Source organism: Pogona vitticeps, chromosome 1 (assembly GCF_051106095.1).
Source record: "Pogona vitticeps strain Pit_001003342236 chromosome 1, PviZW2.1, whole genome shotgun sequence".
Taxonomy (NCBI): Eukaryota; Metazoa; Chordata; class Lepidosauria; order Squamata; family Agamidae; genus Pogona; species Pogona vitticeps.
Genome location: NC_135783.1, coordinates 269,273,549 through 269,345,637, shown reverse-complemented (window position 1 = coordinate 269,345,637; position 72,089 = coordinate 269,273,549).

The following is a 72,089-nucleotide window of genomic DNA, read 5'->3' as shown; positions in this document are numbered from 1 at the left end:
GGAAGCTCCCGATTTTGCCCCCGCTGTCCCCGTGGGGGTGGGTGGGTGGGAGCCTGGCAAGGGTCCAAGGGAGCCTCCCACCCCCCCATGGGACCAGGGGGGGTAAAATTGCCAGCTCCCGATTTTACCCCCCCTGGCCACATGGGGGTGGGTGGGGGGAGGGTGGCATGGGTCCAAGGGAGGGTCCCTTGGACCCTTGCCACCCTCCACCCACCCCCCCATGGGACCCGGGGGGGTAAAATTGCCAGGTTCTGGGAGTGTTTGGAGGCTCCCCAAGCCTCCAAACACTCCCAGAAGCTGGCGATTTTAACCTCCCTGGCCCCATGGGGGTGGGTGGGTGGGAGCCTGGCAAGGGTCCTGGGAGGCTCTCTTGGACCCTTGCCACCCTCCACCCCCCCATGGGACCGGGGGGGGTGTAAAATCACCAGCTTCTGGGAGTGTTTGGAGGCTCCCCAAGCCTCCAAACACTCCCAGAAGCTGGCGATTTTACCCCCCCTAGCCACGTGGGGGTGGGTGGGGGGAGGGTGGCATGGGTCCAAGGGAGGGTCCCTTGGACCCTTGCCACCCTCCACCCACCCACCCCCACGGAGCGGGGAGGTTTTAAAATCGCCAGCTTCTGAGTGTGTTTGGAGGCTTATCAAGCTTCCAAACACTCCCAGAACCTGGCGATTTCGCCAGGGCTGGCCCCGCGGGGGGGTGGGGGAAGGGTGGCAAGGGTCCTGGGAGGCTCCCTTGGACCCTTGCCACCCTCCACCCACCCCCCCATGGGACCAGGGGGGGGTAAAATCGCCAGGTTCTGGGAGTGTTTGGAGGCTCCCCAAGCCTCCAAACACTCCCAGAAGCTGGCGATTTTACCCCCCCTGGCCCCGTGGGGGTGGGTGGGGGGAGGGTGACATGGGTCCAAGGGAGGGTCCCTTGCACCCTTGCCACCCTTCACCTACCCCCCACGGAGCGGGGGGGGGGTTTAAAATCGCCAGCTTCTGAGAGTGTTTGGAGGCTTATCAAGCTTCCAAACACTCCCAGAACCTGGCGATTTCGCCAGGGCTGGCCCCGCGGGGGGGGTGGGGGGGAGGGTGGCAAGGGTCCTGGAAGGCTCCCTTGGACCCTTGCCACCCTCCACCCCCCCCATGGGACCAGGGGGGGGGTAAAATCGCCAGGTTCTGGGAGTGTTTTGAGGCTTGGGAAGCCTCAAAACACTCCCAGAACCTGGCGATTTCGCCAGGGCTGGCCCCGCGGGGGGGTGGGGGGAGGGTGGCAAGGGTCCTGGAAGGCTCCCTTGGACCCTTGCCACCCTCCACCCCCCCCATGGGACCAGGGGGGGGTAAAATCGCCAGGTTCTGGGAGTGTTTTGAGGCTTGGGAAGCCTCAAAACACTCCCAGAACCTGGCGATTTCGCCAGGGCTGGCCCCGCGGGGGGGGGGTGGGGGGAGGGTGGCAAGGGTCCTGGAAGCCTCCCTTGGACCCTTGCCACCCTCCACCCCCCCCCCATGGGACCGGGGGGGGGTAAAATCGCCAGGTTCTGGGAGTGTTTTGAGGCTTGGGAAGCCTCAAAACACTCCCAGAACCTGGCGATTTCGCCAGGGCTGGCCCCGCGGGGGGGTGGGGGGAGGGTGGCAAGGGTCCTGGAAGGCTCCCTTGGACCCTTGCCACCCTCCACCCCCCCCATGGGACGGGGGGGGGATAAAATCGCCAGGTTCTGGGAGTGTTTTGAGGCTTGGGAAGCCTCAAAACACTCCCAGAACCTGGCGATTTTGCCAGTGCTGGCCGGTGCGTGGGTGGGAGGAGCGTCGCAAGGATCTGAGTGAGCTCCCAGGACCCTTGCGACGTTCCCCCCACCTGGAAGCTGGCGATTTCGCCGGTGCTGGCCCCGTGGGGGCGTGGGGGAGCCTCGCAAGGGTCCTGGAAGGCTCACCCGGACCCTTGTGACGCTCCCCCCCACGGGGCCAGCAGCGACGAAATTGCTGCATTCACACCATTAGACGCACTGACTTCCCCACCCACATTTTGGAGGGGGGAAAGTGCGTCTTATGGTGCAAAAAATACGGTATCTGTCCAGTATACCATGTGGCAGTCTAGGAACACCACCATTCACATGCCTTTAAGTCTCTTCTTATTTGCCTGAGGATCCTACACAGCAGTTACTGTTCTTCTCCAGGATCCAGACAGGTATCATAAAGGAAATAAAGATGTTTCCTCAAAGGAGAAGGTTATGTGTTTTCTTTGCCCTGTCAGTGCATGGCTGAAATATGAAAGGTCTTCGCACACTCAGGCAGGGAAAGCCAAAACAGTCAAATGTTGCCTTCAAGCCTTGAACACAACATAAACAATGCTAGGCTGGCTGACAATCAGACATTCAGTTTCTGTTGCAATTTTATCTCTTCTAATCTGTCCCTGAACTGTCCCAGCTGCTCCTTTTGCATTTACTTCACACTACTCTTCACTCTCTCCCAACCCCATCTCAAACCTCAACAAAAATGACCACCTCTCTCCTTTCTCTATACCTTCCTCTTCTTCCTCCACTCTTTAAGCCCCATTGCACTCTGGTAGCCCAAGAGAGGGTAGAGGCCAGTGCTGTCTATCACAATGATGTCAATAGTTGGTTTCATCAGAGCTGACACAAATCTAACTTCACATTGGCACTAGTTCCAAATCTGCCCTGAGGCTTGTGGGATTATCTGAAGTTTGGCTGATTTCACTAGGAATGGTAGGTGAAGAGAAATTTGAAGAAAATTACCATGCTCTTCCTCCAGGAGGGGTGGATCCAATGGCTCAGAGTTCCATTGTGGATCTTGCAACTAAAGCTTCCAGTTTTTGTCATTAGAATCATTTGCTCTGTATTTACAGTTTTACTGTTATTCTGAGAACATTACTGGATGAAATAACTAGGTAGTAATGAAATGTTTAAACAGACAAATTCTTCAAATTTCTGTGAGTTCATCAAATCATAGAATAATGTTGGGAAGAGCCATGAAGGCCATCAAGTCCAAAGAATGGGTCTTGTTCTTATCTTTAAATGAGGACTTCATTTTTCTGAACACCACTTTTGTTACAATAATGTGCACACTACAGAAAAAGTTGATCATGCAGAAAGTTATCTTCCTGTGTTACTTGCCTACTGTTTCTAGAGCATGAGTGGCAATAACATACATATCAATTTGTCTTACATACTTTACTGTGAATTATACTGTTATGCCACACTGCAAATAAGAGTCAAGATTCATCAAGCTTTCAAGACTGCAGCCAATTCTATGGACAGACAGACAGACAAACAAGCAAACAAACTTCTGTTTGTGAAAGTGGAATACTGTGATTCTGTGTTCATGATTCAGACTACTAGGAAATGGCCTGATACTGCATCACAGCCTTGTGCCTATGTTACCTGCAGGAAAAAGAGCGGCCTGAACGTTGATGACATCAATGTCAGCAGTCAAGATGGTCTACATGATAGCCTCTTGTGCTCACTACCATTCACAAAGAAACACTAAGCAGGTGGAATATCTGAAACTGATTTCTTTTTTCATCAGTAAACCGCTGCTCACCCAAACCAAAGAAATTGCTAGGTCTGTTTTTCAACAAGTTCAAGGGCTGTTTTGGACTTAGTAGAATTGTGAAGGAAAACTATGAGTGAGTGCAGCATGTACAACAGAGAAACATACACACCCTTTAACCTTTCAGGTAAACTTATACTGTATTGCCATACCTGCTCCATAGAATGAACACTAGAAAGCAATCTTCTAATTTCCAAATCCTTACTTTACAAGCATGTTGCCTGCATGTTTTCAAAAAGATAGCTCCTTGCCTTTTGAAATAAAAAAGGGATGGCTTGGAATTAGCAAAGATTCTCACTTGAAACTGGAGCTAATTTCCTTTTTGAAAACTTATGTCAGGAGTCTGTCTCAGAAATCCCAAGAAAATGTTTACTGAAAGTGCTAGAACAAAGCACTACTGTTATCTGCTTTTCTAAGGTAAGGGAAAACACTCTGAATATGCTTTATAATATGCTTTTGCTCCACTACTTTCTTAAAAGCAAGCCTGGTTTTTTTTACACCTCAAAGAAAACCTGTCTTTTGACTCTGTTCCTGTAATTTTAGTTGCACTGAATTTCTCCAAATATTTCCCTCCCCCATCCATGAATATAATGTATCATTTAATACAGTCATCATAATCAGAGCTGGAATGGGCCATATGGATCATTGAGTCCAGCCCATCAAGGAGGCACAGTGGGGAATCAAGCTCCCAACCTGTGTTTCTGCAGCCAGATACCTAAACCACTGAGCTATCCAGCATCACAAAGCTCTTGCTAGCAAGCCTCTGCCACGCATGCTCAGTTGTATAACAGTGTTGCATTGTTTTCTCATTTGAAAGGGCTTTTTTTGAGGATCAGTACTTCAGCCCCTTCATCCCAAATTTTTCAAAATAAAAAGAAGTCTGTAGGAACAACATTTTTCTTTTAAGTTAAACAAGATTGATCTTTTCAATTTATATGATTTTTTAAAAATCTGGGTTTGTTTGTGGTTGCCTGTTTCTGAACAGAGGGCCGTAATATAGTTTTAGTTTTAAAAAATCAGAAATCAAAATCCTTTTTTTTTTTTTCACTCTTCCCCAAATGTGGCACAGAGAAAGAGAAGAATGCTTGCTGGAACTGTGCCATTTTTTTAAAAATTATTTATTTATTTATTTATTTGTTTATTTGTCTGTCTGTCTGTCTGTCTGTCTGTCTGTCTGTCTGTCTGTCTGTTTGTTTGTTTGTTTGTTTGTTTATTTATTTATTTATTTATTTATTTATTTATTTATTTATTTATTTATTTATTTATTTAACTAATCTGAAGCCCAGTGCCAAAGTTATAATATTTGTTTGGCTGCCCCACTTTTAGAATTGTCTTGTAGAATGTTCGTTTGCTCTGTTGCACAATATCTCGCGCAGCTATAATGTCTCATACAAAGATTTATTCTTCATATAGGTTTCTTCATGGCTCATAAAAATGATGGATGAACTTAATTTTTAGTTTAATTTTTTCTGCTCAGTTCAGTAATTTCTATGATATTAAAAATATATATTAAGAATCTGGAAAAATTCAACAGTCATTAGTAAGTAAGCATAGCAGACCATGAGATGTCATTTTCTGGCAAGCAGAAGGAACTTGGGGTGAGGAAGACCAAGCTATTATTTTTCTTCAACAGTGAAAATACAGCACTTTAGTGCTACATACACACAAAAATACACGTAGTTTGTCCTTTCCAATCTTTTTCAAGAAAGCCAAATATTTCATTATGTATTATGATGGCATGGGATGGTGTGTAAAAACAGTTTTATGTTACATTTTCCCAAGAGCGTATTCACCATTATATGGCACTTCATGGGCATTAATATATATTTTTTGCACAAAAATATAAGGGAACTTAAACTATTATTCCATAAAGTAGTGTTTCACAAACATTTTTGAGTTGCAACCCCCTTTTATAATAGCCAAATAAATTGTGACCCTCCACCACATTTCTGTGACACCCCCACCCTCTGATGGGTTAAGCTTTATTGAACTCAGTTGAACTGACTTCCAAGTAAACCTGCACAGGATTGGGCTACTAATTGGCAAGATTATGAGGCCATTTTTACTTGGGCATTACTAATCCTTTGCCAGCTTCCATAGGATTTGTGTCTGAGGGAATGAGTTGGAGCAGGGCTTGGGGTTCTGTCACACAGTGGAAAAGAGAGGAGTGATGTATACGTGTGTCTTGTCTGTGTGCTAAGTTTGGTTACTCATAGTTACACAATTCAAGATTCAAGGAGTGAGAAAGAAAGACACACATGTACTCACATGTGTAAATTACTTCTCTTTGCACTATAGATTTTAAGCAATCCTGGGCTGAAGTGTGCATTAGGAAACCAGAAGCAAGCAGTATTGGGAATTGTGAGAAGTGGGGAGCAGCTTACTCCAAAGGCAGCACTGGGATGGAATCAAAGTACATTCCTCTGGTGGACACTGTTTGGCATTGCAGTGTTCCCTTCACCAATGCCAAAGCTAGCGAGCACCCAAGGGTATGGCAAAAGTTTCCACCTTCCATGAAAAGAAAAAGTGGACAAAGGGAAGGTCATGGCGGTGGCTTGCATGCTGATGCCTTTGTTCTCTGTCTGGGAATAAACAGCATTGAATTCAATGGGCCATAATTCTAAGGAGACCTCTATGGGAACCAGTTTTAAATAATTGCAACTAAAAATAACCATGGTGAACCCCCCTCCCAGAAAACATTTTGTGCCTCCCTTGGGGGTTCTGACCCCTCAAGGTTGATTATCAGTGAGACAGAGACAGGCAAATATGTCAAAATCAATTTTGCAAAGGTTCTCATGCTTTACTTTGAAAGTTGTTCTATCTCATTTCTGTGGCAGATCATTATTTTTTTTAGGTCGACATGGATATTTGCATACATTTTTGTGTAGTTATTGAAAAATACCCAGTTCTGTATCTGCTTTGAAAATTTGCAGTTCTGGGCATACTTTTACAAATGGACACATTTGCAAGCATTTCCCCCCGTTTATGAAACTAATTGTCCGCATTTTTTCTTGTACATATTTTTGTGTAACTATATTATTGTGCTTAAATATAGTCCATTTTATGTACTGTAACCATATTATTGTGTTCAAAACCGTTTTTGATGTGCAGGGTTTCAAATAATACTTTTTGTACCCCATTTGTAAGATGTTTGAACGTCAGCAAATCTATTCAAATCTATTTTGCTAGGAAACTATTCTGCACCAGCTTTAGTTGTGCAAAGTGTAAATTTCATAAACTAAACAAACTTTGATCACACAATATGGAATGAACACATTTCTAATGTATCCCTGTTATAACCATTTGACCTATGAAATACTGAGGATTAAGAATCTAGTATTTGTAAATCTTGAAATGGGATATTCCAATGAAGGGCAAAAGCTGCAGTTTAGAGCATCCCCACAATACTTTTACATACATTGGCTTTGACTCATGCAAATAGGAAATGAATTTAATATCAGTCTCTTTTTAAAAAAATCATAAATGTACACTCATTGCAAGTTCCATGTTCAGGAGAGAAAGCAGTCTGGCTTTTAACAAACTGAGTAGGGAAAAGGGAAAATGTCAGATTTCCCCATCCCATCAGGAGATAAAGGGTCTGGAAATGGCATGATGGTAATGACGGTTAGCTATGCCTACCACAGTGGCATTTTCCAAAATAGTAGTAAATTTAAAAAATGAATAATCCTAGCTCCATGCTTGACTGTCAGAAACACCATATTGTTTGTTTGTTTTACTGTGGGCCTCTCCACACTGTGAAATTTGATGTGATATTCAACAGGTCCTTATCTTCAGTGGAATCTATTTTAACTCTTGGTACCCATCTGTGAAGGGACACAGTGGCATTGCGGATTAAATCGTAGAAGCCTCTGCAAGGTCAGAAGACCAGCTGACGTAAGATCGAATCCACGTGATGGAGTGAGCTCCTGTCACTTGTCCCAGCTCCTGCCAACCTAGCAGTTTGAAAGCATGTAAAAAATGTGAGTAGATAAATAGGTACTACCTCAGTGGGAAGGTAACAGTGTTCCATGTCTAGTTGCGCTGGCCACATGACCACAGAAACTGTCTATGGACAAATGCTGGCTCTACGGCTTGGAAATGGAGATGAGCAACGTGCCCTAGAGTCAGACATGACTGGACTAAATGTCAAGGGGAACCTTCACCTTTACCTTTACCCATCTGTGAAGGCAGAACAAAGAGCTATTTTGTATCTAAATGAATCATCCCAAAAAGTTTACATGCCCTATCCCAGTGCCAGAAAGATACAGGCCAGCTCTTAAAGGGGAAGGATGGATCATTTTAAGTAGAAACACAAGTGGATGAGGTCCTTTTTCCATTCCAAATAGTGCTATCAGGGCACCATATGCCAGTGTCACAGTCTTCTTTAGCTCCTCTTTGAAAGGAAATACATAGATTTGTTTATATGTAGCAGCTGCTTATATCTTGAACATACACACAGTGGGCTGCCTACTAACACCTAGTTCAAGATTACATAGAGGACAATAATATAGTATATGCATACTTAAAAAATGTTCTCAGGATATTTCTGTACTTCGCCCTTGGAGTGAGCTGCAGGGCGATATGAAAACAAGACTTTTTCACTGTTGGACAAAACTTCAGTGAAGCACACATGCTGTGGCAGAGTCTAAAAACTATTTGTTACTTGCTGTGCTGTGGCAGAATAACATAGATATCCCTACTCTTATGTTGGGGTCAGTGTAGCGCACTGACTTAACAGTTTCAAATGTGAGATTCTTTCTCAGTTTGTGAGCTTTGCCGCTCTCAAAGAGGGAAAATAACCTCTGCTAGCTGGCTGAGTGGCTATCAAAAGAAGTGAAGAATATTTGTGGGTTTGTTCATTAATTTAATTATCAGCCAGCATTTATTGTTATATTGGCATGGTACCATTCAGCCCTACTACAGTGGGCTAAGCTGTTCCAATCCAGTTATCTCCCTATTTGAACATATTATTCTACAGAACTGGCTCCAGAAATTTTATTGACCCAGATAAAACATGGCTAATCACCCTTAAACCCGATGGTCAACATACATGCACACTACTTCTTTGTGTCAATATTCAGTCACTCATATTCTTTCACAGATATATAGATGCGAACTGAGAATTCCACACAAAGTATGGGCTGTCAATTTGTATATTGTTTCTTATATATGTAGTCCTTTTCCCAAGGAATCTGCATTATTGTGTACTGTTCTTAATGACACCCAGTATGGAGTACTGGACAGAATATTGGACTAGCTCTCAGAAGATCTGCATTCAAATCCCTGCTTGGCCACGGAAACTCATTTGGGGCTGGTGATGGTACAATAAGGATGGGCCTTTTGTGTTTAAACATGAAAGAGGCTTTCTTTTCTGTATTTTGTGTTCTTTTTGGTAGTTGACAAAAGAGAGCCTCTAAAACATGAGTGATCCATGTTTATAAAAGAGGGGTTGTCAAGATTCTGGCCAGGTCAGAGAGACCCATACAAACCACTTAGCATTACTGCCCAAACTTTCCTGGTATAGGTGAATTCCAGGAGGTCCAGATGTGCTGATGGCTGGGGGAAATCTTCCTGCTCAGCACCCCTCCAAGCACCCTGAGTCATTCTGACTGCTCAGTGCACTGGAGAGTTACCAAAAAAATTGACAAGGTTGGGCATTTTAATCTGTACAGCAACCTTGCCAGGTAGGAATACCAAAATATCCACAAAATTTGAAGTATCCAGTAGCTGATCAAAGCAAGGCTCTTCTTTAGTACCAACAACCCTATTTTCTCAAAACAACTAAACCATTGTAAATTTTTATTATTTTATTAATGATGTTGTAAAGAGAAATAAAAAATAGAATACAGTTCCAGACAGTTTAAAAAGATAGTTCCAAAAATTTCAAAGTAATCAAAAAGTTGTGGAGCAAATAAACATTCAAAATAATATTAAGGCATGGACAATGTTAGTTCAGTTCCCACAAGAGAATAAGAAAGCAGAGCTTCAGCATGGTTCCAGAGCATATACAGAGTACAAATCAGGTAGCAAGACAGCAGGTGAGCATATCATTCTCCTTAAAGAGACTAGGATAAATCAGGTAGCAAAACAGCAGGTGAGCATAGCATTCTCCTTAGAGAGACTAGGATAAATTAAGCAAACTCTCAATTTTTATACCCATCTTTCTAGACTCTTAAAGGGGATACATCAATCAGATATCAAATCACCCCAAACCTTCTTAAATAAGAAAGAACTTTGGAACTTCTCCAAAGGAACTTCGCTCTTTCTTCAGCTGAAATCAATTTTGTTAATTAACCTGTACCAGGAATGAATTATGGCCTTGGAAATTCCTTCTCACAGAGATAAGACACAGATAGCAAAACCTCCAATTTAAAGACTTACTCCCCCCCTTCCTCACCTGCTCATCCCAGGTACAAACTAGCAGGCCTGTATTTCAAAGGGCAACTTCAAAGGGCATCATTTCCCAGCTTTCCAATTTCTTAACAGAGCTACATATTTTTTTTTGTGTGTTTCCTTTATTTTCCATTTTTCATATAACCTTTTGGTGGCCATCTTATGTCAAATTGTCTCAGAATTTATTTCATCCAATAGATTTGGGATGGCTGTAAGTAGGGTACCAGAATGTCCAGGTGAGTGGGAATCTGGAATCTGTAAAATGGCCTGGAACCAGTGAGAAGTACTCTTTCCTTCAGTCATTCCTTGTGCTATTAGCGTATGCCAAGCAACCACTGTCCTCCATCTTAGATAGCTGCCTATTTGTGCTTCCATTTTGGATAATTTCATTTTTTCTTGATTGTGTGTGTGTGTGTAGGATTTTCCTCTCACTTCTTTGGATTATTTTTGCTACTGCCCAAGAGCCCGCTGGTGCCGGCATGTCTCAGGATTATGTTTTGGATCCCCACTCATACAATTTATTTTGGGATTCCCCCTTTCTTTTGTTCCCTTCCATTCTTGGAATTATTTTTGCTGCCTTCTACAGCCTGCTAGACTCAAAGAAGAGAAGAGGAAATATCAAGTTTTAGGGAGTATAGAAATTTCTCCAGATTCTAGCACTTTTGGTTGGTGGGGATTTTTTGTCTTTCTTTGCTTGCTTGCTTACTTTCCTTGGTATTTGGATTTTCTATTTCCCACCATACGTATTTTCCCCCAATGCATGTATTGGGGGGGGGGGCTGCTTTCCTTGACTTTAAAAAAACTATAATTTGGTTAATTGTTACTTGCTATCTTCTAAGAAAGTAGTTTTACCGATTTGAAACATTTTTTTTAATATACGTGTTTAAGCTCTTGCAGCCTGGATTCCTTCCAAATAAAAAGAAGTGGATGGGACCAATTATTCTCTGTCAAGATAATCAGGATTTGTCTTTTCAATTTATTTGATCTGTTTTAAATCTTGGAACATTTAAGGTCATTTGTTTATGCATCGAGGGAACAGTTTTATTTTTATTTTTAAAAAATCATAACTCAAAAACTCTTTGTCCAAACTTACCAAGACTTCGTACAAAGCAAGAACATATTGTCAGCATTTCTATGCCAAATTCAGTACTGACCCGAAGTCCATTTTCAAATCTACACTTATTTGTATTCACGAAGGCTTTCACGGCCGGGACCTAATGGCTGTTGTGGGTTTTTCGGGCTCTTTGGCCGCATTCTGAAGGTTGTTCTTCCTAACGTTTCACCAGTCTCTGTGGCCGGCATCTTCAGAGGACAGCACTCTGTGTTTTCCTCTGAAGATGCCGGCCACAGAGACTGGCGAAACGTTAGGAAGAACAACCTTCAGAACATGGCCAAAGAGCCCGAAAAACCCACAACAACCACTACACTTATTTGTTTGAGCTCTCCCTATTTTTATGATTGCCATGTAGAATGTGAATTAACTCTGCTGCATAATAACATCACTGAACTCTCATTTAGTGATAATATATCAATCATAGTACAGCTCTTTCAAAAACTTTATATTGCAGAACTATGCTCAGGCAAATTTCCAGTGCCAAAGTAAATTGATTTTACTTAGACTACTCAAGTGACTGAAGACTCTCTTGCTGTAGATGTTGAGCAGCAGCACTGATGTGACACAAAGACATTGACAAGGTAAAATGATAGATAGCAAAGAAGATGAGAGTGGAATAATAATTTTTAAAATAGGGCAGTAAGAAGAACTTTATACATCTATTAAGAGCTGGTGTGAATACAGCTTAGTAAATTAATATCCACATATTCTCAAATTTAAAAGTGTTGTTGTTGAGTCATTAAGTCATGTCCGACTCTTCGTGATCCCATGGACCAGAGCACTTCTTAAATAAAAAACTCGGCAGGCCCTCCAGTCTTCTACTGCCTCCCAGAGTTTCATCAAATTCATGTTGGTCGCTTTGGTGTCACTGTCCAGCTATCTCGTCCTCTGTCCTCCTCTTGCCTTCTCCTCTTGCCCACTTTCCCAACATCAGGGTCCTTTCCAGGGAATCTTCTCTTCTTATGAGATGGCCAAAGTATTGGAGCCTCAGCTTCAGGATCAGTCCTTCCAGTGAGCACTCAGGGTTGACTTCCTTCAGAATGGATAAGTTTGACCTCCTTGCAGTCCAGGGGACTCTCACCACAATTCAAAAGCATCAATTCTTTGGCGGTCAGCCTTCTTTATGATGCAGCTCTCACTTCCATACATCACAACAGGAAAAACCATAGCTTTGACTATGGAGACTTTTGTTGGCAGGTTGATGTCTCTGCTTTTTAAGATGCTGTCTAGGTTTGTCATTGCTTTCCTCCCAAAAAGCAGGCGTCTTTTAATTTCATGGCTGCAGTGATTATGGAGCCCAAAAAAGTAAAATCTGTCACTGCCTCCATATCTTCCCCTTCTATTTGCCAGAAGGTGATGGGACAAGTGGCCATAATCTTAGTGTTTTTGATGTTGAGCTTCAGATCATTTTTGGTGCTCTCCTCTTTCATCTTCATTCAAAAGTTCTTTAATTCCCCCTCACTTTCTGCCAGCAGAGTGGTATGATCTGCATATCTAAGGTTGTTGATATTTCTTCCGGCAATCTTAATTCCAATTTGGGATTCATCCAGTCCAGCCTTTTGCATGATGTATTCTGCATATACGTTAAATAAGCAGGGAGACAATATACAGCCTTGTTGTACTCCTTTCCCAATTTTGAACCAATCAGTTGTTCCATAACTAGAAGGTGTTGCAAGTCATTTTGGCCTCTTCAGCATTGGTGGTTGGTGCATAAACTTGGATTACTGTGATGTTGAAAGGTCTATCTTGGATTCATATTGAAATCATTCTATCATTTTTGAGATTATATCTCAATACAGCTTTTCCCACTCTTTTGTTGACTATGAGGGCTAGTCCATTTCTTCTACAGGATTATTGCCCACAGTGGTAGATATGATAATTGTCTCAATTGAATTCACCCATTCCCGTCCATTTTAGTTCGCTGATGCCCAGGATGTCAATGTTTATTCTTGCCACCTCCTGTTTGACCACATCCAGCTTACCAAGGTTCATAGATCTTATATTCAAGGTTCCTATGCAGTATTTTTCTTTGCAGCATCGGAATTTCCTTTCACTTCCATGCGCGTCCACAGCTGAGCATCCTTTCAGCTTTGGCCCATCCACTTCATTAGCTCTGGAGCTACTTGTACTTGTCCTCCGCTCTTCTTCAGTAGCATGTTGGACACCTTCTGACCTGAGGGGCTCATCTTCCAGTGTCATATCTTTTAGCCTTTTTTCCCTGTCCATGGAGTTTTCTTGGCAAAAATACTGGATTGGCTTGCCAGTTCCTGCTCCAGGTGGATCACATTTAGTCGGAACTCTTCACTATGACCTGTCCATCTTGGGTGGCCCTGCACTGCATAACCCTTAGCTTCTCTGAACTACTCAAGCCCCTTCACCACGACAAGGCTGCAATCCATGAAGGGGCAAATTTAAAATACTATGGCCAATGTCTTATTGTGGAACCACAAACAGGAACAGCCATCACATATCCTTCCCTATTCTGACACCCTTCCCTTCACATTCCCAGTCTATAATAGTTTAATAGTTGCAAGATAAACCATGAGAGGTTGCACAAAAAAAAAAACAATAGTTGAACAATGAATGAATCTTGAGCTAGAGTTTTGACTGCATTACTTCAATTTAACCACTGCACCACGAGGCCCGAGATATCTTTCACACTGTCTTTGGCCAAGGGATTGATTAATTAATCTCCTGCATTCATGCATTTACTTCACAAGTAAAAGTGTTCAATCACCTCTAGTTTGTAAAAAAAATGCATTGATATTTGCATTTACGTACATACTTGAATATTTTTATTTCATTTTAAAATGCTGTTTGTCCCAAAATACATGTTTCTAAACATATGGACTGAAATCCTGTTGCTTAGCATACTAAGTGACACTAGAGTAAGCCCACTGAATCAATGTTGATTTGATAACTCCTCTGTAAGTTCCATGAATCAAATGGGCCTGCTTTAGTTGTAACTTACTTTATTGTAGTAAGTTGCAGTCAGAGTAGGCTTGTCTGAATCAATGGAAATTATGGAAGAGTAGACTCACCAAATCACCATCAATTCAGTGGGCCTACTCTAGTGCAACAGGATTTTGTCCAATGTCTTTTGGAATGTGGATTTTTAAAAGATTCTGATATTTTTATGAGCAATGAAATATTGCTCATAAGATATTTGGAAAGTTCAAAATAGATATTTGCATCTCCTGTTCCATACTTACCTAGCAGTGAGCCCCACTGAATTCAATAGGACTTTTCTGAGTAGATATTTATAGAATTCATTCTCAGTTCTCATCCATACATTCAAACAGGAATCAATGGGATCAGATAATTTTAGAATTGACAAATGCTAGCTGAACTCCTTTGGTGCAGCTCTTCGAGTGCAACATGAAGCTGTGACAGCATTAGTGAAATGTGGGGCAGGACAAAAGTGCTATTCACAAAGCACTTCCACAGGCATATGGCTCCATGATTGATTGTGCAGTCTAACTGTGCAATGCTAGTTGCCTGGATGTTATGCCTGGCACACTTACCTTCACTCAATGAATTCCACAAATCTTACTGATGTGATGAGAATGTATGCTTGGTTGCTTACTTTTTATACCTTTCCTGAAAATAGTGACTATTAGCTATGGGCTAATTCCAATGCCTCAACTAAAGAAAAAGAAGAATGAATTTGGATTTGCCAGTCAAAATTTGTCGTCGTCGTCGTTTAGTCGTGTCTGACTCTTCGTGACCCCATGGACCAGAGCACGCCAGGCCCTCCTTTCTTCCACTGCCTCCCTGGAGTAGGAAATGGCAATGGCACTCCAGTATCTTTGCCAAGAACACCCCATGATCAGAAACAAAATTTGTAGTTGACACAATTTAAGTAGATCATCTGGCTAAATGCTTGACATTGAACATTGGCTCCAGAAAGAGGCCTTGGGTCCTTTTAAGGAGAAAGGTGGGGCAAACAAACAAACAAACAAACAAGCAAACATTTCCTGTCTTTTTAAGTTATATAACTATTTGATTGATTGTTACAGGTTATGTAGAAACATTATGAGAATGATGTATTTCAAAAATTCAGATTAATGGTTACCGAGGGTTAAACTGACATCAGGGTTCATGAATGATAGGACACAGAATTCAAACAATCAAAGTATTTTTCAGATACTTAAGATTTCTGTAAGTGCTGCGTATTGTGATTTAATTTTGTGATGAGAAAGCCTTCCCTTTTTGTGAGATGGGCCATTAAAAGGCACACTCGCCTGCTACAATATTGGGTGCCCCGGTTTTGTTTTGGTTTGCTTGGGCTTTGTTGTTGTCCTTGCAAAATATGCATCCTTACACGGGAGACCTCATAAAAGGAAATGTCACATTAAATGCAAGATATTTTCAGCTAAATGGCATTGTAATTGCTAATTTGGCAGACTTATGGTTTTAATGAAGCCAGAAAAAAGACCCTTAGTCACTGGTGTAGTTGAAAACTCAAAGCTGAGAAACAAGTAATGACTTAATCTGAAATGGGATTTGTTAAACAAATCTGAACCAAATGGTCATTAAAGAGGGCCCCCTCCCATTTCTACTCCCTCCATTAGTTCCTTTACATCAGCCTTCCTAGTGACCCTTGGCAACAGTTGCTTTGTTATGTTACCGTAATTAGTAACCACCCATGTGTGCTAATACGTTCCACAGATTTGGGTTTTAATTTTTGCCTTGCATATGTGCACATCTGTGAATTCTTATCTTTGAAGTGACAATCACTTGGCTGCTTGTTACTTTGGCCGGCCTTGTCTGATTTCAGAAACACGGTGCTAATTGCAGCATTCAGCAGTACAGAAAGTAAATTTGCAGCTCTGAGTGGAAAAAAAGGACAAAAGGCATTAACCTTCGTATGATACTCAGCCAATGTTACAGAGGAAGGAAAAATAAAAAGATCTCTTTAGAATTTCTGCCTCACCAAAACTGGGTGCTGAAACCCACACCGCTGGGGAAGAAAAAGCCTCACATCAGAAACTTGAAGAGGTTCATCGAAGTGGAGGCTGACTGAATGCCAGTCAGGCATTGCCTGTTGCCTCTGCTGTTCAATCTATTAACAAGAATCACATAAGGTGTGTGTTTAGTCGTTTAGTCGTGTCCGACTCTTCATGACCCCATGGACCAGAGCACGCCAGGCCCTCCTGTCTTCTACTGCCTCCCGGAGTTGTGTCAGGTTCATGTTGGTTGCTTCGCAGACACTGTCCAGCCATCTCATCCTCGGTCGTCCCCTTCTCCTCTTGCCATCACACTTTCCCAACATCAGGGTCTTTTCCAGGGAGTCTTTTCTTCTCATTAGATGGCCAAAGTACTGGAGCCTCAGCTTCAGGATCTGTCCTTCCAGTGAGCACTCAGGGTTGATTTCCTTTAGAACTGATAGGTTTGTTCTCCTTGCAGTCCAGGGGATTCTCAAGAGCCTCCTCCAGCACCACAATTCAAAGGCATCAATTCTTCGGCGGTCTGCTTTCTTTATGGTCCAGCTCTCACTTCCATACATCACGACAGGAAAAACCATAGCTTTGACTATTCGGACTTTTCTTGGCAAGGTGATGTCTCTGCTTTTCAAGATGCTGTCCAGATTTGTCATCGCTTTCCTCCCAAGAAGAAGGCGCCTTTTAATTTCAGGGCTGCTGTCTCCATCTGCAGTGATCATGGAGCCCAGGAAGATAAAATTTGACACTGCCTCCATATCTTCCCCTTCTATTTCCCAGGAGGTGATGGGACCAGTGGCCATGATCTTAGTTTTTTTGATGTTGAGTTTCAGACCGTTTTTTGCACTCTCCTCTTTCACTCTCATTACAAGGTTCTTTAATTCCTCCTCACTTTCTGCCATCAGAGTGGTATCATCTGCATATCGGAGGTTGTTGATATTTCTTCCGGCAATCTTAATTCCGGCTTGGGTTTCTTCCAGTCCAGCCTTCCGCATGATGTATTCTGCATATAAGTTAAATAAGCTGGGGGACAATATACAGCCTTGCCGTACTCCTTTCCCAATTTTGAACCACTCAGTTGTTCCATGACCAGTTCTAACTGTTGCTTCCTGTCCCACATATAGGTTTCTCAGGAGACAGATAAAGTGGTCAGGCACTCCCATTTCTTTAAGAACTTGCCATAGTTTGCTGTGGTCCACACAGTCAAAGGCTTTCGCATAGTCAATGAAGCAGAAGTAGATATTTTTCTGGAACTCTCTGGCTTTCTCCATAATCCAGCGCAAGTTAGCAATTTGGTCTCGAGTTCCTCTGCCTCTTCGGAATCCAGCTTGTACTTCTGGGAGTTCTCGGTCCACATACTGCTGAAGCCTACCTTGTAGGATTTTGAGCATAACCTTGCTAGCGTGCGAAATGAGTGCAATTGTACGGTAGTTGGAGCATTCTTTGGCACTGCCTTTCTTTGGGATTGGGATGTAGACTGATCTTTTCCAATCCTCTGGCCACTGTTGAGTTTTCCAAACTTCCTGGCATATTGAATGTAGCACCTTAACAGCATCATCTTTCAAGATTTTAAATAGTTCAACTGGAATGCCATCACCTCCACTGGCCTTGTTGTTAGCCAGGCTTTCTAAGGCCCACTTGACTTCGCTCTCCAGGATGTCTGGCTCAAGGTCAGCAACTACACTGTCTGGGTTGTCCGGGATATCCACATCTTTCTGATATAATTCCTCTGTGTATTCTTGCCACCTCTTCTTGACGTCTTCTGCTTCTGTTAGGTCCCTCCCAATTTTGTCTTTTATCATGTTCATCTTTGCGCAAAATGTTCCTCTAATATGTCCAATTTTCCTGAACAGATCTCTGGTCTTTCCTTTTCTGTTATCTTCCTCTATTTCTTTGCATTGTTCATTTAAGAAGGCCCTCTTGTCTCTCCTTGCTATTCTTTGGAAGTCTGCATTCAAGTTTCTGTAGCTTTCCCTATCTCCCTTGCATTTTGCTTCCCTTCTCCTCTCTGCTATTTCTAAGGCCTCGTTGGACAGCCACTTTGCTTTCTTGCATTTCCTTTTCTTTGGGATGGTTTTCGTTGCTGCCTCCTGGACAATGTTATGAGCCTCTATCCAAAGTTCTTCAGGCACTCTGTCCACCAAATCTAGTTCCTTAAATCTGTTCTTTACTTCCACTGTGTATTCATAAGGGATTTGGTTTAGATTATACCTGAGTGGCCCAGTGGTTTTTCCTAATCTCTTCAGTGTAGGCTTGAATTTTGCTATGAGAAGCTGATGATCAGAACCGCAGTCAGCTCCCGGTCTTGTTTTTGCTGACTGTATAGAGCTTCTCCATCTTTGGCTGCAGAGAATATAATCAATCTGATTTCGATATTGCCCATCTGGTGATTTCCATGTATAGAGTCGCCTCTTGTGTTGTTGGAAAAGAGTGTTTGTGATGACCAGCTTATTCTCTTGACAAAACTCTATTAGCCTTTGTCCTGCTTCGTTCTGAACTCCAAGGCCAAACTTCCCTGTTGTTCCTTTTATCTCTTGGCTCCCTACTTTAGCATTCCAGTCCCCTAGAATGAGAAGAACATCTTTCTTTGGTGTCAGTTCTAGAAGGTGTTGTAAATCTTCATAGAATTGTTCAATTTCAGTCTCCTCAGCAATGCTGGTTGGTGCATAAACTTGGATTATTGTGATGTTGAATGGTCTGCCTTGGATTCGTATTGACATCATTCTATCATTTTTGAGATTGTATCCCATTACAGCTTTTCCCACTCTTTTATTGACTATGAGGGCTACTCCATTCCTTCTACGGGATTCTTGTCCACAATAGTAGATATGATAATCATCTGAGCTGAATTCGCCCATTCCTGTCCATTTTAGTTCACTGATGCCCAGGATGTCGATGTTTATTCTTGCCATCTCCTGTTTGACCACCTCCAGCTTCCCAATGTTCATAGATCTTACATTCCAGGTTCCTATGCAGTATTTTTCTTTGCAGCATTGGATTTTCCTTTCACTTCCAGGCACGTCCACAGCTGAGCGTCCTTTCGGCTTTGGCCCAACCACTTCATTAGCTCTGGAGCTACTTGTACTTGTCCTCCGCTCTTCCTCAGTAGCATGTTGGACGCCTTCCGACCTGAGGGTCCCATCTTCCAGCGTCATATCTTTTAGCCTTTTGTTTCTGATCATGGGGCGTTCTTGGCAAAGATACTGGAGTGGCTTGCCATTTCCTACTCCAGGTGGATTGCGTTTAGTCGGAACTCTCCACTATGTCCTGTCCGTCTTGGGTGTCCCTGCACGGCATAGCCCATAGTTTCTCTGAGTTACTCAAGCCCCTTCGCCACGACAAGGCAGCAATCCATGAAGAAGACATAAGGAGTCACTGGTAATTATGCCTCCACACAGTGGTCAAGAGATGTATGCCTGGTTGAGCTGCACACATTTGCATTGTTTGAAGATTAACCAAATGAAGATAAGGGCAGGAGACACAGAGAGAAAAGCTGGAAATATAGCTTCCCTGAGTGAAAGGTAAAGGTAAAGGTTCCCCTTGACAATTTTTGCCCAGTCGTGTTTGACTCTGGGGGCAGTGCTCATCCCTGTTTCCAAGCCAGTATTTTGTCTGAAGACAATCTTCCATGGTCACAAGGCCAGTGTGACTTAGACACGGAACGCTGTTACGTTCCCACCAAGGTGGTCCCTATTTATCTACTCGCATTTGCATGCTTTTGAACCGCTAGGTTGGCGGCAAGTGCCCAGCTTCCCTGGGTATTTGACCTAAATCTGGGATCTCCAACATACAGCCTGGGGGCCATTTGCTGCCCACCGGATGATAGTTTGCCTGCCACCCCTGAAGCACCCACGCATCCTCTGCTGTCAAGAGTCAAAAAAAGCATCGCCTCGCTTGCCAGCTGTCTCCCAAGCCAACACCACTTGCATTCTCCATCCGGAAATACAGCCTGCCAGCCAGCCCACCTGTCTGCTGGCTGGCTGCAGTTCTGGATGGAGGGTGCAATAGGCACTGTCTTGGGGGAGAGCCAGCGAGCGAGGTGCGCTGCATGCCCTTTTCCCTGAGTGCCTGAGCCACCGAGCAATGCCTGAGAGCGGAGCTCACTCCAGGCCTGTCCTCGAAGAGCACCTCCAAGCTGCCAACAGAAGCTGCCACCGCCACCTCTTCCAGGGAAGCAGCTCTCTGGCTCTCTTTCTATCAGCACCTCCAGCACCAGCCCAGCCAGCGGCCCCCTCAGCACCCAGCGGTGCTTCCTCCTCCTGTATATTCACAAAGGCTTTCATGGCAGGGATCTAATGGTTGTTGTGGTTTTTTCTTCCTAACATTTGTTCTTCCTAACGTTTCGCCAGTCTCTGTGGCCGGCATCTTCAGAGGACAGGAGCTAGGACTCTGTCTGTGTTCAGGTGTAGTGTGTGGGATTGTTGAGCATTTCTAGCTGTGGGATCAGCTTTTTCTCTTTTTCAGAAAATTGGGTGATTACAACCTTCAGAATACGGCCAAAGAGCCCAAAAAACCCACAACAACCTTCTTCCTCCTCTTTGTCCTGCTTCAGCCACCTCAGCTCTGGAGGCTGTCTGGGCTCACCTCGTAAAGTTTGCTCCTCTGTCGTGGTGGGGGTAGCTGCTGCTGCTGAGTGCGCCTTTTTTTGAGGGGGGGTCTCAGAGGAAGGTTGCCAGACCTGTGTGTGTATGTGTGTGTGTGTGTATGTGAGTGCATGCACCTGTGGCGGGCCCACCCCCTTCTGTTTAATTTCATGGGTACTGATGGGGGCTTTTCTCCTTTGGCAAGGCGATTCTGTAAGGTTTTTTTTAAAAAAAATTATGCCATGCCCTTCTCCCCCCTGCTAGGCATTCGGAGGGGGTTGTGGCCGACAACAAGGGCTCGTGCACCCCTCCTCCTCCTCCTTGGAGCCCCAGCCAGGCTAAGGAAACTCCTGGGTGGCTTCCTTGGACTCTTGCTCTGCTTGGCGGAAAATCTGATGTGACCCAGCCTCGCCCAGACTCCGCCTCCAGCAGCCCCCAGGTAAATTGAGTTTGAGACCCCTGACCTAAATGCATTCCTTCTATTCCACCTGTTGTAATCATTTTTATATATGGATTGTTTTCCTTTTGAAAAGTATGAATTGAAGCATTGAGATTATTCAGGACAACTAGGAAGAAATTTAAAAGGTCTCTGAATGTCCTACCAGTTTTGCTTTTAAATTCATACAGATTTATATTTAGGGGTTTCCAAGCACTTCTGAATGACTGTTATTTATTTATGTAATTAGTAGGAGCACTGCAGGGTTATGATTCTACGAGGAGGCCTTTCAACTCCTGTTTTCAAGGGCATGGTCCTCACCTCAAGCCACCACCTGTCATCGGCAGCCTCTCTGATCCAATACCTCACAAAGTGGAAGAGGTATCTGTTTTAAAAAAACACCACCCCCTTTTTTGAGGGAAGGATTCTATTTTCTGCTCGTGCATGGTGATACTTGGGTTCTGAGAAGAGTAGAAATGACATCACATGAAGACTTCCCTTTCCCCTCCCTCCCTCTGTTGGCAGTATTATGAAATTGAACTGTATTTCAGTATTCACAGACGATTTTACACGTCCCATTTTGGAACCATGGACAGATGATCCTATGAACCTCTGCATGTCATTTCATATATCAGAATGTATAAATTCTCCTTTTCCCCTTTAAGGTCAGGAAGATGCTCATCTCATGAGGGACATGAGTTAGAGTTAGTAGGCTGAGGATCCCCCACCACTGGCCTGCCATAGCTGACATTTGCTCTGAGTGCCAAAATTTCTGTTTTCCTCTCCATTAGCCTTCTCTGTCATTGCTCTGGTTACTTGGAGAATGATGGCCTTAAGAGAGCTTACTTTGAATGTAATTCATTCAATCAGGAGCCCTGAAAAATCAGTGTTGCCAGTGACAGCAGTGGTGTGTGTGTGTGTGTGTGTGTGTGTGTGTGCGCGTGCGTGCGTGCGCGCGCACGCGTGTGTGTGTGTGTGTGTGTGTGTGTGTGTGTGTGTGTGTGTGGGTAACCAGAGAGAGACCACTTAAAATAATCCTCAAGTGAGGCTAAAGTTTCCAAATGATAAATACAATCTTGTTTAAGGAAGTTGCTTTTATCGTTCCTAATATTTTGTAACAACCATCAGTGGTCCAACTAATGCCAGCACTGTGAACACACTTAGAATGGAATATTAAGGCCCTGTCCTGCCATCGATGGATCATTTATGCTTTCAGCATTATGTCTGAGGAGGAGCTCTTGTGTATGATCTACAAAAGAGCAAGAGCCATAGAAGAACTGGACTCTTGCTCACCTGTAGACTCTACATACATACACCAATCAAGAAAAGACTTATAACTGATAACAGCTACTTCTCATGTCATTTCAATGCTGTATGCAAAGCTGGAGTGTCCTCTCCAGAGCACAAAGCCTGGGTAAAATAATACAGAGGATAGACTGTTACCCAAGCAGCAAATCCCCCTCTCCACATCACTGAAGTAGTCCAATGGAAAGGGAACAGCCAATACAACTGATTCCAGCGGCGTCGCAGCAGTTGCCGGAGAGTGACTGCCTCAGGGACTCCAGCTCTGGATTTTGCCTCGAGATTAACTCCTGGATGTGGTGGTGCTGCGGGTTAGATGGGCTGCCTTCCAAGGCTAACAAGCCCCACCTACCTGGGTGAATAGATTACCATGCTTTTCGGGCATGGAAAGAAGTATAAAAAGGAAAGGGGGAGGAAAAGGAAAGGGGGAGGAGAGGAGCTTGGAAGGGGAGGAAATGGAAAAGGGGAGGAAAGGGGCCGGGAATCACACAGATTATCTCAGGTTCTATGCCAGATGTATTCCTGATGTAACATGTTGACATAGTGTGAAAAGAAAGGCACCAAACAGTTAAGTGCATATACTGTTATATTTTCTATTATTTTTCCTTCTTTTCCAAACATGGAACATAACAGTGCCCTGCATAGTTGTTGTAAACCTATTTTAGCCTAAGCAGTTCATTGCTTGGTGATTATTTTTCATCTTGTATAACAGAGATGCACAAACCATTCTCATTAATCCAAAAACACGGGAATCCAGAAATGGAGGCCAGCACAGAACAAATGTGAAATAAAGTGTGGAGCAGGCAATTTAGGACACTAGAGGCAAGCTGTTAGGACTCCAGCTTAGGTGAATTGTTACAATTTTAACTACAATTGCAGAGAATGTCAAGCTCCAGCTTCGCAAACTAATAAAGATAATAGCAGGCCCAGCAATTTGATTTCCGTTTTAAAGCCTCAGTAACTTAAAGGGCATAGTTGTGACTTCTAATTTTAATTCATAGAATATTATACGTCCTTTCCCCCTCTCCTGCTCATTGCTTCAAAGTATTAAAATTAGCATGGGCCACTTTCGTCTTTCTGCTTTGAATGGGAGGCCGTCATTTCTGACAAACTAGGAACCGGAAGAGTTTTTCCCCTTCAATAACACAACAACAACAACAATAAGTTAGAATTTTAACTGTAGAATGAAATGCAGGTAGATACACTTGGGCCATAGCTTGTACTGGTTGCAGCAAGAAAGGACTGGCACAGGATGAGAAGCAGATCCAGGCATTAGGTCACTTGACTGTCAGCTGATGCCAGTTCCCCAGCCCCCTTTTGGGTTGGGTAACCAATAGTGGGTTATGAATAGCTCCAGAGTGCAAGACCACTACTGGCACCCCAGATGCCAAGCCCACAGGGAACTTCCTTATCCAGTAAATGATGCTGTGACTGAACACCCACGCAGATTGAAATGGACTGCAACAAACTGTAACATACACTGGTACTTAGTTGTCCTTTTGCCAAGTAATAGGACATATTTTATATGCCACAGAGTGCCACCTCCCCAGTGCTTTCACCTTTTCCACAGAAAACCCAACTGCACAGCTAGTGCTATAGCTGCCCCGATCCTGAAAGAGTGAGATCCAGATTCTTCGGCCAGCAGCCCCATTCTCTTCAGCCCTGCCCTGAAAACAGCAGTGAACTGGAAACAGGACAGAGGGACCTGTTTTCATGAATAAAAAGGATGCCCCCAGCAGAAGCACAGACCTGTAAAAATGCCTCTGCAGCTGAGACTGGGCAAAGTGTCTGGATAGCCACCTTGGGCAAAGAAAGGGTGTGCCTGTGACCCTTCTTTTCTGACCTTGACCTGTGAAAAATCATTCTCATGTGGTCCCTGAACAGGGAAACATCCCGCACTTGCAATGCCCTGGTTGTCCCTCCTACCCACCCACTGTTTCAAGTTTGCAACCACCTCATTTGCCCTTAATACTCCCAAAACTGAAAGGGTGAAAGCTGCCGGGAACAGGGACACTTCATATGATCTCCAACAAATATGAGGAAGTATCTTAAGGATTCCATTCAGTAGCATATCTGTTATGGGTCTGCAGTGGTCACTGCAGATGCTGCCAGCCTCCCAGAGTCTTTTTGGTTTGCAACAATGTACAAGAGTCCCCAAACCCATTCGTTGCACTAAAACCCATATGTTGTACTAAAAAAAGAAATAGCAGCTTGGTATATGGACATAGTCTTTGAAGCCAAGCTGCTCTCCCACAATGCAGCTAAATACTGGAGGACCATGGCTTCCAAGACTGGCCAATCCCCTTCCCCATGACCCAGTGAATACTCCCAAACCCCTTCAACTGCCCTTTGACTGTACTGTAGTATCAATGGGGCCATGGAGTGGAGTATTCCTTGAACTATGGTCCACTGCCAAGGCTCCACAGGTCCTCAGGGAATGGATCCGAGTGCAACGCTGGCTCAGGTGTCAAAGCCCAACAGCGATCTTACTGAAGCTGTGACATGGCTTCTGCAATGTTGTTATCCATTCCCTGCACATGGCAGGCCAAGAAGGTGATGTTATGTGAAAAACAAAGTCGGAGCAATGCTTCAAGCACATCACCCTCTGTGAGGGAGATGTTTGCTGCTACACCACCCTTACAACTGCCTGGTTGTCACATCAGAACAATTCCAACTTATCCCTAAAGTCCAATGGATACTGCCACCTGGATGGGAAAACATTCATGGAATGTCAGTTCCCACCTAATGAATTCACCCATTTCTTCAGCCATCACTACTCACACCGCTGGCTCCAGAAATACACTCCGAAGTCAATATTCCCAGCCACATCAGGGTATATTTACAGGGCAGATCCACCCCTGTAGGTTCTTCTGCCAGAAAGCTGCTCCACTGAGCTGAGCTGAAAATTATAGTGACACCTTAAAGATTTTATTATATTTATTTTATTTTATTGTTTTAATTTTATGTATTATTGTTATCCGCCCAGAGTAGACTTCAGTCTAGATGGGTGGGGTATAAATTGAATAAACAAGCAAACAAGCAAACAAGCAAACAAGCAAACAAGCAAACAAGCAAACAAGCAAACAAACAACAAACAAACAAACAAACAAACACACACACACACACACACACACACACACACACACACACACACACACACACACACACATACATACATACATACATACATACATACATACATACATACATACATACATACATACATACATACATACATACATACATACATACATACATACATACATTTCCTTCACTCCCTTAAAAATACAGATATATAATAATGTGCTGCCTCTGCCTTGGCCATAGCTCAAGCAAGCCAGGTGCAAAAGGCCCACCCTGGAGCCATAACCCCACATGCAAAATTCAGGTGACACAGCATTATTTGCATTTGTCTTAATGTCCATTTTTGCCAGCCCAGGACAGATATTTTCCTGACTGGTACTTGGGACAAGCCTGTCAATGTGTCCAATTTCATACTCAAAAATGTGAAAATTGATGAAGGGACCACAGTCTTTTTTTTTTCCATTATTGGGACTCCCAGTTTCCTTGCCAATTGCTGAAACAACTCCAAGTGCCACACACTCTTGCCAGAACTCACAAATCCCACCCAAAAAATGTCATCCAAATAGTGTGTGATGTACTTGTTCCAGTACTCTGCCTTGTTGCCTAGTCAAGGAATGTGCTGAATACCTCAAAGGCTGCACATGATGCCACACAACTCAAAGGTGTTATTGTCATACCAGCATCCCCTATATCCCCAAGGAGGCAGAAATCCTCATGATGCATGTCACACTTCAACACCAAGGCTCCAGGCCTACATGACTTAACAATGAGAACTACAGAATCAAAAGACATGTACTTAACTAACACAAATCAGGCAGAATAGCATCATTAACCCATCACTCTTTGGGATAGGTGTCAGGGTATAGAATTTTATAGGCCTGAACCCATATATGTTTGATTAACGAGCTGCCATTATGTGCAGATGAGAGAAAAGCTGAATCATCCTAAGCTGATGCAATGAGGTGAAACCAGAAAGAGCCCAGGTGCAGAGATGAGGTCACCTGGAACCTGATTGGACTGGACAGAGACAAGATTATGCATAAATATGGACTGTGTCTGTAGAATGTTCTCTTCTTCTGATGTGATTTTCTGCCACGCATGCTGTCGGACTGTGTGAATACTTCTAGATGTGCTGTAGAGACCTGCCTGTATATAAGTGTACATATATGTAAATATAACCGTCAAAGAAGAACTGGTAAAGTGTCTTCATTTACTCTGCGCCAGAAGCGTAACAGAGGTCATGGGCCCAGAAACATGCGCTGCGCAAGACAGACGGTGGTGAGTAAACGTGGGTGAAGTAAAGAAATGAAGGAAGAGAGCAAAAGTGACAGTGGCAGTGAAGTAGAAGACTTGGGAGAAGACAGTTCGTCTGTTAGCCCAGGAGGGGAAAGGAAACAGAGAACTGCGAGAGAAGGCAGGATGGCATACAGCATGGGAGGCGTAGGAGGCTTGGCCATAAATAGATTGAATGGTAAAAATTACAGGACATGGGCAGTCAAAGCAGAAATGTTATTACGAAGAGAGAGCCTGTGGTCTTATGTGAACCGTCCTCCAGCCCAGTTAACAGAAGAGCAAGAGGAAGAGCATGAGAGAGCCCTGAGTACTATTATTTTGTCCCTAGAAGATGAAGAATTAGTACATATACAAGGACTGAACACAGCCAAGGCAGTCTGGGACAGACTGAGAGGCATCTATCTGAGAGAAACAGCAGGCACAAAGATTTCCCTAACCAGGAGGCTTTATAAATGCCAAATGAGGTCTGGGGAAAGTGCCTCAAAGCACTTATAAACCATGAAGGGACTGTTCAATGAACTGCAGTTAATGAACGTTGTTTTCCCTGAGGAGCAGAAGGTTTACCTGATTTTGAGTAGTTTAAGTTCAGAATTTAACATGCTTATTACAAGTTTAGAAAGCCTTTCCGATACACAACTAACTCTTGAATATGTAACAAGCAGAATCTTGCAGGAGGAGGAACACTGGAAAGACAGATTCCAAGCTGCAGAAGAAAGCCACGTGGGAGCTGACCGGGAGAGACAGAGACGGAGTCCAGACGGCAGCGTGTCCCGAAGACGAAAGCCAGAGACGAACAGAGAGCAGCGTGGGCGTGCCATGATGATCAAAGCCTGTTACCAGTGTGGGTCCAAAAATCATTTGCAAAAAGATTGTTTGAGAGGAGAGACGTTTCCAAACAGAAAGAATTCCGAGGCAGCAGTTTGCAGGCGCTCTGCAGAGAGCAGCAGCAAGAGATCGGTCTCTCTTGTCAGCAGAAAAACAACAGATAACTTCAAGGACACTCACGCAGCTGAATGGCTAATTGACTCGGGGGCCGTAAATCATTTGACTAACAATGTAGAGATGTTTTGTTTTCTAGGAAAGACGGAGCTGAAGAACGTGACGCTGGCAAATGGACAAAAAGCAGACGTAACAGGAGAAGGGAGAGTGTTTGTTCCCAGTCTGAAGTTGGAGATAAGTAACGTATTACTTACACCCACAATTGATTATAATATTCTAAGTGTGTCAGCACTCGATAAACCGGGGTTTTATGTAATGTTTGAAAAAGGAGAATGTATAATTAAGAAAAATAACAAAGTAGTGGCCAGAGCGAAGCAAGAGGGCAATTTATACATATTAAAAGGCCAAACACACAGAGACACACACATGGTACACAGAAATGAACCCCAACATGACAATTGTGTACACTTACTACATAGAAGACTGGGTCATGTAAACTTTAAGACAGTGCAAAAAATGGAAAATATGGCTAGAGATGTGAACATAAGAGACTGTAAGAATTACCTGGACTGTCAAATTTGTAAGCAAAGCAAAACACAAGTTGCCCCAAAAGGGAGACAGAGTACCAGAGAGACAAATAGACCATTTGAATTGGTACATGCTGATCTAATAGGGCCATTTCCACCTTCATTAGGAAAAGCAAAATTTGCATTGGTAATTGTGGATGATTATACATGATTTTCGTTTTATTTCACACTGAAATCCAAAACAGAAGTTTATCAAACATTTAAGAATTGGCTTAGATCTATTGAGCGGCGCTTTGGCCACCAGGTGGCACAATTGCAGACTGACCGAGGTACAGAGTTTACAAATACACAATTCCAGAGGTAGTTAGAATCCACAGGAATCAGACATAGAAAAACAAGCCCTTATAGTCCATTTCAGAATGGAGTGGCGGAGCGAAGGAATGGGGTGCTCCAGAACATGAAAGATGCACTGCTGGCTGACGCAGGGTTGCATCATGCGCTGTGGGCCGAAGCTTTGAAAACTGCGAATTTTTTAATTAATAGAATTTGGTCATCCTCGATAGATCAAACCCCATATTATTTACTGTTTGGTAAGAAACCTTGTTTGAAGTATCTAAGAGTGTTTGGGTGTACCGCTTGGGTACATGTGCCAAAGCAACTCAGGAGAAAAGGTCAAGCGAAAACAAAGAAAATGAGGTTCCTGGGTTATGAGCCTAGCTCAAAGGCGTATAGATTTCTAGATGGTGATAGAAGCATTGTAATTTCTAGGTCTGCCAGTTTCAATGAGGGGGAGAACTGGGACAAAGTACACGCAAATTCACAATTATACATTCCACTGAGTGAAAAAAGAAGAGGTCAGTTTAGACAGAAAGAAACACATGAGCAAGACACAAGGTCCTCTGCTGATGAAAATGGAGAAGATGAAGATGGAGAAGTTATTGAAGAACACGAAGAACATGAAGAAACACACGCTAGCGAGGTTAGTGAGACAGAGGCACAAACAGAAACACAAGGTCCCAGAAGGTCCCAAAGGACAAACAAGGGTATACCACCCAAGAGGTTTGGAATGGGTGGTGTGAGAGTGTGTCATGTTTATATAGAACCAAAAAATTACAAAGAAGATTTAGAACTTCCTGCTTTTGAAAAAAGAAAATGGTTAGGGACCATGGATGAGAAAATGGAATACATGAAGAAATGAAAGGTGTTCACAGATGCAAAGGTGCATACAGAACACACAGAGGTTACAGGTAACAAGTATGTGTTAAAAGTAAAAGTTAAAAAATAATGTGTAAATGTGTTGGGATTATGCTGTGTTCAGGCATAAAAAATTAGGAGGGGTGTCAGGATATAGAATTTTATAGGCCTGAACCCATATATGTTTCATTAACGAGCTGCCATTATGTGCAGATGAGAGAAAAGCTGAATCATCCTAAGCTGATGCAATGAGGTGAAACCAGAAAGAGCCCAGGTGCAGAGATGAGGTCACCTGGAACCTGATTGGACTGGACAGAGACAAGATTATGCATAAATATGGACTGTGTCTGTAGAATGTTCTCTTCTTCTGATGTGATTTTCTGCCACGCATGCTGTTGGACTGTGTGAATACTTCTAGATGTGCTGTAGAGACCTGCCTGTATATAAGTGTACATATATGTAAATATAACCGTCAAAGAAGAACTGGTAAAGTGTCTTCATTTACTCTGCGCCAGAAGCGTAACAATAGGAAATGTGATGCATTTGTTGGACCCAGGGGCAAAGAAAAAGACCCAGGAAGTGAAAATATATGTTTGCTGTTATATTGAAGACTGATATACTGCTATAAACTAGTGGATTTCTTAAAAGTATGGAGAACTATCATTGTGTCTCAAATGCCTTGTTTGTATAAGTATACATATTATTGTTATTGTTGACAAATACTTCCATTGTTGTCATTCTTCCTCTTCATTTTTTCCACTGATCTTTTACTTACGATGGACTTTATATACCTATGGGGTAAATTCCACTATCAGCATAGATGAATTTGCCTGCTTTTCTTGTTGTACATAGTGGGGTACTTCTGGGTATTCAAAGCCTTGTACAGATAGAATTAGAATCACATAAGCAGAGTTAGGAAGCATTAACTGGCCCCGGTCCCTCTGTCATCCACTCAGAATGTCCTCCTTTCTATTAGGGTGATTTTTGACAGTAAGGAGCTTAGTATGCAGATGATCATGTGGTGCATTTCTGCCAGCACCATGGTTCTCAGTTCCACTGAGGCCCTCTTCGGGTCTAGTCTGATCTTTTGCGACACCAACAGAAGGACAGTCAACTGAAGGGCAGTCAAGTTGAAATTTGGATCCATGGCCATGCTAAGCAAGATTCCACACCTTGCAGGGATACTACCTATGAGTGTAGTCTCTCCATTACAGAGCTTCTCCAATACATGGAGAATCAGAGGGATCAGAGGTTGAAGAAGCAATAGAATAATCAGTAGTGCCTCGCAAGACGAATGAATGAATGAATGAATGAATGAATGAATGAATGAATGAATGAATGAATACTTTATTACGGTCAAAGACCAGTAAAACCAAATCAATATAAAATAGATACATATAATTATAGTTTGGTAAAGTCAATCCCTTCTTTCCAGTTAATAACATCATGTATCCTTAATATAGTAAAACCTCAGATAGAGTTATATTAAAAACATATCCATCTAAAATCACCTACCCAAACATTTGATTACGAATAACCATTGCTGCCGCACAGAATTTGGCCACTTGTCTCGTAATATAAGGGATATTGTCAGAGAGTAGCAGCCGGACATAATCCTCCTCTAATCTCCCTGGAGATTTACAGATAATAGGTGATAAAAGCTCCATACGAAGATCCTGATAGCAAGTACAGAAAAGGAGAACATGACCAACTGATTCAACTTTATCACTATTACAAGGGCAGAAACAATCTGATGTAGGCAAACCTTGAAATCTTCCCTCTAAAAGCTTAGAAGAAAGTACATTGAGCCTAGCTAGCGTAAAAGCCCTTATGGCTTTAGATGACATAGTGCTGGCTAAATATGAGGGGGTAATAAAAGCAGATTTCTTTAGAAAATTATATTTCTCTAATTGGCCAACATGGTCCTGTAGTTCAATGTCCCATACCCTTAACTTCACTGCTTTGATGGTGTCCTTGAGACCCATTGCTATAAATATACTGGGGGAAAAGCTAATTTTCGATAACAATTTTCAGTTATATGCTTCTTCCACTCCGACTGAAAGGAATCTAGTAGGATCAGTGGGGCCAAGCCTTCTAATGCAAAAACTCAGTTTAAGCCAGTATTTCACCATAAGGACTTTAGCCCATGCTTTAATGGATATTAACCCAACCTGTAAGTGAAGAGCCACATTGGAAGTACAAGGTGGAACTCCAAGAATGGCTCTCGCAAATTTGGTCTGAACAATCTCCAGAGGTTGTAAATTAGCGTAAGCGTATAGTTGTGAGCCATAAAGCATTTGTGAAATAATCCTGGCCTTAAAAACTTGTATTGCCAATGGTACATGTTTACCCCCATCAGTATGGAAAAATCTTCTTAGTGTGCCAGTATTTTTCTGGGCACTCATTGCTGTGTGGTTTACATGAGTAAACCAGGATCCTGAAGAGTGAAAAACTATGCCAAGGTATTTGTAGCATGCTACTCTCGCAAGACGAATGCCTCGTGGGACGAAAAACTCGCAAGATGAATGGTTTTGGTGATGGGGTTGATGACTTGCAAGACAAATGTTCCTATGGCCGTGCTTTGCAAGACGAATGTTTTCTGTTTTTTGTTCCTGCCTCATGTTTGCTGATTTTTAAATGTTTTTCTATGATGTTTAAAAAGTTAAATTTTTTTGATTGAAAGTTTTGAAATCATCTGCACAATATGTGTGGCTTTAAAGAGCACTTAAAAAACCCTTTGTAAACCAAATGTGACTTTGTTCTGACTTTTTTTGTCCATAGGAACACATTAATTAAATTTCAATGCATTCCTATGGGAAAATGTGTTTCGCAAGACAAATTTTTTGCAAGATGACATCAACCTCAGAGCGAATTAAATTCGTCTTGAGAGGCACCACTGTACATGCCTTGGAATGAATATGGCCACATTTCCCCTTATTGTGTAAAGACAACGGCAATTGAACAAGAAATCTTCCTCCACCACATCTGGAGCTGTATATTTGCAGCTGCATGTGCATATCTATTTTTAAAAGTATTTGTTTTGGATACTTTAAATGGTTGTGGTACTGATGTACACATGCCAGTATCTCCCAGATTCCCACACTAATTCTCAAACTGATTATTGAATGCAGGAAGGAATTTGTTCAAACTTCCATGGAAGTTACTACACAAATATTGCCAAAGAAACATGGATGGTGCACATAGATATCTCTAGACAGTGGATTTAGTTTTCCTTAGCTAACGTAGTATGAAGCCTGTTATTTAAAACTGCTGTTTAAAAAATGCAATTTACAGTGCCATTTGTAGCCATCACTGTCCTGTCTCAGTGAAGTTGACGTTGCCTTTAAAGAACAAACAGGCTCTTGTTGAAAGCTGATCTTTCAGACTGAGTGTTTCAGCCCTCGGTATGTCATTTGCTCACTGTTCTGGTTGCTGACATTTACCCATGTGTGGCAATATTTAATTTTAAATTTTGGTACTTTGATGTCAGATTCCCAGGACAGGAGGTTGTCATTTTTCTGTCTCACTTCTGCTGTTGATAAGACTATTGATGTGCTTCTTTGTCTTTAGGCACTTGTGTCATTTCCTATTGTTAATGAAAGACTACTCTAGCTCTTTTGGTCTCTGCCATTTGTGTTCGGTTGAATTTTGTCCCATCAACCACACCTCGTAAATCCTGTGAGGTCTCTTACATACTAAGGAAGAATAAGAAGTGCATAAATGTCATCAGTCCCTACATATTGGTAACAATCTCTGTTTTAGGATAGAACACTTGATAGATTATGATCCCTTTTATGTTTCAGACTGATGATGATATTTGTGTTCACACAGTTGCAGTGTTTTTGCCATCCATCCCACCTGACTTTATCATTCTACAAAACATTATGGCCTTGATCTGGCAGCATTGGATTTGTCAGTCCCTCTATCCTGCAACTCCCTCCATACAAAAAAAAAAAAAGGCTCTGGGGTTTTTTATGGCCCTCCAAACAATTAAAATTGATTTTCTAGCTTTTGAATCTGTTGAAATGTTTTCCTAATTCCCAGAGAGGGTGGTGGGAGAAACTCCCCAGTTTTCAGCTGCTTCACATTGGTCCCTTTTTCTCTTTCTCCTCTTTTCTGTCCTTAGTAGGGGAAGGAAGGATATGTGCTTCACAAATTATCTTATAATCAGCTTCTTTAGCTGGAACTGAAGAGGAGACAGATCATTAGACAACTACTCTGTACAACCTAAGTGGAGGGAGACTGCAGCACAGGGAGGAAAAAGCTAAGAATAATAGACCAGCAGATGAAACAAGGAAATTACTTGCATCAAGTGATCATACTTCACATGCTTGAAGTGAGACTGAAGAAAGCTGTTGAAAATTTGGAGAAGAAACTTTATGGGATGAGGAAGATGACAGGGCAGTGGGAGGCAGAGAAGTAAAGTGGAACTAAAGTAAAGATGAGAAAAGGAGGGCAGAGGGAAATGGTTGCAAAGCAAGCAACAGCAAGAACTCCAGAATAGTGATTTAGAAAAGTGTATCCATTGCCTAACTCTCCCCCTTGAGAAACACTACTACTAATACTACAACTACAACTACTACTACCACCACCACCACCACCATCACCACCACTACCACCACCACCACCACCACCACCACCACCACCACTACTACTACTACTACTACTACTACTACTACCACTACTACTACTACTACTACTACTACTACTACTACTACTACTACTAAGCACAAAATTATGAGAATATTGACTTGCACTGTATAACAGATGATGATGATGACTGGCAGTAGTAGTATTATGATTTATATGGACCATCAATGTAGATGGTTTTGTACAAAAAAGGGTAATAAAAGAAATAAGAAAACTATTTCCAAAGGGATATACTGTAGAAAACTCCAAACAAAACTTTCACTGTGGAGCCCTATTCTATCCTGTAGGGTGGGGCATGCAACTTCCAGAGTTATGGAACCAACACCTACCCACCTCTGAATCTTGGAGGATAACACCCACTCCTCTGCCTTCATCACAAAAATATTTTTCCTTATTTTTTCCCTTGTATCCAAGCAAATATATATAAGTAAAACTAAAAAGAATCAAAATTCTCAAAAATTAGAATTTTTGAAAAAAATCTAAAGATCTAAATCTTAAGTGAGGAGGCGGCCCATAAATTTTCAGGAAGAATACAAGCAAGAAGGATCTTTGAATTGTTGTAGAACTTGAGCTGAATACGACGTGTTCGAGGGGGGAAAAGGCAAATGATATTTTAGGCTGCATTAACAGAAATATAGTCTCCAAATCATGTGAAGTGCTATTTGCACTCTATTCAGTATTATTGACTACCATCTACAAAGTGACACAATTTAAGGGAAAATTCCAGAAACTGATTCCTTTTTTTCCATCAGTTCTCACTCAATTGTCAAGACTGTTTTTTGACATGTCGGGATAGTGGTGAGCAAAAGATGGTATCCTGCAGACCATCTTCACTGATGCTACTGGTGTTGTTAACATTCTGGCTGTTTTTTCAATGTATTTGATTTGTTTTAAATCTGGAGGCACTTAAGGTTACTTGTGTGTGGGGGGGGGACACTTTGACATTCAGAAAATCATGGCTCGAAAACTCTTTGCCCAACCTTCTCCATATCTAGGACAGAGCGGGAACAAACTGTCTCCTACATGTGTGTCAAATGCTGATCTGAAGTCCAGTTTTAAAGTTATAATTTTTTGTTTGCGGTGCCCTCATTTTTAGAATTGCCTTATAGAATGTTGATTTACTCTGCCAGCATAATAACATGAGTGCATTCTTGTGCAGTGATAATATCACAAGTAAAATACCTCTGTGTTGCAAAGTTGAAGAAACATTAGTATGATCAATAAATCCAAAGCATTAATGAGCAATTCAGAAATAACCCAGTTGATTGCTAAACTCTATCCTTCTTCTCATCTTCATAAAAAGGCCAGCACAAAAAACAAGTGTTACATCATAAGCCTGAGCACTGAGAGGCACTAATTAGAAAATATTGCATTGGCTTTCTTTACAAGCCTTAAAATGGAAGAAAATCACACAAGAGATTTTCAAACTTTGGCTACTATTGCACGTTTTAATGTTCTTTATTTGAACTACATTTGTATCCATAAGTTATTAACAACAGCAGAGGAGAAGATCAGGTATTATCTATGTTGTGGTAACAAAACTTTCACTGTGGAGCCCTACTCTATCCTGTAGGGTGGGGCAAGTAACTTCCAGAGTTATGGAACCAACACCTGCCCACCTCTGAATCTTGGAGGATAACACCCACTCCTCTGCCGTCATCGCAAAAATATTTTTCCTTATTTTTTCCCCTTGTATCCTTTATGGTCTTTAGAGAGCAATTCTGATCTGTAGGAATTTATGGCTGCTCCTGAGCTGGTTTTAAAACACACAAGGGGTAAATATGTGGGGAAATTGCTCTGTTTTCTCTTGGATGGTGCATGGGAATATTGACAACTTTTTTAAAAAAAACATGTAAACTTTATTGGTGATGTGGGGCCCGTACGCTGGGGGTTCCAAAGTCCACAAATGGTCCCTTGGGACAACATGCAGCCCATGGGACATGCTTTGTCTGCCCTAGCAGGTCTTCAGAGTAAGGGATGCTCTTCCATTTCTTTTTCCTTTCCAGCTATGTAAGCATTGGCTGAAAAGAAGGCAGCTAGAATCAGATCACATGAGAGTAATAGTTAGTTACTATCATCTCCTTGCCCTGGTGTCTGAGTTTGTACAGTTGTCCTGGAAACAAGACAATGAATCCATGACATTGACAGCCAGCAGGATACTGATCCATTCACTTTCCATCAGATTCTGTCTGGAAAGGAAGATGGGAGCCTAGTCAGATGAAAACTGAAGAAGTGGCTACACTGGCCCTTGGCTCTTGATAGGAAATGTCCGTGATAATTAAGAGAGCTGTATCTGTGCTTTTCACCTACAGCTACTAGAAATTTCCCAGGCAGCATAGCTAGTCACTGTGTTATCTAGGAAATGCTGGGTGTTGTCAAAATACACAAATCTGTACAGCTCCATTGATTAATAAATGGTCCTTTCTTTCTTAGAAAAGTCAGTGGATGGAAATTATCTGATTTCTTACTGAATCCCAATTAAACAGGGCAATCTCAGCATATATTGATTGGATGGTATCCTGCCAGCAACAGAGAGGTACATGGAATGGTTGATGGACTGTGACTTGCTTTTAGGAATTCTAACATGATTCTCCACAGCTCTGTCTCAACACTTAAAGTTGGCACTGGCAGTTTGCTATTTGTTGAGAAAGAAAATTTGTGAGTACACTGTTTCATTGAGGCCGCATCACACACAAGAATCAAACTTTCTTATCCTTCAGCATGACTCACCCTGAGATTATGCTCCTACCAGAGACTTCAGGCAATAACCTGAAACCTGGAGACCTGTTAACTCATATTCCCAACAACCCCTCTGTGTGTATTTGAAGAATAATCATACCACAGTTTTTATTACTTTCTGGGGCTAAAGAATGACAGGGTGGAAATGACTTCTTTACGATGCCCCCAGATTTAGATAGTTGTAGACTGCATGATTAATGGTTTTGGACGTGTGTGTTGCAAAAGATTTTTCACCAGCGGTACAGGCAGCCATAGGCTTTATAACATTTTTGCTGTTCCATTTTGTTCAGCTCCTCTAAAGCAATTGGTCACACTGATCTCATATGGTCTGGAGCCATGCTGAATGTTCTTGGTAAAAAGGTTGTGCTGATTTAGTATTTTAAGGACAGAACAGTAGGGGAGGCTCACACGATTAATGAATGTTTCTGCGTTTGCTACTGTTCCATTTCCTTTACATGGCTCATGCTGGTTCTCAGAACTTCTGGGCATGTAAACATTTTATTGGCTCTCAACAGATACCTCACAGTGGTGGGGGGGGGAGAGAGAGCTCCATGCCTTTCTCATTCTCAAAACAAATTCTCCTGCTTGCAGACTCCGGGCTACCAGCAGAGCAGAAAAGAAAATGTATTTTGTAAGAAGCAAGAGGCTGCCTTCCTCAAAAATTTACCTTAAATTAGAGCGGTGCACAGGTAAACAGTTCATTCTGGAGGCCAGTTCAGCACAAGATGGATAAAAGTTTGGTCCCTAGCCAATTCAATTTGTGCTGGGATCTGGATTGGTTTGAACATTTGGATCACTGGCTACCCATTGACTTATAATAGGCAACGAAAATGGCTGTCACATTTATGGTTTTGCACTGATGTACATGAAATTTGGAGAAATGACTATAGAGGGATACATATCTGTCAAATTTCTGACAGTTACCTTCATGAGCTTGTGTACTAGGTACCTTTACATTCCTTTTTTCTCAAAAAACAAACTTTTCTCAGAAGTATAGTACAATCAACTGAGTACCCAGTCTTGCCCATTCATGCTGCTTTTTTCTTTCTTTCATGGCCCCCTTAGTATTGGCAGCACCTTAGAGCTCTTAGAGCTCTTAGAAAATCCTTAAGGTATCAGTTGAAGAATTGCCTGGTAACAGAGCCAGCTGAGAACAAATCCAGAGTTTGGAGGATAGGTAAAAGTGCTTTTTGAAAGACAGACTAGCAGGCACTAAGCCAGCAAGGAAGCATTTCTCTTTGGCAGAGTTTGGTAGGCAGAGATACAGAACTGCAACAAAGACAATATTTCCAGGTGGGTGACGTCCCCTTGATGTAGGGGGGGACACTGTGCTAGAGCCCGAAACAGTAGCTCCAGAGTTCAGAGTTAAAATCCCACTGCATTGAATAGTCCAACCAATGTACTGGTCAGACAATTTCACTGAAAAAGCTGCTTGATGGGCACAGGGGAGGCATCAGTGATTGGAAGAGACAGATGAGGCAGTGAAGACCCTTTGAAGATGGCAAAGTCCTGCTCCCCAATTTTGGAGGCACCATGATAGATCCCATAAGAGCATCCACAAAGTTCTGAGTTGCAGTACTTGCACTGAAGAACACAGTGCAGACCATTTAGTCATATCATAGAATCATAGAATGGTGGTAGGGTTGGAAGGGACCTTGGAGGTCTTCTAGTCCAACCCCCTGCCCAAGGCAGGAGACCTCATACCATCTTGGACAGATGGCAGTCCAATCTTTTCTTGAAAACCTCCAGTAATGGGACACCCACAACACTGGAAGTCATCCAATGCCACCATCTCACCAAAGTATTTTGTGGCATGCAATGGCCCTAGAAGCTTGCAAGCTATGTCTCTATTCTCTGCCCATCTCCTTCCTTGTAGCCCACTTAATGCTCACACTGAGTAAATTGAAGTTGGCTGCCAGAGAATTCAGCACTCTGTGGGTCTTGCCCTTGCTGCCCGGCTCCTAGGACTTTTCTGAGTAACTTGGTGCTGACTGCAAAGATGGCTCAGCAGGCTGTTGGTGCTTTAATGTTGCAGTTGCTGCCTACAATGAAAATGGACAGAAACCCTGGAATCTGTTTTTACCTCAAAGTGGTCCTAGAAAGTACTCTGCTTTTTCATTGATAGTGGCAACCTAAACTGCATGCCTTCTGCCTCAGGGGTGTCATCTGTCAAGGGGAGTTGCTTCATCTTACCAGCATCTGATTCTCAGGCACAAAACAAATCCCTCTTGACAGTGGGAACAGGCTTACTCCCATTGTCATCTGAGACTGAAGGAAAACAAGCCTGCTTCCTTTTCACCCTGGGGGCTGGTAGCTTGTAAATTTCTCCTACTGTTATGGAGGAACCTCCTGATTAAGTTATACTAACCAGATGCAATGGTAAAATAATAATAACTGTTGAATTGAATCTGTGAATGATATATGTAAGATGAAATAATGAAGAGATGTAATGGATTGGAATGCAATTTCCTTCTTCCCATGAATGAAATGGGCAATAAAAAATTGCTTGTGATTCAAGTTCACAAAATGAATAATGTGCAGTATAACCATAATGTATGTGTTTTGTGAATGAAAGAAATATTTTCCCGGCAGAATTTGGGCGAACCAAGTGCCCTGCATATTTAGAATAGCTATAGCTACTGAAATTTGGCCTAGGTAGGTAATTGAATTTTCCCCCATGATCATTTTTTATAAGAATGTCCCAAGATTTCTCAGAAACAAGATGGAAATGACTTCAAATTTTTAAGAAAATATGGAAGAAAGTGAATCAAGGATTTATCCATCCTTTGGGGGGGGGGGGAGAAATGGCTGGATATCTCAGTGGTTTAGGTATCTGGCTGTGGAGCTAGAGATTCCCCATAGTACCTCCTGTGAGCAGAGTCATCCTGTGTCACCTTGGGCAATCTGACAAGTCCCAGGATGCCCCGAAAAGAAGAGAATGGTAAACCACTTCTGAAAAGGGTCAGCCTTAGGTCAGAACTAAGTTGATGGCACACAAGGATGATGATGATGATGATGATGATGATGATGATGATGATGATGATGATGATGATGATTGGGAGAAAAAACTCCTTACAGAAGTTCACCACATCAAGAACTCCTTTCTTACTCTTAGACGCCAGGTGAATGTTAAAATTAATTTTTCTAACTGTTAAGTATATCTGAAGTCTGCCTCCGGCTGTTATGAAGCAAAATTTTATATCAATTCTTGGTATTACATCTTTCGTTTGCTAAAATGTGTTGTACAGCAGTCTGTACAAGAGCAGCTTTAAAATAAAGAAGTGTGAACCAATTTGTAACTTGGACGAAGTTCCATCTTAACCAACTAATTACAAAAAACATAGTGACAATAACTATCAACAGCCAACAAGGAAAATTTAGTACTACAGAAGTCTCAGACTGACTAGGATTGCATTTGGAGGTGCTTCCATACCGGGTTTCTATTACACACTAAGTTTCTCACATTGACAGAATTTTGGGTCCAGGTGCCATTGTGTCCCACTAGTAACCTGTCGTAACTTTCAGTGCCACTTCCATTTTGTCTGGGGAGTAGGCACCGAACCACCAGAAACTGCAGCTCATAGGCAAAAGCAGGTCTCATGTGATGATAACTTACAACCTGGCTGTAAAAATAATCTGTCAAGCTGATGTGTAGTGGCCACGCTACTTTATGAAAAAGTAACTTAAATAAATAAATGAATCAGAAATATTGTCCTTATAGGAGAAAAAAAAATAAAAAGGGGAAACAAAACTCTGCAGGCGCCATCACTCATTTATGAGGGAATTAAGATGGCTGTGTAAAGTTAATGGATTTTGAGATTGCATATATTAGCCCCTGAAGAGTCCTTGAATATATTAGCCCCTGAAGAGATAGGGTGGGCATCTTTGATGCGCTTTACTCTTACTATTTAGGACTAGGAAGTTTGACTGGAGCTGGCTTCATTTGCGCTCTCTCTTAGAAAATACTACTTTAGGCAAATGAAGAATTCCCTTATGAACAGTTTGTAGCATCTACTTTTTCTATAGGAAAGGCAGGGGTAGGGAATATGGAAGACCAAATACAAGATTGACTGACCCCTAAACAAAGCCACAGTCTTGAGTTTACAAGAGCTGAGAAGGGTAGTTGAGGACATTTTGGAGATTGCTTATTCATAGGGTCACCATAAATTGGAGGTGACTTAGCAGCACATAACAACACAGATGTTGTTGGATTGCTACTCATCTCTAGCCAGCATAGCCAAAGGTTAGCTGGGAGTTTACATGTAGCAACATGTGGAATCCTAACTACTCCCCTTGTTGCATGTCAGAGCTGGGGAAATTTATAGTTTCAGACTACAAATCCCAAAATCCTCTAGTTAGGCCCATGGAAGATGGGGATTCTGGGATTTTAAATCCCAAAAGTAACCTTTCAAATAATTCTATATGGAATTATAACAAAGGATGTATTCATTGTACATACAAGACCATTTCAGTTTTCTTGAGAGAGAGGTGCAAGCCCTCATCAAAGGAGGCATGGTGTGCTTCACATCACAGAATGAGATAAAGCCTCAGAAGATAATACATCATCTGTTTTTTTCCCCCCTGTGAGTGATACCTAACTGAGGAGGTGCAGTTCAGGCTCAGGGAAATGTGTTAGTTTCATTATTTGTGACAGAGACGATAAAAAATGTGGTGAAAACATCTCTGTGAAAAGCAAGTGATTGATTTTCTGGCAGAACTATATTTCTGACACGTGGATGTATTATAAAATTGTGAAGATTAATTAAAAGTATACATTATATCAAATGCTGTTTTGACAGTAGAAGCAGTAGTTCTACTCGAAAAGATTCAGAGTAATAAGGGCACACAGCTAATTTATCAAAATACATTCAGCTATGGTGTTGTAATCAAACATACCACCTCTGGATTTTGTGGCTGTAATAAAAAAAAGTCACCATTGGTTATAAGTGACCTTAGTGGAGGGAAAAATGGAAGTAGCTAGGTTATTTATACTGTTGAAACTAGTATCTCAAATTATGCTTGGAAGTTGATGCACATTTCACTGAAAAGTATAATTCAATACTCTTTTGTATAGTGATGGTAGTTTGTTGCAACACTAAGATTAACCTTTGCATCAGTGACTCTCTTCAGATTTGCTGCAGCTATAATCTGATCACATGAAATACCTCTATCTAGCCACATTGTTGGAAAGTGGTGGACTTCGCTTCAGTAGAAGCTGGACAGCCACCTGTCAGGCACACTTTGTTGGAGTTTTGCCACCTTGCATGCTGCCTTGTAGTTTGGGTCACTGAGAGGGATTTTTCTGGGCTGGTGTGATTGTCTGTTTATTCTAAGCAATTATTTCAGCCTTTGAATTAAAACAGAGCTTCTTTCCCTCTCTTTCCTGGGTTGGTAAGTTGTTTTGTTTGCTGTTTATCTGTTCAGTTGGTTCCTAAGTATTTGTGCAGTAAAGAAAGCAGCATGTATAAGTCTGTAATTTCAAGCAACTGTTCTAGAATCTCACATTCTACATTGGCATCTATTAGAGACATGCCTATATGTAGTTAAAGAGGAAGGTTCTTTAACTAATTTTTGAAACATTTTATTAGTTTTTCACTCTATCTACATTTGATTTGTGCTTATCAAACGTGTTACATGATTTGCTTACAATTATTTGTTTCCCCCCAAATTCCAGACATCTTTCAAACATTCAAACCATTCATTTACATATTTTAGTATATAATATGGCTACTATCATAATATTACTTTCAGTGTACAATATTCTCAAGATTTTCTAATAACATTCTTAATAAAAGTAGTTCCAGATGCATGTCCCAACCTTATATCTAGTTTAATTTACCTAAAATGAAAACCCACCATATTACATATTTACCCTGGTTAGAGCTCCCTTATTTCAATTTATTTCTCCATAAAGGATATGCTCCTTTACAATTCCCGAAGTTAAGTACAATGGGGTCTTGACTTGAGAACTTAATCCGTATTGGAAGGCGGTTCTCAAGTCAAAAAGTTCTCAAGTCAAATCTGCATTTCCCATAGGAATGCATTGAGAACCATTTGATCCGTATCTGCTCTTTTCCGTCCATAGAAACTAATGGGAAGCTGCTATTCCGCCTTCGACCACTAGAGGGGGATATTTTGTTTCTTTTTTTCTTAGGTCAAGAAAGGTTCAGGGAAGGCAGGGAAAATACAGTCCAGGCAGTACCAGGCAGTCGGAAGACTCCCAATCCACTCTCTAAACACTGGGAGGAGTGAGGAAGCAGAGAGGCACCCTTTTCACTGGCCAACAGTTAACTGAAAGTTCACATTTTGCACTTTCCCTGCCTCCCACATGGTTTTTTTCAGTTCTTAACTCAAATCTAAGTATGTAAGTCAAGTCAATATTTTCCTATGAGAGTGGTTCTTAAGTCAAAATGTTCTTAACTCGAGCCGTTCTTAAGTCAAGACCCCACTATATATACATGTTTTTCAACATTAAGGGCCCCCTTCCTATTTTTTCCTTTTTCATCTTTCTAAGTAATGCCCTCTCTTATTTCTCTTTTTTTACTTTTTGTTTCTGTCTCTCTAAGCATTCTGCCATCTTTCATGCCCTCTGAAACCATTTTGTGCATCTGATTTGTCTCCACTAGATCTTTATGCACTTGGTCTATCTTCAATAGATCTTCCAGGCTTTTTAAAATTAATTTTGCTGATTTTCTCCCCTTGTCTTCCCTTAATACTCTCCTCGGATCCAAGATTGAAGTTGTTTCTCTTAGATTTTCCCCATTAATTTCCTCCAGCTCCTCTTTTGATTGGCATACATCATCTGGCACACTCTCATTTCCTTCTTCGTTATTCCCTGTCTCTTGTTGACTATAATTCTTCAGATGCTCATTGAATAATTTTGCCTCTTGATAGTGGGATTTCACTATTTCTAGTATTGTTTGAAGGGTAGATTTTGTTTCATCCCAAAATTGTTCTTGCTGTGCCATTCTGCTCCAGCTGCCCAAGAGCTTAAGCCAAGATTCGAAGCCCCCAAGTCTCACAGTCCAATTTGATGATTGTATCTGTGTCCTAATTGATCCCTGGCAAATTGATGCCAGCTAAACAGATATTCCAAGTCTCCAGAGTCAGTTCAAAGAGTCCGCTTTGGCCAAATAGGCCTGAACCAAAATTTAAACCCCCAAAGTACCAAGGTACAATGCAACAGTTGTATCCGCGGCCTGGTGGCCTAATTCCCACAGGTTTACGCCAGCTAGTCAAACACAAACACTTCCAGCACCCGGGGCAGTTTCAGAGAATCTACTTTGGCCAAATAGGCCTGAGCCGAGGTTCAAAACCCCCAAATATCACAGTTCAATTCAGTGTTTGTATCCATGTCCTGGTAGCCTAGTTCCCGCAATTCTGTATCGGCCAAAACCGAAATTCCAAGTCCCTGGAGGTGGTTCCAAAAAGTTCACTTTGGCCCAATATACTAATTCCCAAAGTGCAGTTTAAAAACATCCACTTTAGGGTTAATTTATCTATGTTCCAGCCAGGCATGAAAAAATAAAAAATAAATAAAAAACAGGTTTCCAAGCTTTAAACAGTAGTAGAGTGCTCAAGGTCGCTGTTCTGGACATTATGCCAAAAGACCTCAAGTAGTCAAAACATAAGATTAAGTCCAGACTTAACTAGTAATAACTTACAAGAAAAAATTTTAAGATTTATAACGCCAAATTATAATATTCTTAAAGTATATTTTAAATGTATTTAAATGAGTAGTTAATATCCCATAAATCTTTAAATTATTTCCTTTGCATCAACTATCCCTCTCTCCAGATTTTCTGCCACTATATGATTGATGAGATTGATAGAAGGTTCTTTTTTCTGTATATAGGAATTGTCTTCTCCAGGGGTAATCATAAGCAATTCGTCGTTTAGTCGTGTCCGACTCTTCGTGACCCCATGGACCAGAGCGCGCCAGGCCCTTCTATCTTCCACTGCCTCCCGGAGTTGTGTCAAATTCATGTTGGTTGCTTCGCAGACACTGTCCAGCCATCTCATCCTTGGTTGTTCCCTTCTCCTCTTGCCGTCACACTTTCCTAACATCAAGTTTTTTTCCAAGGAGTCTTCTTTTCTCATGAGATGGCCAAAGTACTGGAGCCTCAGCTTCAGGATCTCTCCTTCCAGTGAGCACTCAGGGTTGACCTTCTGCAGAATTGATAGGTTTGTTCTCCTTGCAGTCCAGGGGACTCTCAAGAGCCTCCTCCAGCACCACAATTCAAAGGCATCAATTCTTCGGCGGTCTGCTTTCTTTATGGTCCAGCTCTCACTTCCATACAACACTACAGGAAAAACTATAGCTTTGACTATTCGGACTTTTGTTGGCAAGGTGATGTCTCTGCTTTTTAAGATGCTGTCAAGATTTTTCATCGCTTTCCTCCCAAGAAGGAGGCGTCTTTTAATTTCGTGGCTGCTGTCTCCATCTGCAGTGATCATGGAGCCCAGGAAAATAAAATTTGTCACTGCCTCCATATCTTCCCCTTCTGTTTCCCAGGAGGTGATGGGACCAGTGGCCATGATCTTAGTTTTTTTGATGTTGAGTTTCAGACCATTTTTTGCACTCTCCTCTTTCACTCTCATTACAAGGTTCTTTAATTCCTCCTCACTTTCTGCCATCAGAGTGGTATCATCTGCATATCGGAGGTTGTTGATATTTCTTCCGCCAATCTTAATTCCAGCTTGGGATTCCTCCAGTCCAGCCTTCCGCATGATGTATTCCGCATATAAGTTGAATAAGCTGGGGGACAATATACAGCCTTGTCGTACTCCTTTCCCAATTTTGAACCAATCAGTTGTTCCATATCCAGTTCTAACTGTTGCTTCCTGTCCCACATATAGGTTTCTCAGGAATTTCTAAGCAATTAGTTGTAAAAAATATATCTCACCCGATAGTAACACTGATGTTGAATAGCTGATTGTTGCTTCTCTTATTGCCGGCTGCCGACGACTTGCAAGCAAGCTTCCTAGCTGCTTGTTTCTGCCTGTTGGCGGATTAGGGAGTTTCCTGGATCAAACGGGGATGACCGCCATCCCCCCCGTGATCAACAGGCTTCCCCCCCCCAGTTCACCAGCTCTTTGGGGTGGTTTTGACCAAACAGGTCAGAATTCAGCCCAGGGGACAGAGCTCTGTCCTCCTGCTGCTGTCTCATCGCAGCGTCAAGCTGGTCTCCAGGAAGGTCCTTTAACTATTGAACAACAAATGGTTAGCATTTCTTCCCAAACTTGGAGTATAGGACTTTTTGCTATGAAAACATCACACACAGTCCAACTATACTGATCAGTGCACTCCAGGTCAGAAGGAATTTAAAATTACATGTCCACTTTTGAAGATTTTCCTAATACTAAATTAACAGGCCATATTACATCCAGCTAGAAGAAGCTGTTAAAGAGCATGCCAGTGTCATTTACCACAACAAAGCATGATTTGCATGACATCACCAACAGTCACTTGAACTTCAGCAACACTAACTCCAACCCTAGGCCATGTAATATTAGATGCACATAGAACAAGAGCAGGCTTTGATCAAACTCCTCTCTCAATCCTTTATTGTCTAGGTCAATGGCCAGTAAGTCCATGTTTCCTTTCCCCTTCCTCTCTTGGTCCTAGAGGAGGGCCTTCTTTCTGATGGGCAGGTCCAGGTGCCCAACCTACTGAATCACTTTGTTACACTGACAATTTGGATGGTTAGGCTTATAAGAAGGGACTCCATTCCATAAATGCACCACAATATTTTAAAATTTTATTTTAAGATCTCCCTGTTTTTATTAGTTATTACATGCAAAGATAGAGGGGGTGAATCATGCTGTGCATATTCTGTAACCTTACAAAAGATACACAAACAAGAATAAGGAGTTTTTAGAAGCTGTGTCACACTGATTGTATTTTTATGTGGATCACATCTCTGTTCTCATTTTTACCACATGGTATCCTCTCATTAGGACATATGCTGAAAAAGAGAGAATCAGCAAATGGTATGTAAGAGTGCGTAACACAAAAGATGCAGAGATAGTAGAATTCTTCTCTTTGTGTAAACGAACTGTCTCAATTGCTGGCAACCTCAATTTATACTGGAGCTACAATCTGTATCCACAGTATTTCTGCTCTGCCCCTCCCCCATCTACAATACCTCCTTCTTTCAAGTGAAAGGAAGCACAACTAAAATTGTTATGATTGTTATAGGCACCATTTAGGATACTCAGCTGTGGCTCTTCTTTGCTGTGTCTTCATTCCACCTCTGTAGAGCAAACCCTCAGCAATCAGAACAGAAGACACATCAGTCTGTAGCATCTTAGAAGCCTGGATATCCTAATAAAATGTACAGGCCAGCATGCTTTCAAGCCAAATGCTTCCCTTCTGCTTACCGAAAGCAAAATGCACAGTATCCAAAGCTGGACAAGTTATTTTGGCACATAAACAGTAGTGTAAGGGAGCCAGGGCTCATAGAGTCAAACCTTCTTCCTTCCCTGCATCCTATGTATTACTGGCTTTTCTGTTGCCTTTGAGCTCAGCTACAATCCTCTCAGCAACTGAGAGAGAAAGTGACTTGCTCAGGAGCAATTGTTGCAATCTCTTTTTAAATGCAAAGTATTGAAGGCTGTTTTGGTCTTTAGTCGACATTAACAAGCTGTCTGGATAGCTCAATGATTTAAGTATCTGGCTGTAAAGCTAGGGACTGAGAGTTTAATTCTTCACTGTGCTTCCTGTGAATTAAGCCAGCCTGTGTGGCCTTGGGCAAGCTGCACAGTCCCAGGGAGCCCCCAGAAGAAGGAAACCACTTCTCTACCTCAAAAACCTTGGAAAGAGTTGCCATAATTTGGAGTTGATTTGATGGCACATGATGCAATGTACTTTTATGAAGGCCTGTTGCTCATTTATTGTTATGGACCAATCCAGTGGACTGCATTTTGGAATTCCCCTGCATTCATGACGGTTATGATGGGCACCTGCAGCTCCAAATTTACCACAACACTACTGCATATGAGGCAGAAAATCTCCATTCCTGGCAGTGAAATTACAGAATACATACTGTATTTTTCGCACCATAAGACGCACTTTTTCCCCACACAACAGGGTGGGTGGAAAGTCTGTGCGTCTTATGGAGTGAAAAAAACAGATTATATTTCCCTGTTTTCTCCTCCTAAAAAATTGGTGCGTCTTATGGAAAGGTGCGTCTTATGGAGCGAAAAATACGGTAACTAACAAGTTCCTGTCCTTTCCTGACACCCAACATTTCTTGTCTTAGGCAACCCCTAATGATAGGGTCAGCTCTGCTTAGAAGGATTGAATAGAATGGATTACAAAGAACACAGGGAAGCTACCTTATTCAGTACCAAGTCGACCACTGACAACTCCAGCTAAATGATATCCTCACCAGTTGGTAGACACTCTCCAGGAATTCAGGCAGGAGCCACTCTCACCATGCCTGAAATAACCTGAAGTCATACATTTCCCTCTGCACACATGGCAGAAGTTCTGTCACTAAGCAGCTGATCCTTGCAAAGAAGTCATGCTCTTTAAAGTAAACATACCAGAACCTTTGAATCTGAGTGGTATATTCAGAGGTACCAGGACCTAAATACTGTTCCTGATTTCTCTTTCTAGACAGCCTAAAAATTATTTTTGTAGAATGCATTTCTCAGAATCCTCCGCCGGCCATGGTGGCTAGAAAATTTTGAAAGTTATAGTCCAAAACTCTCACAATACAGTGTTTGGATACTGATTTGCTATTTCACTTCTTATTTGTAATGTTATTTTGAAAAATCAGCTTACAGTGCACTGGACCGTTCCATTTGGTTATGAGACCAGTATTTTCAATAGGCAGTTTTTGTGCTTCTCTTTTTGTTTCTGTTCTGTTGTGAGCCTAGTATTTCATCCAAGTGTCTTTTCTGATAGCTCAGTGGAGAATTAAAGTATTGTGCAGTTGGAATAGGGATGTGAAAGAATTGCATTGCTTTCAAGTTGTTGCACAGATCTGCTCATCCTGACATAATGTGGCTACACCGTGACCCTTTGGCAATGTCCTTGAGCAAGCTCAGCACTGACAAGAGACCAAGTCACAAAATGGACTTGTTTGGTCATAATTCCACAATTTGTCCAAAATATGATTTACGTAACAATCCTATTTCTCTACCAGTATAAAACAGTTATAGAAATGTACACATTTTCTTTGGGTAGGAAAATCCCCTGAACCTGCTATCTCATGTCAGGGAATTTTTTTGGGGGGGGGAGGAATTTTCCTATTTGCCACATGAGGATGAAGGAATTCAGGATTGGTACAGCCCAGCAATATTTGTATTCATCTATATTTGTTGGATTGGACTGGTTTTACCTGAAACAAAGAAAAAACTGGGGGGGCCTTCTCGTGTGACCTGAGTAAATTGGCAGATAGTCTTTATTTAGCACTGGTGATGGAAATGCTCCTGAAGGGACAGAGTAGGGTGGCCCAGGTATCAAGAAGCATTGGATCTGCTGGAGGATAGTTCCACCAGGTTGCATGGGATTGTAGCGTTTGGTGGAACACCTGTGCTCCTGCTGCAGCCTCTTGACTCAACACCCCCCCCCCACACACACAGCCAGCTCCATCAGAACGTGATGGGACTGAGGGGGGGGGAAACAAAAAACACACACACACCACAGGCAGCTCCATCGGAATGCCATGGGGCTGGGGGGGGATCAAGCCCACACACACGCAGCCAGCCCCATCAGAATGCCATGGGGCTGGTGGAAAAATCAAAAACAACACAGCCAGGTCCATCAGAACACGATGGGGCTGGGGGAAAACACACACACACACACCCAAAAAATAAATAAATTACAGCACAGAAACATACCCCCCCAAACCCAAACCCACCCTGCAAAAACCTGTAGATGTACTCACTCAGAAGCAGAAAGAAGCACCAAGTAGTCCAAAGCCTCTCTGCACACTAATCATTTGGGCAAAAGAGCTACAAGGAAGCTCTTCACCAACCAACGGTTAGCCCTCTAATTTGAATTCCCCGCCTTTTCCCCCTGCCTCTTTTGTTTGCAACTCAAAGCTCCGGTCTCAAGTCGAAGCAAAATTTTGTTGCTGGAGCTGGCCGCAACTTGAAATGGTGGTATGTTGGGACGTTCGTAACTCGAGGCACCACTGTATATGTCTGCTCCACTACTGAACTACAAAATATCTTTTGAAGTGTGAAGGCAATGAATTCTGCTTACAGGAAAGTATTAGTTCTCTGTGTGCATACAGCACTCCTTCCTATTCTTGTTTTTCTCCCACTAGAACAGTGGTTCCCAAACTTGTGTAACCCAGATGTTCTTGAACTGTAATTACAAGAAACCTCCACCGCCAGCTGTGCTGGCTGGAGTCTGGGAGTTGTTGTCCAAGAACACACAGGTTACCCGAGGGTGGGAACCACTGCACTAGATATTAAATGTTGCCTTCGCCAGGTGGACATTGCATGTTGCCACTCTTGACACTGTTGTTCTGTTGCATTCAAACCAGTCTCTGAGTTTTGCAGGCAAAATGTTCTTTTCTGTCCCACAAGCCTTTTCCTATTTATTTTATCCTAAAGGATCAGCTGTAACAATCCATTCTTTTCTGTTTTCATTACAGGACAAAAGTATTCAGGCTTTGTACCAGTCATGTATTATATCATTTCTTGGTCTTTCCTAATTCCTTTTCATATGTCTTCATTGCACCTGTGATAAATCCATGTTTCAAGTGTTTCCATCTTTTTTTAACATTAGTTTTTCTTAGTTCATTGCATTAAGTACCATGATTCCATGTCATACAGTAGAACCAAGAATACAACAGCATTAAAAAACATATTTTCAAAGTCTATGTTAATTTTTTATTACATTATTTCTCTTATGGAGGCTGCTCTTGACATACTGTTCTCTGACCTTTGATGTATGATTATGCTCCTGCTGGTCATTCAGTCAGATTCTAAGATAAATACAGCTGGCAACACATTCCACATTTTCATTGTTGGGCTAATTGCTTTCCCCTGATTTTTCATGAATAGTTACCATGAATGCTGTGCATATGGCCAAATTGTGAACTTTTACTTTCAGTTTCTAGTAAGTACAGAAGTGCTTATAGAAGTGCATGATATATTCATTAATATTAAACTTATAATTAGGTGAGAAACATGTGGGTCTCTTCCCCTTTTTACCTTTAGTGCTACACAGTAGCTTTCTGTTCTGTTTCAATCTGAAGAACTACATTGCAGCATCTTTATTCCAACTGTATTTCTCTGCTTCTTAACAGCCTGCAAGCATATTTTCTATGTCTAATGAAGTTGTACTCCATTGAACTAACCATTAAAACAGCCAAGACCACATATGCCAGTTTTTCTTATTACACCAGATTTATAGAAGAGCTTATTCACTCTTGTACGGCTTCTATATTTAGGTGCATGTAATAGCAGTAGAGTATTCATAATGTTAATGAGCTTAGGTCAAGATGCAGTTGCTATGTTGATCCCATAAAATGAGAAGCGGTTAAAGAAAAAATGACATATTTTCCTTCCTACAGCAATTCCTTCAAAGTGCCAAAACACATGTAGTCCTTCTGCCTATAAGGGCTTTCCAATGAATTTAATGAGACAAATTGTTCCATACATAGAAAGATGCAGGCATAGAATTGATTATTCCATTGAAATAAATGGGAAAGTGTGTTCACAGGATGTGTAGAGTGCACATACCTACCTTGGTAGAAAAGCAGAATCAAAGGTAAAATTAAACAAACAAATCAGCATGTTATTGTATTTTAAAAATCATTTTGAAAGATCAATTAATTAATATGCAAATAGCACCAAAAAGAGTTGTCCCCTGGCATGAATATGAACCACAATGTACAGTGCATTCATTGTTTTATATATGGAAGTGATGTGGATGCTTAAATTGCAGCAGTAATCCCAATAGTACGAAGTGATAACTGGAAAATGAGGGCCAGGTCCCATGCTGGGGACTATTTTAAAATGAGAAAGAACTAGCTTTATTAGCAATTAGAGATGGGGTATTCGTAGTCATATATGACTGCCCCAGCACAGGTGGCGATAACATGGGTCCGCCCCATGGGACCAGACTGTCCACTCACAGTTCCGCTGCTGCTACTGGCTCCATTATCCTTCCTATCACTCTGGAGCTCATGATCAGCTCACCACTCCTGGCAGGAGGCGGGGTGACAAGCCTCCCTGCCAGGTCGAAGAGTGGCTTGCTGATCATGAGCGCCAGAGTGATAGGAAGGATTGCAGAGGCAGCAGCAGCAGTGAAATTGTGAGTGGATGGTCTGGCCCCAGGGGGGTGGACCCTTGTTATTGACACTTGTGCGGGGGTCATTAGCTCTATTGGTGATCTCACCCCTGATCAGCTCAATGAAGATTTCAGTGTAGATTGATTTCCCACATTTATTATTTATTTCAGAGGACCACTTCTTTATGTTAGCCTTGCTGAAATCAATGAGACTTAGTCTGAAGCAGATGTTTAGAAATAATGAGATTCAGATTAAATTTCAACAGTGAGGGACCATTTAGTAATTTTTAATGTACTGAATGGGGGCCTTTGTATGGTTCACTTATTTAATGTGGTGTGGATTTCCTCCCCCCCAAGTACTACAAACTCCTTTAGACAACACCCAGACAATTGGATGGATAATTTTAATGTATTTTTATTAAATGTGGTGAAAAGCACAAAAGTTTCAAAAGGGCATCAAAGTATTTGGAGCAAGCAATCAACTAATGTCTAGGGCTGAAACAATGAAAAGAAACACAACTGAAAATAAGAAAGCTAGCTAGGCTACCTAATACTTAAAACTAGCACAACAGCAGCATAGTCTTTGAGTACATCCCTCTCAGTATGACATAACAGGACAGCAATTGAGCATAGCATCTCTTAAGAAATAACTAGGCCCACTAAAATAACTTTAACCCCCTCTATATACCTTAAGCTTCACATTCAGGACCTTTTGAGATGGTCTGCTGCTCAGACTTCAAATTCTCTCAAAGATTCACAAAGACAGGAGCATTTTCTGCCCCCTCCCTTTATACAGCTGAAGTTATTTTCCAATTAGTGCAGTTCCAGGGAACAAGTTGTCTTGGCCTTGAAGTCTTCGCTCCAAGGATAAACCAGAGGTGCAATTCCTATTTCATTACTGGCAGAGATTTCTGCCCCTTTCTCCCAGTCAGCCATTCCCAGGCACTGAAAACAAAAGCCTGAATCTTCCAGAAAGACCCATAACCCATATTCCCCAAATTCTTAGTTTCTTCACAGCAATCATGTCATGTGTAGGTCATTTCCACTGTCTCCAGAGAGAGAGACCAGACCAGTAAAGTACTGAGATTTACCTCCCAAATCATGTTTTCATCGTGCCTAGCCACTTCACAAAGATAACACTGAGTTCATGAAATGGCATATGGCTCTTCGTGCTGTTATCAGTTGTTCTGGGCAAATGACAGTAAAGCTAAGTATAGTTGGCTATCTAGCAGTACTAGGCCACAGGGCTGGGGGCATTTCCCAGCTGCTTCAATAGGTGCTTTAGCAATGAGACAAGGAATAATTAAAACAGATGATTTGGAGAACACTATGATAGATTAAGAAAAATAATATCCAGAGTTCTTACTGGAGTTGTTATACTGAATGGCATTACAACATCTACATTCATATTTTTTGAAATGAGATATACCGGTGCTTATTATCATCACAGTGTTCTTCCATTGTACTTTCTTTTTCTCCTTAGGCTTTTCTCTACAGTCTAATAAGAACCTTTAGCAAGAGACTGGCAATAGAAATGGGTTATCCATGGCGAATAAATGCAGACTCGGGTTCATCACGAGTGTTTCTCTTAAATTATCCACTCCAAAACTGAATCTAGTAATGGAGCTGGGGCTTAGACATTGCTGACTGAAGAATATTTTTAATAAAAATGCCAGTTACCTAGAGTGCTTTCAAATATAGTAATGGGGGATAAAAGCTTTTGATGCTATGATGTAAACAGAAGGGTTGAATTGTGCTTTTGACACAAACATTATGGCTGACGGCCCTTTTTAAAAAACAGTTGTTGTGCAGAAGTCCATATATACAATTCAATTTTACAAGCAGAAGTTCAGATCCACAGAGGTTTCCTCTATTAAAGAACCTTCTCTAAAGCATACTCTCCTGTAAACGTTGCTCTGCCAGCTCACACTATATACTACATCTTGGTCTGACAGGAAGTGAGCAACATATTTATAGTTGATATTTACAGCTCACTATCAGAGCAATCTCCACAGGATTAAGAGAAAGCAGAGCCCACTTGAACATTAAAATTGCTAATGTATTTTCATAAAGTCCCAGTTAAGATCAACAACACAAGAGGCGACTCTACACATGGAAATCACCAGATGGGCAACATCGAAATCAGATTGACTATATTCTCTGCAGCCAAAGATGGAGAAGCTCTATACAGTCAGCAAAAACAAGACCTGGAGCTGATTGTGGCTCTGATCATCAGCTTCTTATAGCAAAATTCAAGCTTAAACTGAAGAGAGTAGGAAAAACCACTGGGCCACTCAGGTATAATCTAAACCAAATCCCTTACGAATACACAGTAGAAGTGAAGAACAGACTTAAGGAACTAGATTTGGTGGACAGAGTGCCTGAAGAACTTTGGATAGAGGCTCATAACATTGTACAGGAGGCAGCAACAAAAACCATGCCAAAGAAAAGGAAATGCAAGAAAGCAAAGTGGCTGTCCAACGAGGCCTTACAAATAGCCTACAAGAGAAGGGAAACAAAATGCAGGGGAGATAGGGAAAGTTACAGAAAATTGAATGCAGACTTCCAAAGAATAGCAAGGAGAGACAAGAGGGCCTTCTTAAATGAACAATGCAAAGAAATAGAGGAAAATAACAGAAAAGGAAAAACCAGAGATCTGTTCAGGAAAATTGGAGATATTAGAGGAAAATTTTGTGCAAAGATGGACATGATAAAAGACAAAAATGGAAGGGACCTCACAGAAGCAGAAGACATCAAGAAGAGGTGGCAAGAATACACAGAGGAATTATATCAGAAAGTTTTGTATATCCCGGACAACCCAGACAATATAGTTGCTGACCTAGAGCCAGACATCCTGGAGAGTGAGGTCAAGTGGGCCTTAGAAAGCCTGGCTAACAACAAGGCCAGTGGAGGTGATGGCATTCCAGCTGAACTATTTAAAATCTTAAAGGATGATGCTGTTAAGGTGCTACATTCAATATGCCAACAAGTTTGGAAAACTCAACAGTGGCCAGAGGACTGGAAAAGATCAGTCTACATCCCGATACCAAAGAAGGGCAGTGCCAAAGAATGCTCCTACTACCGGACAATTGCACTCATCTCACACGCCAGCAAGGTTATGTTCAAAATCATACAAGGTAGGCTTCAGCAGTATGTGGACCGAGAACTCCCAGAAGTACAAGCGGGATTCCGAAGGGGCAGAGGAACTCGAGACCAAATTGCCAACATGCGCTGGATTATGGAGAAAGCCAGAGAGTTCCAGAAAAACATCTACTTCTGCTTCATTGACTATGCAAAAGCCTTTGACTGTGTGGACCACAGCAAACTATGGCAAGTCCTAAAAGAAGTGGGTGTGCCTGACCACCTTATCCATCTCCTGAGAAACCTATATGTGGGACAGGAAGCAACAGTTAGAACTGGATATGGAACAACGGATTGGTTCAAAATTGGGAAAGGAGTACGACAAGGCTGTATATTGTCACCCTGCTTATTTAACTTATATGCAGAATACATCATGCGGAAGGCTGGACTGGAGGAATCCCAAGCTGGAATTAAGATTGCCGGAAGAAATATCAACAACCTCCGATATGCAGATGATACCACTCTGATGGCGGAAAGTGAGGAGGAACTAAAGAACCTTGTAATGAGGGTGAAAGACGAGAGTGCAAAAAACGGTCTGAAACTCAACATCAAAAAAACTAAGATCATGGCCACTGGTCCCATCACCTCCTGGGAAATAGAAGGGGAAGATATGGAGGCAGTGACAGATTTTACTTTCCTGGGCTCCATGATCACTGCAGATGGAGACAGCAGCCCCGAATTTAAAAGACGCCTGCTTCTTGGGAGGAAAGCAATGACAAACCTTGACAGCATCTTAAAAAGCAGAGACATCACCTTGCCAACAAAAGTCCGAATAGTCAAAGCTATGGTTTTTCCTGTAGTGTTGTATGGAAGTGAGAGCTGGACCATAAAGAAAGCTGACCGCCGAAGAATTGATGCCTTTGAATTGTGGTGCTGGAGGAGACTCTTGAGAGTTCCCTGGACTGCAAAGAGAACAAACCTATCAATTCTAAAGGAATCAACCCCGAGTGCTCATTGGAAGGACAGATCCTGAAGCTGAGGCTTCAGTACTTTGGCCATCTCATGAGAAGAGAAGACTCCTTGGAAAAGACTTTGATGTTGGGAAAGTGTGAAGGCAAGAGGAGAAGGGGACTACCGAGGATGAGATGGTTGGACAGTGTCATCGAAGCAACCAACATGAATTTGACACAACTCCGGGAGGCGGTGGAAGATAGGAGGGCCTGGCGTGTTCTGGTCCATGGGGTCACGAAGAGTCGGACACGACTAAACGACTGAACAAAAACCACAAAGATCATACTTCCAAAGCCTGGAAACATTCCATTTGGACTAAAACTCAGAAAAGCTGTGTAGCTGGGGGTTTCTGGGAGCTACAGTCCAGAAAAAGCAATCCTGTTTGAGCGCTGTACTTCCCTTATTATTATGCAGGGGCCCCCAACTCTATCCTACATGACATAACATAACCAAGTTGTGCTTCCTCCCTCTTCCAATTGCCTGCCATTCTTTGAAGGCTACCAAGCACTCACATATTTGAACAGGGCATGGCACATGTAAATAGATTGGAATTGTGTGTTTATTTTTGCAGTCCAGCCACATTGAATTTTATCCATGTATGTGCTACTGCCTCTGTACATGGATGATTGTAACATTTCTTGAAAATTAGAAGGGGTGGGGGTGGGAAGAATATGAAAACTTGCTTCTTCCTCCTCACTGCATAGGAAGTGATTGGAAAACATAATCCAAAGTGAGTAATTATTATATTCTTATCACTTAAGTCATGAATAGCAACACAAAGGATCTGGGTGAATTGGAGGCTCCTAGACATTGGTATGAGAAACACAGGCTTCCAGAATATGCTTCTCTAACATGAAAAGCTTGGAAGAAGCAGTAAAAGGGGAAGAGGCAAAAACTTCCAGAGAACAGTAGAAAGAAAGAGATGGTGCCAGTCACTTTACTGGAAGGAAAGAAAAGAAGAGAAGAGGAGGAGGCAAAAGGAAAACAATGGGGAGGGGGAGGGGGAAATGATGCTGTATTTAAGAAATGAAACAGATAGCTGACCAAAGAGATAATGTACAGTCCACTCTGCTGAATTTAAACTTGTGGCTGAAATTTGAAATGCAGTAATGGATTCTGTTCTGCTTTCCCACTTTGATTACAGCTCTCTTGCTTGTGGAAATGTTTCCTTTAAAGATAGACCCACTGAAATATAATCATCCAAGTTCTTCAGTCAAAATGCATATTTTTCACAATTTTCAATACTGTTGAATTCAAATGTAATCAGATTTTAAAAAGCATTATATGTGATTTATTAACGTTTGATTCATACAAAGTTCTACAGTTGTGATGTTTAAGTAGGATTGAACAAAATGAAGCTGTGCTTCTTTCCTGTCAGTGCCAGCAGACTATTACATTTACTCTGTCAATATTATTAATTTCCCCAGCAGTACCCTATCTATAAACGTTTGGATTCTAAAGGCCAACACATCTTTTTGTCAAATGTACTAACATATAGCTAGGTTTTAAAAACACATTTGCCCTTCTTTGATTTATTGGAGAGGTCTGCTGCTTGGCGATATTTTCTGACATTACCGTGTGCTGTGAAGTTCATTATAGAATGAATTTTGCATGAAACTATTGTGGGGCTGAAAGATCAGGAATATTCTGCCTCAAATACATTATATGTGAATAAAGATTCTCATCTGGTTCAAGATGAGAGTTACTTCAGCACTGTTCTGTTTGCATTGACTCAATGAAAAGAGTGTTTTCAGACAGAGGGTTCTTCATGCGGGTAATTAGAAGGCACTGTGCAGTTCTTCCATATTTTGTCTCCTTAACACATGTTCTGTGGTAAGGAAACAGATGGAAGAAGTGATGAGAAACACAGGGACGGCTTACAAATGTAAGACGTTGTCAGCTGAAACCCATCCAGTGATGAGGCAGGTTGCTGGTGTGATAAAAGCCAGTGCATTAAGAAGAGAAAAAAAGATTAATTGGGAATATCCACAAATAAAAATCAAGGTCTAAATCCAGTATATTTCTGTCATGTTATACAATGAGATTTTCCTCTTCTCCTCCCTAAAAAACCAATTCCATCTATGGAATAAGCCCGAGATATTATGTTTATTTATTTTATTTATTATTAGACTTTTACCCAGCCCCCCTAGACAACATGGATAAAAACACAACAATGTTGTGTGCTCTCCAAAAAATGTCCACTTAAATGTTTAGTTGATGTATTTTTCTCTCATGTTCAGGGATTAACCAGTCACCATGTTTTTAGGGCCAGAAAGGTGTTTGCCAGGTCAAGTTGGATGGAGAATGTGGAAAGGCTTTTGAAAATAAGATGTTTTAGTTTCTGATTTTGTTCCAAAAAAATTCTCAGTCCACATTTCTCAGATTGCCTCTGCTCAGCCAGATGCAACCTGTACCATCAGTATACTAACAGTGACAGGAAATCTGCAGGTATGTCCAAGAGAGTGTATTCATTTGAATAGTGTTCATAGAAAAATGTACATATTTAAAACCCAGCTAAACCCTGCTACTGTAGAATGAGGATATACATTCTTGCACTAAGCAAGACAAGGAGAGAGCTCTTAAGGCTGTATTTATATATAGCTCTGAGTGACATCCCATTGATCAGATTGGGACTTAAGCATTGGAATCAAGAGTCAAATTGCAGTTAACGTACACCCCATGCACTTCAGTACACTTTGATGGCTTCAGGTACAAAATTAATTATTTGTTCCCATATGCATATGTGTATTTGGGGATTGTATATCCAGACCCTGTCAAAAGTGGTAGGACTTTCAAAGGTAATTTAATCTAGATTGGGGCCTATAGTTTAAAGCTAGTGTTCACTGGCATTCTGGATTCATTGCAGGTGCATAAAGTAATTATCTGGAAGCCCCAAATTATATCAAATCCACAGTGTGACTTTTTAAAAACAACTGTTGCTTAATTTTCTTTTTCAAAGAAACCAGTTAAGTGTAAGCATATGTTTTCATATCAGAGATATGACATAGAGGTATGGAAATTTGACATTGTTAAAACAGAAACAGCACTGGTGAGAGGAGAGAAGATAAAGAGAGGTACAAAGTGTTGTGTTATATACAATTTTAGAAATTACTTTACAATTGTAGTTTTATCGTGGAATAATATAGAGCAATGTAGTTGTTTCTCTTTTTGTAAGTTGAGATACCAGAAGAGCTATGTGCTTTGAACAAATGAGAAATATTAAATTAGAGGAAGCCGGCGTTAATTTATTTGCTAAGCAAAGAGATCTCATAAGACCTGGCCACAGGATTGCCTTCTTCTCATCCACATGAGATATTGATCTGGGAAATGAATGAGTTTTGCATCCTATCTCTACAACTAAAATGGAATTAAGTGAGTCTCTTTCCGTGTTTGACTATCCAAAATGGATGCTTTGCTCTATTTGCCTTCTTCTCTCCATTTAGATTACTTTTATTATTTTCAGATTGGCTAAAATTCTGATTGTCTTCCCGCCCTCCATTGTCCTTCTAATGCCTTAGAAGAATTCAAACAGAGAGGCTGGTTACACGAGTATTTACTTCACTCTGTACCCCCTTGCTGGAATGGTTGGGTTTGCTCTAAAAACATTGACCACATGACATCTTTATTAAAATGGTCCAGCCCATCCTTAATGGTGTCCAGTCTATCCCAGACAGAGTTGGAGCCCACTGTTTAATGGGAACGATTAAGGTTGGTCCAAATAAATACTTTTTTATTTTTATTTTTTTGCTGTGTGATTACAGTGGGCCCTCACCTCACAAACTTAATCCGTTCCGGAAGTCCGTTTGTAACCCGAAAAGTTCGTAACTCGAATCATCATTTCCCATAGGAATGCATTGAAAACCATTTAATCTGTTCCGGCTGTTTTTGGTTCTTAAGTCAAGGGGCGCTTCGCAAGTCGATTCATCAGTTCCCATAGGAACTAATGCAAAGATGCTTAATCCATTCTTACCACTAGGGGCAGATTTTTCCTCCCCCCCTTTTTTCCCCTTTTTTTGGTTTGTAACTCGATTTCGTGTTCACAAGTAGGGTCTATAGTTTCCTATGAGATCGGGTTCATAACCTGAAACATTCGCAACTAGGGCCGTTCGTAAGTCGAAGGCCCATTGTACATAGATTGTTCCAACGTGGAGTTGGGTGTGTGTTCTTTTTACACATCAGGATGATGTATACAAGTGGGTGTAGTCTGACCATGATGGCAGATGGCCATCATTTTCATTGTTAATTTTTATTTTAAAAAAATCTTTCCCACTATCATACTGCATTCCTTAAGTAGTATTGCACTTACCAAAAATTAATTTAAAAAAGAGAAAGAAATGGAGAAATGTGGAGCTGAAACACAGCACTTAGTAAGCATTTCTTTGTGTGCATAAAAACCCAGCATTAATGCCCACCTGCAAGCAAACAAAAACAGGCTGTTTCCCAACTAGCTGAAGGCTAGTGCAAAAGAGAAGGTGGGGAGCAAGAAGAGGAGGGCCCATATTGGGACCAAATAGGCTAAAACAGAGCAATCTAACATCAATATGTGGTTGACCAGATCACAATTATTGAAGCCACAGAAGTGATTCCCATGTGAAAAGAAGATGTGATCTAATCAAGCCCCCGCTGTTCCAAACTGTCCCAGAGAAATCTAGACTGGGTCACTTGTTATCACTTGTGTAGCCATACCCTAAGTTAAGTATGGCAAGAAGGAGGCAAATGTATGAATTGGGTGTAATCCTACTCTTTGTTAACACCTTTAAATCCTTTGGGATTTTTCCCTTCTTCAATGTCCGGATTCCTAACTTTCTTTCAGATTTACTTTATTAACTGGGAATATTATTTCATTAAAACAGGATCAAGAAACTGAAGCAAATTTGCTGAGAAAAGGCCTTTAATTTGTTAAAGTCAAGATTCAAGACTAATCATCTATAGGAAAATAAATTCAACATTCTCCTTATTTATTCACTGCATGTCTGTCTGCACAAGAGTGTGCATGTGTGTGTGTTTGCATACCTCAAAAGTGATTGCTTTTTGGAAGATCTATGTGAGCACACATGTATGTATACATCAGCCAAAAAAATTAAAAAAAAAATAAAACCTCAGTCCTCTTTGGTCAGAAACATATTGACTGGTTCAAGATGTAAACTGAGTTTGAATGTTCACATGCTTTCAGTACAAAGATAAATATTAAGGGTGATATCCAGTGTTGTGAGAACAAAAGTCAGTGTTACATGATGGATCATTTCGTTCCCCCCCCCTCTACTCTGTACCCTCCCCCTTTACCTCCTCCACAACCATATTCTAGTATGAGGGCCATCTAGGAACCATTGAGGGCTGTGTGTCTTATAGGACTGCTCTGGAGAGAATCTGCCCAGTCAGGAGCCTTGTGCAAGCGATGAAACATTCTTTCATTCACTTGTGGAACCCAGTAATCTGCAGACAATTTTTAATTAATTGTTTGCTGCCTTCAGTAACATATGATTATTGCTTTCTATGGTTATTGGCTTACAAAGATTTATGACGGAGATGTAAAACAAAATTAATTTCATTAAACCTTTATATACACAGTCTATGGTTAAGAAAAGTGGTCCCAAAAGTACACTATTACAATATAGGAGATGTCAAAGTGTATATTGGAAATCTGGGCCACATCCATCATTAATTACTCAGTGACCATAGAAATAGGATGAGGAGGCACCATTGATTAAGGATGGGGCTTTCAGGTTAATTCATATGAAAACACACAAACAAAAGAGACTCATGTTTTCATTTCTGCATTCTTTCACATACAGTATTTCCAGAAGAGAGCCTCTGAATTTCAATGCTTCAGTTTAATGAAAGAGATCTTATGAAATCTCAATGCTTCATTTTAACAAAAGAGAAGACCACAAGAGCTCTTTCCTTCACCTCTTGTCTGTCAAATTGCCTGGGAAGGGTTTAATCAAATAGTACTGTGAAAGCTGCTGTCAGCAATCAATCAGAGTGCCTAGGAGAGGGGAGGAGGGCATTTTCAGTAGAGAAGAACGTGGATTGGTTGTGTAACCTAATAAAGAAGGTTCTTTGCAGGTGGGATCTGTGTGCTGCTGAGCATCATGGTGCCCTCCATTTTGATTATTCTCTCTGTGCATGTAGCTAATTTTTGCCTTCCCCCTCTTGCTTTGGATTTTCCCTAACTTTCCCCCCTCTTCTTTCCTCAAATATTTGTTTTCTGCTTGCTGCTTCAAGTTATTGGTGGGCTCAAGAAAGAGAAGAAGAAGAAGAGATGAGAAGAGATTATGAGTGACCTCTCCATATTCTATTCATTTCATTTTGCATGAGGGCTTTGATTGTATCTTTTGGCTTTATTTGTTTCCTGCTTCTTTTGGTTTTTGAAAGAGGAGGCAGTGTGTATATGTTTTATTTTGCTTTCCCCCTTCTCACTGTGGTGTTGGGATGTTTAAAGTGGTGTTATTTGCTCATTTACTGTGAATTGGCCACCTTATCCCTGGTCTTTTGAAGAAGTTCTTGAGGGCTTTTGAACTGATTCTCTGTTGCCTGCTTTGCCCCTTGCTTTTTTTTTTTTAACAGTAATGGATTCTTTAGTTCTTTCTGATGAATGGCAGACAAACCCAAATGGGGAAACTTGAAATGAAAGAAGCGAAAAAGACATCCCCTATCATGTCTAACAAAAGGACGAGTATCCCAAAGTCCGAAAAACTAATGAGGCATGGCCTCATTCCAAACAAATGAAATCTGAAGTTTCTTATCACTGATCATTCCTATAGGCACTTTCCAGTAAAATGTTAATTCACGTTTGCTCCAGCATGAGTCTACTAGTATTCCACAGAAGGGGAAGCTTTATTACTGTACGAGCTTAGGTAAGGCCAGATTTACTCTTTTGTTTGCCACCTGTGCACAACCAATTTTCTGAGCATATAATTTGCTACCTTATCAAGCTTTCACATAGTTCAAATGCAATAGGGAAGAGTTGGAGTCCAATGGTGCTATTTATAAGTAAATGTGCACAATGGTATGTTTATTACTATAAACATGTGGCTGTTCAGGAGTAGCCCCACTGAATTCTGAATTATCATGCTTCATCAAACATAGTGCAGTAGACTGCAATACATCATAATGCCTGTCACCCTTATCTAAATGAGCTACTCCTTCTTCCAACTGAAAGAGACTAATCAGACTGGAAATATTCAAGTTCAACTCCCCACTTGCTGGGTGACTCTGGAACAGTCCTGTAACATTCCTAGCATGAATAGCTGGTTTAATTATAAAAAAGGGAGGAGGAAATATGTATGAGCCAGATGGAATATGGAAGGAAAAAAATAGCATATAAATGAAACCAACCAATAACAAACAGATAAAAGGAGAGTACATACTGTACAGTATGTATAGGTGAGGTCCCAAAAGAAAGCAAAATCAATATTGATTGGTTTTATAAAATTTTCATTCACTCAGGTCATCCTGTTTTGCTGCAGGTTTCTGTATGAGATCTCAGTCACATTCTGTCCAGAGGAAGCCTGCACTGGACAGATTTTATCGTCAGTGGTTCTCCTCCCCCCCCCCCAGACATTACAGGACTGTTGGTCGCTCTTCAAAGATAACGGTACCTCCTGCCGAGTTTTAGCTTCGTGCTGCTTCATGCCAGAACTTATTCTTTCAAGTGTGTTTTGTCAGCTTAGCCCAAACTTCAGTCTGACACAATCATGAACCATTTTTATGTGACAAACAAGGTGCGACAAGCTGAAAACACAAGGACAAAGGGACACATCCTGAATATGCACTGGTGGCAACACTGTCAAGATGCAAAAAGTTGTATGTGTAAAGTGTTAAAATAACTAAGGGAGTATAGAAAAAGAACAGAACTTCTGATTTTTCACTTAAAATCTTTAAATTTCTGTTGAGCTCTTGGGGAGATGTTCAGGCATCAGAGTGCCTGACCTGACAACACACTCTGCTATTTCAGGATTGGTTGTTCTCCCTACTCACTATATGGGCTGCTTCATGTGTATAGACAGCCAGGCTACAGAGAATCCACTAGAACACATTTCAGTGAAAATTACTCTCAGTATTAGTTAATAACCTCTTTGCACAACTTCTCACGGTCAATAAGAATTCTTAAAGTTTCGTTTTAAAGATAGCCAGCTCTATAAAGTAGAATTTCACATCTTTCATGCCACAACGCATGTATAAAGTATGTAATCCGAGACATATGAGTATGTCTCAGATTAATATTTGGTTGGTGAGCTAAGGCATCTGGCTGTGGAGCCAGTGGTCGAGAGTTGGTTATTTTTTGGCCAATTTCTCCTTTCCATGCGGCTCTGTGTTCCTCCTGAATAGTGTTTCAGAGGGCTGGAGGAACCTCTAGAGCCCAACCTCAGATGTTCTTAGACTGCTATTGCCAGAAATCCTAGCCAGCCCAGCTAGTGGTGAAGGGAATTTTAGTCCAAGAACATCTGGGGCCCCGCAGTTGGGAACCACTAATTTAGACGGTAGAAGATTATGCTGGGGACTGGAGTTGAAACGAAGATATGGGAAAAGCTTTTCTTTTCATCTTTCAGTGGAGGTCTCCACAGGCTCTCCGTCTACTTTGCCACAGGCTCTCCGTGCTACTTTGTGGAACAGCAATAACCTGAGATCTAACCTACTAGTTTTCTCATGGTCTCCCCTTCCTCTGAATATCTACTCTAGGAGAACAATTTACTCTGTGCATCCCTTTATCCTCCATCAGGATAAATCTGAGGAAGATCAGTGTCTTCTACGAAAAGGGAATTAAGAACATCATCCATAATATCAGTGGAAATTTCAGACCATATTAACCCTACAAGGAAATCATTTGTGGCTGGGTGGACAGGCCCTATAAGGCATCTGACCAGGAACTGAGCAATCCATCTCCTGCTGCTCCCTCTACTTCCTGTTGCTATGATGATGCATGGCATTTTTAAAGCCTTAGAGATGGTGGGCTGGAGTGGATTAACCAATCTAGAAATCCCTCAAGGCTTTTGATAATTCAATGGCTAGCTGTAAAAATAATAATAATCCATTTTTCCTGATTAAACTACAGGGTGCTTGTAGATCAGTAGTTTTAATTATTAAGAAGGCCAGATTAATTTTTGTAGGTTACTTTGTCTTCAAAGAGATTCTTTTCAAGATGCGTATTGAAACATCACTGTCAAACAGCATTGTTCACAGCAGGATCTACTAACACTTCTAAATTATCCATAAACTTAAAAAAGAGATAGAGAAAATTTTATTTATTACCTAACTAAACTTCAGTCCCATTTGTCTATTAGGTATATTGATGCAATTTCCCAGCTGTGGCATTTGAGTTTGAAACATTGCCCTATGCATAGTTTGAAATTTAATTTTCTAAAACATTTTTAATGTTTCCTATTAACATTTAATGAAATGTAGAACTTTCCAAGGAGATATATTTTCACTGGGTTATGTTATAAATCATATTTCTGTTTAAAGTAGATAGTAGTTTATTAAGGCTAAATAAGTGGAAATATTGATACAGGCTTGATTCTTTTCATTTTTTATTTTATTTCAATGTGTGGACTACTCATCCCAGAAAAGCTTGGAATCGCAATGTGTATCTTGTGTGAAAGATGAATATTTACTTGGCAGTTCAGTAACAGAGCACATGGCTGGCATGTATAAGCCCAAGTTCATCTAAAACTCAGGTCATGGGAAAGACCTGTTCCCTCAAGCAATAGAGGCTGCAAGCCAGTCTCAATTATATAGCTTATTTATCAGGTAGCATACTATATACCTTATGCTTCTTTCCAGGACCTGGAAATGTTACTTTTTATAATGTAATCTGCATAAACTTCATACTGGGTTTCAAAATGTGCATTATATGTTGATCGCCTACTCCTAAGCTAGCTGGTCCTTAAATAACTGAATTACATAATTGGAGAAAAGAGGCCACAACTTTATTGATCACAGCAGCAGTCATCCTGGCCAAGCATTGGGTTGGATCTACTTCATTGGGGGACCGGAATGCCTCCCAATGCCATCTGCTGTCTCCTTGAGAGACATCTGGGGTGATAGTTCCCTTGGGAGGCCACGCGGACATAAGGCACTCTGTGTCTCCCTTGTCTCCTAGGGTGGGGAAAAATCTCTCCCCCCCCCCAAGCTGGGGCAGGTCCAGGTCCCTCGTCCAGGTTCTCACATGGGGATTTCTCACCCATGTGGACATGCAGGTCACCGCTTGCTGTCCAACAACTGGTTGGATCCTTCCCAATGCCTGAAAATGCCTTCCAAGTTGTGACAACTGAACACATAAAACTAGCAACCCAACGAAGTAATAACCATATCAACCTGTGAGCATTGAAAAGTAATGCAACCAACTAGGGTGGGGGGGAGGGGGACTTATGATCTGGTGAGCAGAGGCTCCAAGCCTCGGCTTGCCTTTCTTTTAAACTGTGCTGGCGGACCAGACTAGAAATCTGGTGGAACGCCTGCACCCACCAAGATCTATCGGATCACTCGTGCGAGCCAGGAGGTGAGGCTGAGGAGCCTGACACCAAGAGAGGCCCGGAACAAAAAGACACGAAACCGGGCCTTCTCGGCGGGGCTCCTCGCCTCTGAAACAATCTCCCTCCTGAGATCTGTGCGGCCCCCACTCTGGGCACTTTTAAAAGTCAATTAAAAACATGGCTGTACATTCAGGCCTTGCCTCCAGCTAATATATGATATTTATGTTTACTTTCCCTTTATTTATTTTCTGTTCTTTGCATTGTAATTTTATAGTATGATTTATGTAATATTTTGTATTATTTTATTGTTTATATTATATTGGAAGCCGCCTAGAGTGGTCTTATAGGCCAGATGGGTGGGAAATAAATAAATAAATAAATAAATAAATAAATAAATAAATAAATAAATAAATAAATAAATAATAAACCCTGTTCCTCAGGGTCTTCCAGCAAGCAACCCCACACCCTTTGCCCTACACTGAACCAATCCCCGTAGGGGGTGGTATCATCAGGCCAGTGTGGGCCATCCCAGGCTCCTTTGCCGCTCGCCATGTGGCAGCGGCCATCTCTCCCCCCTCCTCCCGGCAGCCATCAGCAGGACCCAGCAATCACTCCAGCCTCAATATCCTGATCTTTCTGTTATGTGCCATCAAGCCATTGTATGGTGCCTTATATACTACTTCATATTCTTTCTTCTACTGCATATTGGAATTTAATACAAGCTACTGCAGAAAAGATGGAAATATCTGAAATATGAATTTATCAGAGGATGCAGATAAGTCCTCAAATGAATGAATAAAGGCCAAGAAATCATAAGGCACAAATTACACAAAACTAGAATCCTTTGGTCACATTTTAAGAAATGAAAAGTACAGATTGTTACAGCTGACAATTCAAGGAAAAATCAACATGAAAAGAAGATCAGGCAAGAGAAAAGAGTTCATTGGCTGAAAAACTTTGGATGCTTAGAGCTTTTGCATGCAAAAGGAATGTATGATGGTGCCCGGTCTCCAGCCGGAGAAACATAAGAAGTTTCTAAAAAGGGAGTACATTTTCCAAGCTCTGCTCCTCTCTTTCTCTATCTTCTTCCAAAATACATGGGCATTATCTGTGGTTAATGTTAAAATTGAATAAGGTCTTCCAGAGAATATGATTCCTGATAAATTAAACTTAATTGCAGCTGCATCTCTTCTGAGAAGGGCTTCACTGAAAGTTTTCCTGTTTCCTTGCATAGTAATCTTTTCGTAAGGCAACAGCATTTCTTCCCTGTGTTGCCCAAAAATTTGTTCCAGCATCCGCTGCCCTATTTGTCGTCACAGCACTGAGGACAAAAGAAACCAAAGGAGAGTGAAAACAGGGCTGAACAGCCTTATTCACATTTTTGACCCAAAATCACATAGTGGATGAGGTGACTTCATTGTGGTAGCGACTCAGCTCAGCTCAGTGGACTTCTGAATGGATGAGCAAATCTGTAAAGACCATCAAAAGTGTCACTGAAAGGAAGGCATATTTTCAGTGCTGCAGAAAATGCTCAGGATAAGCACACTCCCTTGCATTTCATCTCAGCCCTACTAGTGAGAAACACATTTATGGAAAGGGTGAAGGGAACGTTCTGGGGCAACACTGCTTTCTCTAATACAAAAGCCCGTTGTCTCATGTAGCCAAACAGGAGGGTGCACATTAAGAACAAGTGGAATATATTTATTTTCCCACCAAGACAGACACTGAGTTCCAAAGGTCAAGCACCCTCTGATACCCTATTTACCAGCTTAAGACTCACTTTCCCACAGAGGATGGGTTTCTATGAGAACTCGCCCAGCTGCCTGTCCGTCAGCTGGAGGTTTTTCTTACACATCTTTTGTATAGGAGCTGAACTTGTTAGATGATGATAATTAGCCAAGAATTGGAATCCTTTCCATCCTGTGTGGGTAGAATAGGCCTGAGGCAAATAAGCACATGATGGATATTCAAAAGCAATCATCCTGAGTCTTAATAATTCAACATTTCATTTCCTTCTCTTCCTCCTTGCATGTATGGATTAAGAGAAACAAATAGAATACAGTAGTGGCCTTTACTGGACTCCCCTCTCCTTTCCCTCTCCCCTTCTTTTTTTCTTTTTCTTTTCCTTCCTTCCTTCCTCCCTTCTTTTGGTGCTTTGTTCTAGAAACCCAAAAGCTGTGAAACTTCATTGCAGTGCCAAAGAAAAGCAAAACATGATGTATGCTTTGGTTGTTGTGGGTTTTTCGGGCTCTTAAGAGAAACAAATAGAATTTTTCAGGCTCTGATGTATGTTTGTGCACCATGTTATCAAGCTTCAGAGATATTTTGGAACCCTTGTGGATTGATTTTAGATCAGTGCTTGTTTTCACGTCATATAGGGCAGAAGAGGTATTTTTCTTCCACTGGCCATTACCATAGCTAGACATGCTTGGGAAATTTAGTTGTTACTGATTCTGTTATTCGCTTATTTATTTCATTTAATTCCTGCCTTTCTCTCTTGAGAGACCCAAGGCAGTTTATAAATACATTTGAAAACAGATGATGTGAATCTGATCCTTATGTCTCAGATTAATAATATGAGTTGGAATATAGCTTGCACTTTCTCAAGCTTACTACTTCTCTGAATGTTATAGTTGCAGCTTTCCTCTCAAAAGCAGTGTTGGAATGAATGTTATGAGATGTATTTTGAGGGAAAAAACACATGTACTTTAGTTGTGTATTTCAGTGTGAATTTTCCGGTTAATTAAAAAAAATCAGAACAATGGGGGGAAAGATAGAGTGGTTTTTTTAAAATGAAGAAACATTGAAGAAATGTAAGTCAGAAATAGATTCATTGTGTGAGAGAAATCATGGTTAGTGCCAGCTCAGTCTAAGCATTTCTACAAACCTGTTGGTGTGCTTCATTTTCCCATGCCAGGCACTCAGATGATGTAGTCTTGCAGCCAAGCAAGACCAAAGTTGCTGGGGCATAAAATCAGATATTTCCAACCAGCTCACATTTGATTGAAGGAACAACTTTCTGATGCACAGCGGAAGAGCTAACTTGTCACTTACTGAAACAATTCATCTGCTCAAAAAAGAGCTACAATTGTTCTGGAGCCAGGGAGCCTTCAAAACAGTACGGAAGGTGCCTCCAGATGATGCTCAAGCTAAGACAAATCTTTTAAGAGCACAGAGGTGTGTTTGGAGTGGGGTGCTGAATCTTACAAAAACATTGGGTTTTAATGCTTGACTAGTAGGGGAAATTTGGTTGGTAGCGAAAGGGATGTAGGAGAAAAGAAAAAGCCTGCTGGTGATTCAGGCAAAAGAATTTGATTGATGAGTGAAAAGAACAGTCCCAAAGTAGTGAATGTTAGCACTAGTAGAAACATTTTCTTTCTGCTTTTTGGAAGATTTTTCCATCATGGAAGATGAAATCATAGTGTTTTAAATCAAATTCATTGTTTAAGACCACATATCTCCCCCCCACACACACACACCATGGAAATGGTATATAATTGACCCTTCTTCAAAATAATGCTTCTACTGGTGCTAAGATTGAATAAGGTAATTGCTCTTCCTCATAGGCTGACTCAGGCACCAGCTTGTGAAGTACCTGTTAAAGTTCAAATTATGCGGCCTTTGTTCCTTGCTTAGGCCTACCTGCTCTGAATTTGAAAGAAAAGAGACCAAGGAATAAATGACTTATGCTTCACAATTATTTCAGGGTGAGGTGGAGGAAGGAATAAATCTGCTTATTATGCTTCCCCCATTTTGAAAATAAATACAGGGGCTCTCTCAAAAAGAACAAGGATTAGTGGATCCTTCAGGATTTCATAGTTGAGCAATTTGATTTCCTTTCCCCCCTTAATTTCTTCTCATGAACTTTAGTTTGATCCTTGTCTTTTATTATGGCTTCTATTATATCCAAACATGTGGCAGCAAAATCCCACTTTGGGAGGTGATGCAGTTTAACATTTTTTTATGTTCACAGTGTTCACAGGGTTACGATACTAAGCATTTTTTTTCTTTTAAAGGTAGAGTTGTACTAAATGTGAGAACAAGCTGTCACATTAAAGGTCAGGCTTATGTGTGTTTGCCCTCACTCTCTTTTCCCTTGGGAATTGTGTGTTCATTAATCTTGACAGGAGGAGGGAGATAATGAAACATACCATCAGAAAATACAATATAGAAGGCGGGTGCATGGAGAAATTCCTACATAACAGCATGCACAAATAATTAATGTTGGCAGGAAAGCTGACATGCCTTTGCTGCTTTTGTTACATTCACTAGATTAGTCAGTCCTCTTATTTGTGTTCTGAAAAGTGAAAATGTTATCTACAGCACTAGCAAAGAACAAGTGTGGATATTTAGCAGTAACTTGACCTCTCAATATTTTGGTGCTGCTGACAGTCTGAAACAAATAACTTCCATACCTAGCATTGGAGTACTATTTATTTAATTTATAGCATTTTCATCTTCTTTGGCCAAAAAGGCTCTCAGAGAGGCTTACGTGTAACCAGTTAAAAAAGAAAGTTCCTGATCCAAAGCTGGGCTTGCAGTTTAAGGTTGTGATTTGAAGCTGGGGCCCTCCTAATATTATAGCCTTCAGTTCCTATCAGTTCCAGCCAGTATAGCCAACAGTGAAAAACTATGGGAGTTGCAGTTCAACAACATTTATAGGTCTGCATTTATCCAGCCCCAATTTAAAGAGATGGTACCAAAAGGGAACTTGTTGAAAAATAGCCATGACAATTGCTTAGTGTTTGGGTCAGAAGTAGTAAAGTGATGAAAAAAGGAGTCAGGTTCTGGGATTTACCCTTGCATGGTGTCTCTTTGTGAATGGTAATGAGCACAAGAGGGGATCCTAGACCATCTTGACTGCTGACATTGATGTCACCAACCTTCAAACTGGCCTTTGCTATGTAAAATTTGTTATCCCTTTTCCTGATAGCGGCATGGGTATGATATTGAACAGCAATGTTGGGCCATTTCTCAGTGTTTTGAATTGTGGATACAGAAGCAAAATATCCCAAACTGCAGGCTTTTTGAAAGACTGAATGTCCAAAAACATTACCAAGAGCCACATTTTGGCAAGAAATTTTTGAAACTCATACAAAAATCCTGCAGTATACTTCAGTTTTAACTTTAAAATATATTGTAGGAGGAAGAAATAGATTTAGCTTGTGTGCATGCCTTTTAAAGGAGAAGCTGCTATTCAGAAATGCATCTGTTCTGAAGGATATTTGCCACTAGACAAGAACTTTGCTTTCCACCCAGGTAACAAATGGCTCATAAAGAGAAGCTGTAGCATTTCTTAGGACATGAGTGTTAGCTATTATATGACCCTCTCATGACCTTTTTACTGGCAAAGCGACATCCTGTCTCTCTCAGCCTGAGGTTAAAGATAATCGCAGAAGCCTGCTTAATGTGCAACTTTCCTAGAGTTCAATATGATCCTTGTGCTATGCTTTCTCTGTGGCACTGAGTGAAAATTACTATCCAAAGGCAGTTAAGCCATCTATCAATCAACCCTTTT